This window comes from Gorilla gorilla, chromosome 1 (assembly GCF_029281585.2).
Source record: "Gorilla gorilla gorilla isolate KB3781 chromosome 1, NHGRI_mGorGor1-v2.1_pri, whole genome shotgun sequence".
In the NCBI taxonomy this organism is placed as follows: Eukaryota; Metazoa; Chordata; class Mammalia; order Primates; family Hominidae; genus Gorilla; species Gorilla gorilla.
Window position 1 is genome coordinate 39,418,376 of NC_073224.2, and position 71,830 is coordinate 39,490,205.

The 71,830-nt window shown below is 47.0% G+C and overlaps 1 protein-coding gene across 1 annotated transcript; it reads right to left on the reverse strand.

The window, feature by feature from the left end:
- Positions 1–619: 619 nt before the first annotated feature.
- Positions 620–47,984, reverse strand: PARP1 (poly(ADP-ribose) polymerase 1). The gene is made up of 23 exons (XM_019031257.4): positions 47,376–47,984; positions 41,773–41,938; positions 31,734–31,849; positions 29,948–30,162; positions 28,192–28,291; positions 25,861–25,977; positions 25,055–25,231; positions 22,605–22,752; positions 20,641–20,781; positions 19,494–19,736; positions 19,145–19,213; positions 18,722–18,854; positions 16,677–16,872; positions 13,795–13,923; positions 10,019–10,102; positions 7,794–7,916; positions 7,075–7,203; positions 5,545–5,643; positions 4,612–4,764; positions 3,553–3,680; positions 2,708–2,769; positions 1,582–1,696; positions 620–1,158 (listed from the first exon to the last, which is right to left on the reverse strand). Exons 1-23 carry the CDS (start codon positions 47,493–47,495, stop codon positions 1,077–1,079), a joined length of 3,045 nt encoding a protein of 1,014 aa, XP_018886802.2. The 5' UTR covers positions 47,496–47,984; the 3' UTR covers positions 620–1,076.
- Positions 47,985–71,830: the final 23,846 nt, after the last annotated feature.

The window sequence follows — 71,830 nt, forward strand, 5'->3', positions numbered from 1 at the left end:
ATGATTCTCAAATGTAGAGTAGTTGTACGAGGCAATGTGGTGTATGAAAGGCAGTCCTCCAGAGAGCAGGATGAGTTGATCACCACAATGCATCTGATAAGCCGGAAAAAAAAAGTGTCTCCTATGCCTGGTGCTTGGCCCACCCTTAGGTGGGGCATTCCCATTAAGCAATGCTATTTGCTGCCTGGCACGTTCTGGGGTTTCACAGATAAGGGTAGAAACAATCCCCCCAAAGTCTCTTGGGACCTTGCACTGTGAAGATTAACCATATCTGTAGTCAGAATGAGACCAGACACGCAATACACAAATAGAGAAGGCATCTGCATTTTTAATCGAGTATTACTATTAGCCCTTGGGTAAGTATATTTGTGGTAGAGTTTTAATTTGGAAGACAAAAGTGCCCATAAGAAAGTCAAGAATTTCAAATGCAACTTTTAATACTACATATTTCAAGAGCTCCCATGTTCAGTATTCCTGGAGAAGGAAAGCTCTTTTTGTTTCTAGGTATGAGAAATTGTTCACGTTCCTTCCTTTGGTCTTCCCACACCCCTCACCACAAGAGGCAAACAAAAAAACTAAAAAGGGGACAATAAGTGCAAGATAAAAAAGAAAATCTAAATAGTATGAAATTAGTTTTTATTTTTAACTAAAAATAAATGCTTAACATCTTTCCAAAATCAAAACTAAAGACGAACACTTAGAAAAAAGGGTGGAAGCGTATTTTTCCTTCCCTGGGGAAACCAGTAAGGCAGACATTCTAACGAAGCTTGGTTTTTTCCACGGGACTAGTCTATGCAACAGAATCTCTCTCCAGCCTTTTCTCTATGTCAGTTTTATCTACCTGGCAAGAAAAAACAAAAACAACCCCAAAACCACCCCTCCCCACAGACACAACACAAAACAAGTGACTTGAGAAGTTAGAGAAAACCTTTAACACGTTTCTGTAAAATCCTTTCTGAGGAGGTTTAGTACAGGTACTACCCATCAGCAACTTAGCGGCCAGGTGAGTTGGTGCAGAAGCGCTTCGGGTGAATTCATACCAGAGCCACTGGGTGTGACTCGGCTACCTCTCCCAATTACCACAGGGAGGTCTTAAAATTGAATTTCAGTTTCAGCAGATACTTCAGATTTACCTGAGCAATATCATAGACAATGTACCTGAGGGGAAGCTTGTTAAGGAGCCAACAGCCATACAACAGAGGGTACATGTGCCTCATCTCCCCCAGGCTGGCAGGACGCTCAGTGCCAGCCTGAAAGTCACTCTAAGGCCTCTTCATGGGGCTGGGTTGCCTCATCTCCCCGGGGCTGGCAGGATGCTCAATGCCAGCCTGAAAGTTACTCTAAGTCTTCTTCAGGCAGACTGAGGAGAGGAGATCATCCTCTGGAAACTGGGGGAAGGCTCGTACCCTGTAAGCCAGGCTATGCACAGGGAGGGGCCACAGAAGGGAAACAGTCACCATGGGACACACTACAGGACAGCCTCTAATCCTTGTCTGCCCCGGGTAATCTGACAGCACATAAGTGACTCTGTAGCTCGAGAACATCCCTTTGTGCTCACACAGCACACTCAAGAAAGGATACTCGTTATATAGTAGAGAGGTGTCATTCACACCAGATGAAATCCCGGTCCCAAGAGGAACGTCTACACCATCCAGACTAATGTTAGCTGAAGGATCAGGGGTAGTTTTGCCCAAACCTGAAAAACAGAAGTCACAAGTGACATGAACTGTGAGAACAGATGTGGCAAAGCTTCCAGGGAGATGAGCTCTATTTGATGTTGAGTCCATATGGTCTTTCTTTTTTTTTTTCCTTGTTGAGATGGAGTCTCACTGTTGCCCAGGCTGGAGTACAATGGTGTGACTTCAGCTCAGTGCAACCTCCGCCTCCCGGATTCAAGCAATTCTCGTGCCTCAGCCTCCTGAGTAGCTGGGATTACAGGTGCGCGCCACCACACCCAGCTAATTTTCTGTATTTTAGTAGAGACAGGGTTTCACCATGTTGGCCAGGATGGTCTCGAACTCCTGACCTCAGGTGATCCACCACACCCAGCCTCATGTGCTCATTTTAAAGACATGCTCTATCTTTCTTCAGATATAAAACTAAGGCAATAAACCAAAGTTCCCAGGGCATCAACCTTCACTGAGTTTAATGAGAACAGTGGCAGTACCCTCCCTACAGGATCACATTTCGGCTCAATAGAATTTCAGAGCGGCCACTTCAACCAGGCAGTGGAAGGTTCTAAATCGTATGCTGCAAATTCTAGCAATCCAAGATGCTCCAGGCACTACTATGTCACGAGAGGTCCCTCACTGCTGTAGCTGCAAGTTAGGTTAAAGCCGAAACCCATGCACCTGGTTACTGGTGCCTGCACCAAGATTCTCCTGTGGCATCTGTGATACCAGCTGCAGCCACAGAGAGTGAACTGTTTTTAAAAATGAACCTCCTGCTATAGAGCTTCCCTATTTTTTTTTTTTTTTACCAAAATAAATAAAATGAACCTCCAATCATGGTCAGTTGCAGCATATTAACCACCACTACCACCCCCCAAACAACAACAACAACGCACACACACCCCTCGAAAAGATAAAATCAATCTCCAGCTGTTTGACAGCCAGCCACAAGGCAGCCTTCTCAGGACAGCAAGCCCCCCGCTTCTGTGCTGTCCAGGGTGCCTCGGGCTGTAGCAACAGCTTTGGAAACACTTTACCTTTGACACTGTGCTTGCCCTTGGGTAACTTGCTGATATGTGAAGCGTGCTTCAGTTCATACCTATTCAAAAGAGGACAGTCTCAGAAGAAGCCTTCACACTGGGCTCTCGAAACCAAGTTTGATTAGGAGAATAAGATCAGATACAGAGATGAGATAAAAGTCCACAACACCCAGACCATCTTAACTGCTCAGGCTCCCTCCTGAGTTTCTGGAACTGTTCCAGAACACGAAACTGCAGTTGCGGCTGAACATAGTTTGTGCCCAGCGATCACTGCTATGGGGCCATTTTCAAGGCAAGGCCCTATTTGGAGTGGTGGTCAGCAGCTCTGGGTTTCCGTCCACATTCCACAGTCCCCAGACCCCTGGCCTTTTACATGACCTTGTGCTTTTGGTTACAGTTCACAGGACTAGGGTGGATGTCCAAATCAAGCTGGACTAATCAGATGTTTCTCTATGGAGAATCTGGAAGTGGAATTAAAATTCCAGTTCCATTTGGGTTGGTCTAAGAAAACTGAAACACTGGTGAGTGGAGGAGGCGGCCTGGGGGATCATCCTTTGTGCAACTCAATCTCTCTGCTTCCCAGTCCATGGAGAGAAGACACTGCCAGCTCTGGAGGCCTGGCTGCGTTCCTGCCCTTGCATTTCCTGAAGTATCCTTGTATCTCCCTTGTTCCCTTAAATTGAATTGGATTCTGCTACTTATAAGAAAAGAATCCTAATTGGTGGGTCCAGTAACTGCAGTGGGGGAATTTCTACTCTCCCAGCCAAGGGGAGTTCTGCCTATATAGCCCATTCCACCTGTCCCCATGAAATGCCATCAGTCCCAGAGCCAGGTTTACTCACATGTTTCCAAGGGCAACTTCTCCCAACAGGATTAAGCCTATTGGGTCTCCCTGAGATGTATGGCAGTAGTTGGCACTCTTGGAGACCATGTCAGCGAAATAGATCCCTTTACCAAACATGTAGCCTGTCTGGAAGGTTGGAAAAGGGAGAGCTGAGAATCTTCTGATGGGAAATTAGGAGCAGCTGTTCACTGAGTGACAACTTGAGCAAGCCACCCAGCTAAGTGCTGCAATCCATCACTTCTAATTCTCACAATGCCCATGGTGAGGAAATACCAAAGTTTTAGCTCACAAGCCAGGCTGTCAGATCCTAGCTCTGCCAGGTGCCAAGGAGCTGCAAGAAGCTACGTAACCTCTCTGGACTCCACTTGCCTCTTTTCTCAAATGGGGAACATAATCTCATGGAGCTGCCATGAGGACGGAATGAGCTCATCAATGTTACTTAAACTAGCGCCTGTCAACACCCAAGGAATGCAGGCTGGTATTTTTATTCCCTTTTGTAAATGAAACACGAGGTTCACAAAGGGTAGGCCATTTGCCCGTTATACACTACTGCACAGCCCCAGAGAGAATCATTTAAACCTCTCTCCTCCTCATTCTACAACTGTGAAACAAGAGGCTTAGAAGGCCCTGTCCAGGTGGACACATCTAGAATCCAGCAGGTGGCATCACAATCCCTTGTGTCTAGGTAAAGCCTTACTCATTCATCACTACGTTTTCCTGCTGAAGACACTGACACTCAGAGGTGGCCCGGCTGGGAAGTGGTAGAGGTAAGCCTGGACTCAGCTTGGCCTGTAGCCACGTGTCTGTTCTTTGCTTGTCAACACACCTGATTAGCATCTGCAGCAGGCCCTGGCCTGGATGCTCTACCTCCTTTGTTCCAGAAACTGTGTTTGAAACCCCTGACAGGGTTAGGGTCAGGAGAATAAAAGGGTGAAGGCCCAAAGAAAGGATGTCTGGCAGAATCCCCCTAAACCAACTAGGCCTCTTACTCAAAGTTCTTTATGGAGACACCTGCAGAGACAGGCATCGTCCACCCCTCGCCAGGCCAGGCACATACCACGGGCGCTTCAGGCGGGGCTATCCGAAGACCCTGGGACAGGATCCCAGCGAAGTTGGTGGTCCTGGACCCATGCCACAGCAATCTTCGGTTATGAAGCTGCTTAAAGGGCTTGTAACGCTGGCATTCGCCTTCACGCTCTATCTTAAAGATCTGGTTGTAATAGTAAACAAAGGGAAGGACAAAAGAAGCCATTTGTTACTCTGGTTGACTGAAAGACAGGACTGGATACAGGAGAAATGACCGGCTGTCCCTAAGGCTAGAAGACTTAAGGTCTGCTGCAATGTAAAAAATGTTTTCCACAAGGCTGGGATGGAAGGTCCAGGTCCTGCCCAGCAGCGCCCAGCCATTGCTGGTTAGTATTACTGTGCAGCAGATGTGCACTTGAGGAACTTTATCTTGGACCTCTGATAATCTATGTTCTGAGACCAGGTTTGGGGACAGGAAATGTCCTTTAAAACAGAATAAAAAGCCATCCCCAAACTACTGTATAAGAGTGCTAATTTTATAACCCCAGCACTTTGGGAGGCCAACGCAGGCGGATCATCTGAGGTCAGGAGTTCAAGACCAGCCTGGCCAACATAGTGAATCCCTGTCTCTACTAAAAATACAAAAATTAGCAGAGTGTGGTGGCTCACGCCTGTAATCCCAGCTACTCTGGAGGCTGACACAGGAGAATCACTTGAACCCGGGAGGCAGAGGCTGCAGCGGGCCGGGATTGCACCACTGCACTCCAGCCTGGGTGATAGAGTGAGACTCCATGTCAAAAAAAAAAAAAAAAGACTACTAATTTTTCTGCTGAACAAATGAGTCACTTCTTCGGGTTATTTAAAGTAAATAAACTGCTCTTTTCCACCCAGGCCCAGGTTGGAGGAGTGGGCAGGGAAGAGCTGGCAGGACACAGAAGGAAGTGGGGGAAGAAGGGATTCTTACATCGATGACTTCCAAGTCATACGCATTGTGTGTGGTTGCATGAGTGTTCTTAACATACTTCCTGATGATCTCGGCTTCTTCAGAATCTCTGTCAATCACCTGGATAAACAGAATCTTGGGATTAGCACAAAAGAGACCCAGGAGAGCTACAGAGAAGGAATGCTCAGGCTCAGTCAATGCATAGCTCAACACCACACTCCTCAAAGGAAGCCGGGCATGACCGAGAGCCTGTGTCCCAGGCCTGTGGGCTGGGCAGCTCCTGGGCCAGTGGCTCCACTTCCCTAAGCCTCCACCTCTTCATCTACTTGGGCTGCTAGAGAATCTCAGGGTTCCTTTTTGTCTTAAAATTCTATGTTTTGGGATATCAGGGAAGCTAGAATGTGGGGTTCACTGTCAGTGAACAGGGCATCTCCAGAACAAGCAATTGGCTCCTGGAAGAGAGTCCAGCTCAGCATGAGTTAAAACACAATGGGCCAGAGGAAGTCACAGCTATGATGTGCAATGAAAATTATCACTGGCTTAGAGCACAGGCCTAACAAGCATCTGTCAAATAGCTGATGTAATTAATCTATGCTCAGTAAGCCTGAGTATTACAGAGAAGACTAGTTATGTTTTATTTTCATATTTATATTCAAAGTTGAGAAAACCTAGAATGCTGGTCTACCTCCCTGTCTTTTAATTAAAAGGCTTCAGAATTGTAAAAAGAGAATAAGAATCCCCTCAAGAAGAACCACACCTACAGTTTTCCCATCAGGAAGGTGCTCTAGGGGCAAAACAAATCACATGTGGTGTCTTACCCTGCTTGGACCCATAGGTCTATACTCTGTCCTAGGAAAGAAGCCAAGGCTCTTTCTTTAGCGATGTAAACACCTGGTACCAGACTCAACATACTCTCGCCCACCCAAACCCCTGCAACACTGCAGGGAATGGGCTGAGGACAATGGGGCACATGAGTGTGGAGACAGGCTCAAGGACTGGGCCATCTAGAAGCTGAGGCAAAAATCCCTCCTCTAGTTGGTCTAAGCGGGGTGTTCAGAGACTGTGTGTGCCAACACAGGCCACTTCAGCACCAGAGAAAAATGAACCCAAGCATTGTGTTTTTATTACAGCTGCCATCAAGCATTTCCACTTCCGAAATGGACACCGGTAATAAGCCTTCTAAAAGTTCACGCTGCAAGGGTTTAGAAAAACAGAGCTCCTCTCTAGATTAAGGAGAGGAAAAAAACAAACAAACAAACAAAAAAGAACTTTTGGTAAGACCCTCAAAAATCAATTTGTACGCCAAGCTGAGGTGCTGGCTTGGAAGGCTGCCTTGCAAACAAGGTGCATTATCTACACGTGAAATGCCCAAAGGTTCTCAAAGGACCACCAGCAGCGATGTCCGGGAACTTGTTAGAAAAGTGAATTATTGGGCACCAGCCATCTGTGTTTTAACAAGCTTTCCAGGAGATCCTAACACACATGGAAGTTTGGGACCGCTGCTCTCAGGATGAGAGGTTAAGATGCTTGAGGAAGGCCTGACCCTGTTACCTTAATGTCAGTTTTGAGCTTCTCATAGTTGACATCGATGGGGTCCTTGCTGCTATCATCAGACCCTCCCCTGAGCAGACTGTAGGCCACCTCAATGTCCAGCAGGTTGTCAAGCATTTCCACCTTGGCCTGGAGGAGCAAAAGAAAGCCCCCGACTTAGGTATCATGGTGAATGAGACAGACTCACCCAGGTGGCAGAGAAAACCTACATGCAGAGAAGGTCCAACACAGTGACGGGCAAACCCTCCTGCTGGTCAGGGCCAGCCTGTTACCTGCTGCACATATTGAGAGCTCATAAGGACTTTCTGGAATGTTAACAAGGCCTTGTGGCCTGGGGGAGTTGAGAGGTGGAAGAACTGTCTTTCCTCTCGTACATGCTGACATTTGGGACCTACAGTGAAGGTACTTTAGACAAATGGGTCCTGAGCCAGGAGCTCTCTTAAAAGGCAGGGAGGGAGAATGGGGAGGAAGATGCTGTTATGAGGGAGAGGCTGTCCCTCTCCAACAGCTCTTTCCCCAATGGATTTGGTACAACAGGGGCAGGAAAAACAGCTCTGCCTCCACCAATGTGGGTAGAAACCCAACTTCAAAACAAGGGCAAGAGGGTGGCCCTCCCAGCATTGGTGCTGCCCTCAGGGATCATGATGGGGAGGGACGGTTGCAAGGTAGTCACACCCCAGCCCAGCAGACCTGCAGTCCCTTCTGAACCATTGCGCTACCTGCACACTGTCTGCGTTGTTCAGGAGCGGAGGCTTCTTCATCCCAAAGTCGTGGGGGATCAGGGTGTAAAAGCGATTTGAGAGATCCAGGATCTGAGAGTCGCTGCTGCCCTGAGACACCGCCTGGAGAGGAGGGGACAGAAGGAACGCAAGACTGAGGGAGCAGCTCCAAGCCCCCGGCCAGGCTTTCTCTTCTAGCAGGTGGGTGCTGCAGCAGGTCCAGAAGTAGCGTGGTATGTGCACATGCCAGGACACATGGGAAACGACCAGAAGACCACCTTCCTGTTAAAGAGCAGGGCAGGACCCCCATCCTCTAAAAGCACTGCTCAACACGTGATGGGCTTCTCCCATGAAGTTTCATTTGTACAAAGAACTGTGCAGTTACAGACATTTGAAACCCCGCCACAACTATGCAAAATGTTAACTGTAAAATCTAGGTGGTGGGCTAATGACTATTGCTGTAAAATTCCTTCAACTTTTTGTATGTTTGAAACATTTTCATAATAAAATGTTGGGAGGAGGTTGCCCATCGCTATAAAATTCAGTCAGGCTCCCTGCCTCCACTGACCTTCATTGGAATTAGTTTTTACTGTACCTGGAGGCTGAAGTGGCCAGGCACAGAAAGGCTAAGCAATCCTTACACTCACTGCCAGCGTCACTTGGTGCTCTCTATGCAAAGGGTGCACAAAAAATGCACAGAGATGGGCCACTGGGATTCCAGGAATTTGGCAGACAGCCTAGGTGACCACAGGAAGGTCAAGGGAATATGAAGTGGCACCCAGCAGGTCCGAAGCCCCACGCCTGCTTCTCGCTGTGACATGGACTTCACCAAGTTGTACTTCCATCTGTGCTGCCCAGGTGGCTCTGGCAATGGGTAAGGATGCTATTCCAGCTCTTCTTCCTGAAGACTATTGCATGGGAAGAAGCTGGGGCCGAGGAAAGCCTTGTAAGTTCTCAGTCAGTAAGGAACAAGGAGAGAGGTTCACTGCTCAGAGCCAGCTGTAACTGAAGTTGACAGATCCGGTTCAGGGCCTTTTCTCCAGCACCAGCCAGAAAGCCCGCTGCCTGGGCCCACTTCTGCTTCCTGTGTGCTTTCCTTCTTTCTATAGGACAGGCCTGCACCCACCCACAAATATAAGCGGAACCCTCCAGCCCCTCCAGGATGTAGCTGGAAGGCTCCGGGACTGGGAGACCTTGCAAGATGCTCAAAGAATGTTGAAATAACATGAATGAAAGAGGCTTCCATTTGATGACTTCCTAGTAACTGCAAAATAAACTCTGCCTAACTCTTAAGGACACATAAAATAAAAACCACAACACAGGTGACCCTTGAACAATTGATTTGAAGTATGTGGGTCCACTTATACACAGATGTTTTCAATAAATACAGTTAGCTCTCTATACCTGTGGGCTCTGCAGTTGAGAATTCAACCAAACTCAGATAAAAAATATAGTATTCTCAGGCCAGGTGTGGTGGCTCATGCCTGTAATCCCAGCACTTTGGGAGGCTGAGGCGGGCGGATCACTTGAACCCAGGAGTTCGAGACCAGTCTGGCCAACATAGTGAAACCCCACCTCTACTAAAAATACAAAAAAATTAGCCGGGTGTGGTGGCCCATGCTTGCAACCCCAGCTACTTGGGAGTCTGAGGCACGAGAACCGCTTGAACCTGGGGGTGGAGGTTGCAGTGAGCTGAGATTGTGCCACTGCACTCCAGCCTGGGGGACAGAGCAAGACTCTGCCTCAAAAAAGAAAAAGAAAAGAAAAATCCCACCAAAAAAACAAAAAAAAAATCTCAGGATGTGAGACCCACAGATGTGCAGGGCCAACTTTTCTCCTCCATGGGTTCTGCAGGGCACTCTAGGACTTGAGCATGAGTGCATTTTAGTGACCCCGAGGGAGTCCTGGAACCAATCCCCGAGGATACAGAGGGATGACTTCACTTTTTAAGAGAAAGGGTAACCAACGTCTTCAAGTTTATGGTCAGTTTACTAAGTATCTGACAACTGAAAAATGTTGCTCTTCATTAGTTTTGTGATAAACTTTTGTAAGTAGCAGGCACTTGTCATTTATTGAACTGAAAAAAATCGAAACCCTCGTGAAGTGCAGTTCAGTACTTCCAGTTTCTTAACCTTGAGTAAATGTTACCCCTGCCACCCCCAGGTCTCACCCGCTAAGTCGGCCAGAGGAGGGTTCCAGGAGGCCCCTGGTGGCCCTGTGCTTACCTGCTGGACCTCACTGAGGATGGAGTATGCGGCCTGGATCTGCCTTTTGCTCAGCTTCCCCAAGGGCATCTTCTGAAGGTCGATCTGAGGAGACAGGGGATTTCGCTCTGAAAGCTGGGCACTGTGCAGTGTGATCGCAGGAGAGCTGGACCGGGCAGCCCACCCTCAGGCCCCCAACAGGAGCAGTCAGGAGCCTGCTGGGATTTCCTGAGGACACCAGTGACCCAAATCCAGAGTCTGTAACCCCACCCCACCATGAGGGATGGCAGTGTGTCTGAAGATTCTTGCTCACTTCCTTTACCGCTGGGCTTAGCCAACCATGTCTCCTCTGCCCCTATGCCCAGTTTCAAACAGCCCAGCACGTCTGGATGAAGATACAGCATAATTCCCATCCAATTCTGATGTGCAGATGAGGGCTCATAAATCATGCTGACCACCCCACCCAGTGGCCTTCCCTGGGGTCCCAGAGCCAAGGCAGTTAGTTAAGTGCACCCCTGGGTTCCCAGCTGGAAAAGAACCAAGAGTTTTCAAGTGTTGAACACTTATTTTTAAAAAGGACACACTCCTGAACTTATGGACTTACATTCAAATCAATGCTGTCCCTTTCAGATCAGTCACCTCCAACAAATATTGCTACTGCTCATATCTTGGGAACTGCCTGCCATCAAGAGAAGCTGCAGTGGAAGAAGCATGAGATCTGCAGCCTTCATTTTCCATTTGTTAAGTGGGGCCACCTTCCTTAAAAGGCACTTACTCCCTTTTGCGAGCAGCCCTGCCTATTTGGCTCAGCCCCCGTGTGGAGACACCTGTGTACCAATGGGCCCCACACTCTGTATCCTGAGACATCGTCTCTGGGGCTTTGCCAGTAGACCCTTCTGAGCTCCCTGGGGGCCGCGACTGCGCCTTTCCATTTCTGCATGTCCAGCACTTCCTGCAGTGCTTGGAACAAAGAACTGAACAAGAATCTTAGAAATGGAACTGCTATGGTGATAAAATTAAATAAAAGGATGTGAAAAGTGCTCACAGCTCATCAGACACCTACCAGGAGCCAACAGCTTCTAATAACATCCACAAGCCCTGGCATGGGCTTTCCTGTACCCTCAACACTGCAAACTCCATCCTAAGGGAAGATCTGATTTCTGTCAAGAATTAAGTAGCCAGAGCCACATCTGGGGAAGAAGGTGGATAATCTATTTCAAGCCAAGAACAAGGTACAATAAAAGAACAGAGTGACTTTGGTTTGGACCCTCGATCAGCTCTGAAAGCAATTCTCAAGAAGGAATCCCAAAAGAAGTTCTGACGGCAGAGCATGGCCAGAGTGAAGGCAGAGCTCTGAAGGGCGCGACATTTTCCACGTTGTATAATTCTGGTGTTTATGTAAAAAGAAGAAAATACCTAGTTTCCCTAATTGTACACCCCTCAAAACATATGCACAGACTAAAAATAAGAGGTGGGCTCCATCCACACAGGCCGCCCTCACTACTGGAAAAGAAACTCAGGCACAGCGCTGGACAGCGGGCTGGGAGCAGTGGCTCCACAGCTGCCCAGTTTAGAGAGAAACAGAAAAGTGGGAGAAACACCTTGGCACTGGGTACCCACGAGCCCCAGCTGCAGCCAGGAGGAGGCTCCTAGGGCTGCAGCCTGGAACTCTGCCCCCCGCCATGTGTCCTGACTGCCCGGGACCCATTCCCTTCTGGGCTCAGGATGTGCCCTCCTCACAGGGAGAGTCAGGTTTCCCTGGTGCTGGGGATGAAGCCCCGAGGGCCACTGTGTCTACTTCTCCACATGGTTACCCCAATCCCACGTGGACCCCGCTGAGGTCAGGAGTGGGCACCCCCGCTTTCCACACACTTCCAGCTAGCTGCCTTTTAGCTTGTTTCAGCAAGCAGCGCCCCTGTCCCTTTTCTTCCTGCTAAACTAGTTACCTGTCCAGTGAAAAACATTAAAATGTCATTTCAGGCTGGGTGCCATGGCTCATGCCTGTAATCCCAGCACTTTGGGAGGCTGAGGCAGGTGGATCACCTGAGGTTAGGAGTTCAAGACCAGCCTGGCCAAAATGGTGAAACCCCATCTCTACTAAAAATAAAAGAACAATTAGCCAGGCACAGTGGTGCACGCCTGTAGTCCCAGCTACTCGGGAGGCTGAGGCAGGAGAATCGCTTGAACCCAGGAGGCAGAGGTTACAATGAGCCAAGATCGTGCATTGCACTCCAGCCCAGGCGAAGAGAGTGAAACTCCGTCTCAAACCAAACCAAACACAAAACAACAACAAAAACAACATTTCACAGGAAAGGACGTGGGTTTGAGAATAGCTGAGAACTTCTATGAATCACAGATAGACCAAGGTGTGGGAGACTGGAAATGATGTGCAGGACTTCAAAACGTGAATGCAACGAGCCCCTCTTCTCCCTTACCGTAGCACCTCTCAACCTTTCCCTCCACCTCCGTCCCTCATTCTCAGTGAGCCCACCCATAAGTTGTTCACACTAGTGACCTCATAAACAAAAGTCAGATTACACAGCGATTTCAACAAGCACAGCGAACAAGCCCTGGCCATTTTTTTAAACCCGTTAGAGGATGTAACTCAACACTCCACTCTACAACAGCACAGGCGTGAGCATTCCTGCCAGGCTGAGCTCTTGGCAGGGAGATACTGGGTTGGCCCTGATGTCCATGGGGCTTAGGCTGCCAGTGGTTTATACTGACCAGTTTTGACCCCTTGTCCTCCCAGCTCTAAGGCAGGCCAGGAGGTTCTAGGAGGAAGGACTTGGAAAGACAGTAGAACGTGAGCGTGAAGGGAGCAACCCCATGGAGAAGGGTGGAATGCTTAAGGCTGATCTGAGACTCAACCTCCACTGGTTCCTAGGAGCCTAGAACAAAGGGAATAACCAAATGCATCACAGCTGCTTGTTTTTCAGAGCAGCCTGAAGCTTCTGGGTTCAGCAGCTAGGGAAGAGAGGAGAGGGTATTTGCTGGCTAGGTGGGACCATCTCTGCTCTGAAGGCCCCCAGGGTCAGTACTTAAGAGCTCTGATGCTAGGAGCAGCAAGAACAAGGGGGCCCGCCCTTTTGCACTCATCTCCCTGGGGAAGAGCGGAGATGAGAAGGAGAACAGACAGGAAACACGGAGCCTCTGCCTGCAGTCTCTGCCATTCTGCCCTGGACAGAAGCACGACTAATCCAACAACCACCACCCTCACCCCACTGCCAACCTTTTAAAAACTGGTATGAATTTTATCTTACGAATCAAGTGTCACAGCAATTTTCTTTTACTCTAAGTGGGCTGTCTTGCACTTCCCATGGTAACTCCAGTTGGTTGGTTTGGTTACAAAGGAAGCATGGCTAATACACCTTGCCACAGCATGAAGGGGAAAAATACAAAGGGTGGGCCAGGCATGGTGGCTCACACCTATATTCCTAGCATTTGGGGAGACCGAGGTGGGTGGATCACTTGAGCTCAGCAGTTGGAGACCAGCTTGGGCAACAACATGGTGAGACTCTGTCTCAAAAAAAAGTACAAAGGGGACTAGGGACCAGGGAACAACTCTCTCCAACACAGCACATGCTTCACTGCAAATCAAACAACCCTCTGCAAAAGTGCAACCACTCCAGGCCCCAACACTCACACAATTTAAGATTGAAGGACAGGTACAAGAAGCTGACAGCCAATGTATTGTTTTTGAAACAGAAACAAGAACAGGCAGACAGCTCTTCACTAGTTCAGCAAATAATCATCCACGGTAAATGCTCACAGATAAAATGATAAAGCGCAATAACCTCATACTCCACCATGGCTTTCTTCATACTTTCCACATCAAAGATCATCTTGATGAGGTCCTGAACTGGCTTGGGGAGCTTGGACTTGGTGCCAGGATTTACTGTCAGCTTCTTCACTGCCTCTTCATCCTTCAGGAAAAAAGCACATTGCTAAGAGACCCAAATCAACAACTCAAGCAAGGTATCTGCGTCTGTGGGGCTGGACTGCAGACAAAGGACACAGGCTAGAGTGCCACCAGCAAAAAAAGCTGAGTGTTAATCAAAAAGGTGTAGAAAACAGTGGCCAGGATGAGTGTGCCTGATGCTGCACATGGGTCAGACTCTTCCTGTGCCTGCCCTGAAGTTCTCTTGGCTGCACCAGATTCTTATTCTAGTTGCCACTGCAGCATCTGCATGGGCTGACCCACCCTGGGGTTGCTGGTCCCTGCCTGGGAACCTGCCTAGTGCCCACTCATGCCCAACCTGGAAGTGCTGGGCAGCTGTAGAAGCCATCTTTGGAGCAATGGGACATGAAACTGATGGACAAATTCTTTCTCTTTTCTCTTACACTTCCTTACACAAGGGCCAGTTGCAAGACTAAGTTTATATGGCCTTCTCTAAATTCCCACAGGACCAAGCAACCAGTCCCATGTGCTGCCAGCCAGCCTGACAGTGTTAAAGCACATCGTAACATTAGCTGTCCGTCCTCTTCCTACACTGCCTAATAGACTATTGAGACTCCACCCCCCACTGTCTGAAGAACCCAGGTTATATCAAGATCACACTGTACTGAAACTCCTTTAACTCTTTAGACTTGAACTGTATGAGGGCATAGACTATGCTCTGTCCAGCACAGTGTCCCTAGCAACTAAAACGGAATTTGGTATTTGGAGTGAAAGGAATTGGCACTGGGCTTTGAACCTGGAATCAGACTGGCTTACCCAAGAGCTAACTTGTGTTGTTAGTGTTCATGGCTGCTGCTGTCACCTTCATAGTAGACCTACTCTCAGTGTTGAAACACCATCTTAAATGTACTCTGTTATCCTCTGGGTGTAACTTCATTGGAGGGCAAAGTATCTATGTGTTCAAAACCCTTATTTAAGTGCATCTACCTTACGACCCAGTAACTACTTGTAATGACAACAATCACAGAGGCACACAAATATTTAAATGTATATCAGCATCATTACAGTAAATGCCCAGAATCAATCTAAATGACTAACAGGAGGCAGGAACCTGTTCTGATTAATGATGAATTCCAGCCCACGCACAGGATGGGATTCAATGCAGCCTTAAATAATGCTCTGGATTGGTGCAGCCAGTGGCCAATACAGTAGCCACTGGCCAAACTGAGGTGTGCTGTAGGTGCAAAATATACACCAGATTTCAAAGACTTAGTAGAGAAAAAACTAAAAGGGAAATTTTCTCATTAATAATTTTGTTGGTATTGATCAGGTGTTGAAATTAGAATATTTTGGATATATGGGGTTAAATAATACCAAGATTAATTTCATTGGCTTCTTGCTTTTTAAAATGTGGCTATAAAAAACTTTAAATGTATTGAAATGGCTTGAATTATAATTCTATTGGACAGCACTGCTCTAGAAGACATAAGGAAATGCTCCTGGTACATTAGGGCAAAAAGCAGATGGTTGTAACATGGTACATATGGTGGTGGGAAAAGTACATATGCAGTGAAAGCTGACTGAAAAAGATATCTACCATTACTTTAACTGTGGTTAATTCCGGGCAATCTTAGTTTTTTGTGCCTTAGTATTAATATTTCTCAAAAATTTTTAAAATATTTAACTCAGTAAGGGGCGCTACCGAGTCAGGCCAAATCTGTCCTGAAAGTCTACTGTCTGAGCCTCATCATTGTATAAGCAAGATGTAAATCCTATTTTTAATATGGAGAGTTCATGAGGCCCTCTGTAAACTAAGTAATTCCCCCTTTGAGACATGCTAGGCCTCAAAGATTTAGAATTAAAATCTCTACCCACCTACAGATCTTTTTGTAAAATAAATGTTTTCTTTTATCTGATTAAAAAAGTGATAAATTTTCATTTTTAAAAAGGCAAGCATTTTGCAAACAAAAAAGACAAAACAGAAAAGTTAAAAATGTCAACCAATAGACAAATGAATGCTGTGTGCTAACAGATGTAAGGAGACGCCCAAAACTACAGAGATAGCACTAGGAAATAATTTGGGACTAATAAAGTGTGACCTAGCAGAGCAGGTCCAATTACTATAATTCCGTCATGACAGACCAGTCACATGATCAAGGGTGACCATGGGTTCAGATAAAAAGCCTTATCTGGAATCTCTGAATTACGTCCTATTGTTTCAGGAGTAACTGAAAAGACTGTTCCTCCTCGATATCTCAAAGATGCTACCACAATTCTCATTTAAGCTCTATCTCATACTTCAAGGTGTTGACTGTATTAAATGCTTTTTCTGCCATCTACTGAGACGATCATGTGGTTTTTGTCCTTCATTCTATTCATATATTACACTGATTTTTAAATGTCAAACCAACCTTACATTCCTGGGATAAATCCCACTTGGGAGTGGTGTATAGATCCGTCTATGCTGCTGGATTTGGTTTGTTAGGATTTTATATCTCTATTCATAGGGTTTCTGCATGTCTATTCACAGGAAACTGCTCTGTAGTTCTCCTGTGCTGCTTTGGCTCTGGTATCAGGGTGGTACTGGCCTTCATGCAATGAGCTGGGAAGTATTTTCTTCTATTTTTGGGGAAGAATTTGTGAAGGATTAGTATTCTCCTTTCAACATTTGGTAGTATGTTTACTATGATGCCATCTGATCCATGATGTGGATTTTCTAGAATAAGGTGTCCCTTCCTTTTCCCAGAAGCAGACAGTGTAAGGGCATTATGTGGTTACCTGGCCGTAGTCAATCTCCAGGGGGTAGAACTTTTTGGGATACTTCGTGAAATTTTTGGAGTGCCAAGCGTTCCCGGTTTTTTCTTCATATAATTTCATGAAGTGCTCAATGGCATCCTCCTTGGACGGCATCTGTTCCAGTTTATTGCTACCGATCACCGTACCCACACGGCCCCAGGACCTGAATATCCAATACCTGCAGTGGGAAGGAGGGTGTCAGATACACATGTGTGGGTCAGCTGTCCCATTTCAGGAGTTCCCCTTTCCTGCCATTACATTCAGGTGGGGAAGAATTTTACACACCCCAAAAGGATGGTGATTAACACAGAACAAACAGAACTGCTATAACAATAAAGGGTCTTTATTTTACTTCTCATTAAACTTTCAAATCATATTGACTACAAAAAATGCCAAAGAATAGTTTAAACTTGGTTCTGGCAGCCATGCCTGAGGACTGAATCCTGGAGTCTGTAGACCTTTGCATAAAAATGATTCTAGTCCTCTCCCCAAAGAAATACAAAGTACTATTTGGAAGTCATGTGTTCAAGGAGTCAACCCGTACAGCTGTACCCTAAAAATAATGAAACTTTCAACTCAGATCCAAGGCCAAGACATGATGAAATGAGGGGGGCAGTGGCAATGGCTCCTCAGGTCCAGTGACCTAGAGATGCAGGCTGTCATGTTCAAATTCCATCTCAATTGAGGGTACACATCACACATACCCAGCTGCTGTGCTGCTCAGCTTTGGATGAGCTAATTTTTGATTAACTCAAAGCAGAGGTAATGCAAAACTTAATTATCATTTCATAATAAATATATATATATATATCATAAACCCACATACAAGATTTGTGTACATTTTAAAGACAGAACTACAGATTTCAAAGAAAATTTGGGACTCCCTGGCCATTCTCTGGGCTACTGAACAGGGGTATAAAAATTCATTCTCTGCTTGGTTTTTCCTGTGAAAATTTTTGAGAAGCACTACCTTCATCTACGTTGAAAATTTTTTCTGACCCTAACAGCCTACACCACCCTTTCACTTAACACCAGGAAATCTAAGCCACCAGAAAAATGTCCACATCCACAATCAACGTTAGAATTTAGTAAGAGTTCCTTCCACATGCCTTTACACTGACACATAAATCGTATTTTGTGGTGGCTGTACTGAGGGGCAATGAACTCACTAGATAAGGACCACTCTGCCTAGAAACATAAGGACAAAAGCCAGCCCACCCTCTCACTACCTCCCAGCTGCTGTACCCCACCATCCAGACTCCAACCTTGCCTGTCTCACCATGTTAAAAAAAAAAAAAAAAAAAGGCAAATCCCCTTTAGTTACTAGGGAGTTTGAACATTAAAGAGTAAGTTCAACGCTTGCCAACCTTTATTTGCTTCAAAGTTTTAAAACATATGTAAAATCAAAAAATCTTGATTCAAGTAGCTGAAAGAAAAGCCAGCTGGGGCTGGGTGCAGAGGCTCATGCCTGTAATCCCAGCACTTTGGGAGGCTGAGGCGGGAGGATCACTTGAGTCCAGGAGTTTGAGACCAGTCTGGGCAACACAGTGAGGCCCCTGTCTCCATAAAAAATAAGGCATGGTGATGCGCACCTATAGTCCCAGTTACTCAGGAGGCTGAGGTGGGAGGATTGCTTGAGCCTGGGAGGTCAAGGCTCCACTGAGCTGTGATTACGCCACTGCACTCCAGCCTGGGTAACAGAGCGAGACTATTTCAAAAAACAAAACAAATAGTTGGAAAACAACAGCAGCAAAAAACAAAACACCAAACAAAAAGAAAAGCCAGCAGAAGAATACGTGAAACCATACCTTGGGACAACTGTACAAGGACAGCAACGCTACTGGTTAGTAAGTGGCTACTTTCTCCCCTTTAAGCAAAGGCCTTATAATTTGTTTTTGATCTCTGTGATTAGATTTCATTCCCCAGGCACTGGGCCTAACGGGTTTCACAAGGCTGATGGCACAGAACTAACCAATGCAGGACGGGACCATGTCTCTGCACAACCAGGCTACACCTGCAGAACTCACCTGTTTTCCTTGTCATCCTCCAGAAGCTGCAGCTTGTAATAGGAGTTGGTTCCTTTAACGATGTCCACCAGGCCAAGGGTGGCACTGAAGACCTTCCCACCTTTCTCCAGGACATGCGCAGAGTGTTCCAGTCCTGTCCCGGAGGAAAAGCACCTACAGTTTTCTCTCCCCTTGAGGTGCTAGCGCTCTCACGGAGAAGGGATCTGCAGGCATGAGGTTCACGCCTCTTGGATACACTACCACCACCCTTGGGAGGCTCCCCATAAATGTGTGTTCTCAGGACTGGGGGAGCTGGTGAAGGAGGCCTGAGTGAGGACGACCACACTGCCCCAGGTATGCTGCAGGCATTCGGATGTGTGCTCCTAGTCAGCTGGGGGTTGTGGGGCGGCACAGCCCACTTGGCTGGCAGTCCTGTTTGCTTACCAGAATCAGGATCCACAGCTGCTCCTCCTTTAAGAGTTAATTTCATTCTCTTTTCAGATTTGTTGATACCTTGGAAGGGAACAGAAGAATGTAAACATGAAGTTAAATGTAACTAAAAAGTAAGGGGAAGGTAGAAGGCAAATGAGTTGTTCTCATTCCCATCATCTGTCAACTTGGCATCTATATACACACTCCTCCCGCCACCCCAAAGCGCCTGCCATTCTGTGTCCTGCTCTGCAGCACTCAACAGGCCATGTCAGGGACACAAAGGGAGAGGTTCCGTGCACAACAACCTGGCCACCAATGTCCCCGGCTTTTGGCCCTGGAGGGGGCAGCTTGGGGCCCTCACCTTCCTCCTTGACCTGGCCCTTGCTTTTTTTGGAGAGTGCAGCCCCTGACTTCCCTCTTGGGGCCACAACTTCAACAGGCTCTGCCTTCACCTCTGCCCCCCAAGGGGACAAGATGTGCGCTAAGAACAACTCCTGAAGGCTCTTGGTGGAGGCGGAGACGTCCTGGAGGAAGTCCTCAGACACAACTCGGATGTTGGCTTCCTTTACTTCCTCCATCTTCTTATTCATCTTTTCCACCTCCTCTGTTCAAATTGAAAGGAAAAAAAACCAAAATACAAGTTTAAAACAAAACTGAAACCTCAGATTACTATAGTTATATTTAGTGTGTACTTCCAAACCCTCAGCATTCACAGCTCTCCTTTGCTTCCAAGTCTAATGCTCCCAAGAGTGTTTTTATCAGCAACATTCCCCTTTTCTAAGGTATGATGAGCCAGGGCAGCCTTCTCCAAACCGTTCTACAGCACAATGTTAACAGACACTCCAAAGAAAAAAACACCCTGATGTCAAATATGTATGGGAAATCCTGTATTCTATTTCTCTGGTTCCTGAAGACCTACAGTGGTAATCAGCATAATAAACGCACACAGAAACCTGTTTAGCTTTGTTTCACCCTGCCTTTTCCAAACATACTTGAACCGTGAACTTCTGTTTTGGCAGATATCTATGCACATCTTACAGAGCAGTGCGAAGTGATGAGAATACAGGTTGAGCAGCTTCCCTTATCCGAGATGCTTGAGACCAGAAACCTTTCAGACCTTAAAATACTCGCTTCGTATTTACTGACTGAGCATCTAATCCAAAACTCTGAAATCTGAAATGCTCCAATGAACATTTCCTTTGAGCATCATGTTGTCACTCAAAAAGTGTTGAATTTTGAGGCAATTTGTTTGGACTTCGGGACTAGGGAGACTCAACCTATAGTAGCTTACTGTCTTTAGTTTAGAACATGCAACGCACGTGAATCTACAGTACAAAGCAGCAACACTGAGAGCAAATACTGGTTTCCCTTCATAACGAACCAGAGTGATGATGATGTTAAGATCCAGTTTTTCAGCGCTGTGTTCGACTCTTCCTCACTGACCCGTCATCACAATCGTTAAGATACAGAAGCATTATCCCTGTTGCACAAGTTCAGATTCAACTCACTTTTGGTGCTGATGCACAGGGAAGCCTTGTTGGCCGTCCCCGTCAACTTCCCCCCAAGTTTCTCAATCATGGCCTTCACTTCATCCTTGTTCCGGGACAGCTTCCCAAGAGTCAGGATCTTCATGTTGGATAATGGCTTATCTGGGATGAAAGGAGAGAATCATTCAGCAAGGCCAGCTCTGGTGCTGCTCCCCAGTAAGGGGAGGTGGAGGAGCAGGTGAGCCAAGCAGCGAGCTCCTGGGAAAAGCCTATGAAAATACACTCGTGAGAAAACAGGACAGGACAGCAAGCTGCCACCTGAGTACCTACAGATGTCCCTCAGCACAGAAAGGACTGGGCAGGGAGCAAGCCACAAAATGCCACTCCATGGCCAGGCCAGCCTTGCTGGTGTGAGCCAGGCAGCTGAGGGTTACCCCAGGTCTGCGCCAAGGTCAGGCTAGAAAGGCTGCATCTGCGGACGAGGGACCAGGAGGCTGGAGTCGGATGGGAAGAGGGGTAAGGTCACATGAACCCCTAATTCCTTGTTATTCTCCCAAACAAACTGCAATTCTTATTAATTAACCCCATTTTAAAATGAGACATGTCCATGATAGTCCCTCAAAGCAGTGGCCAGCACAATCACACAGAGCTGAGCTAACTGATTCTAGGAGAAAAGCAGCAGCATGGTGTGCACTGACCCAGGCCAGAAAAGCCTGGACAGGGGTGTGCCTTCTGTTCACAGCAAACAACACAGTGCAGGTGACACCCTTCCAGAACTGGAGTTGCTGCAAGGAAAAGTCCTTCCTGCCTTCCCTGTGAGGGCAAACAACTAGGAAACACTGACAGTTTAACTGAAACTGCTGAGGTCTCCAGAGAACAAAATTATTAACTCATGCTGAACTGCAAGTCAGGGGAAAGCAGAGGAGGGAACCCTCCATGGAGGGGTCAGAATGCCAGCCCCCACCTGGCCCTTCATGTGGGCACCTGGACCCAGGCTGCCAGCAGCACAGTGGACTCGGGATGACCACCCACACACACTGCAGTGACCACTGGTCCCCTCTCAGGATATGAAAAGGTCAATAACAGGTTTATGTTCAAGGGAGGAACCCTCATCCTCCACCCACCAAACTGTGACCTTCACCAATAGACTAAGCCACATGTCTCTGAGTAAATAAGCAGCAGGTCACTTCTCCTGCCAAAAAAATACATTGCTCTCACTGTCTTGGTTGGCTTGGGGCATTTCTCACTAGTGCTGATTAGTAACTCCCTCTGCATACAACAGAGACTTGAGCATCACTCCAGGGCCCGGATGACTGGTGGGCGTAGGGCGGCCTGGAGAGTGAGACCTGGGATGCTCCTCTGCAGTGCAGTCAGGCAGGAGACCCTGCGCCCAACTCCAGGTAAGGCTGTCAACCTAGCCTTTCTTAGGAGCCCCTCTCCTAGCCTCCCAGAGTAAGAGTTGCTTGTTCTTTTACGATGTTTATTTTGTTTTTAGAGATAGAGTATCACTCCGTCGCCCAAGCTGGTGTGCAGTAGCGTGATCATAGCTCAGTGCAGCCTTGACCTCCCAGGCTCAAGGGATCTTCCGCCTCAGCCTCCTGAGTATCTAGGGCTAAAGGCACATACTCGGATTAATTTTAAACATTTTTGTAGAGATGGGGTCTCACTACATTGCCCAGGTTGGTCTCAAACTCCTGGCCTCAGCAATTCTTTTGCCTCAGCTTCCTAAAGTGCTGGGATTACAGGTGTGAGTCATTGCTCCCGGCCGATGCTATGTTCTTAACACTCTCCCACCTTGCTGTGGTCAGGGGTGTAACAAGCCAAGAGAAGAGGCCTATCTGCTGCAGGGCAAGGCTTCCCCATGGTGGGGTCAGCAAAGAGAGACCCTTGACAGATACTTTCTTCACCAGCTCCACACCACCAGCAAGTAGTGGGCAAACAATTCCTGCAAAGCAGCTCTAAGACCGGGGTCCCAAATGCTGTACCTGCTGAAGCAGCGGAGTTCACAGCAGCAGGCGCCGAGGCTGTGGAGGGCGGAGGTGTGGCCGCCACGGAGGCGCTGGTTTCTGGGGGGAATATACGGTCCTGCTTTTTAACCTTCAATTTCTTGAGGTAAGAGATTTCTCGGAATTCCTAAAAAATATTAAGTTTTAGTTAAGAAGCCAGCTCTCCCTTGACCAAAGAGGATTTGGCTTGTCCAAATTAAATAATCTCTTTTTTTCTTCTTACAATAAAGAGTAACAAAAAATAGAAAAATGTGAGGCTTTAAGAATAAAAGACAGTATTATTGCTGCTACAGTACTTATTTCTGGTACTTTTACATTTATAATAGGGCTAATATTGTGGCTGCTTTAAGAGAAAAATCTTTCCCTAAAAAAAACAAAAACAGAAACCAGTGGCCAATTCGGTCAGGGAACCACCACTGGAACTGCTGTATGACTACAACCTCCCTGGCCTCATTCTTGAGTTGCTCCCTTCGAGAGTTAATAGGCCTCTGTGGGATCACATGCCTACTCCAGAACTCCAAGACCCCGAATACTATACACACACTGGGAGATTATTACCCAAAAGGAAATCACAGTATTTGCTTTCCTTTTTAGAAGAAGGAAAAATGAATGCAGAGAGCCCTATGGTATTCACTATAAATTCTTCCATCAGCACAATTCACTCTTCACTCTGACTGATTTACAAGGGGCCTTGCTCTAAATGGTCACTCAATAAGTATCAAATACATGAAGCTCAAGGAAAGACACTGTGCTCCCAGGTCTTCATCCAATCAAGAAACTGCCCTTTCCAGCTATGCCTGTGTTCAGGGTGTCAGTTAGATACAAGAGGTCACAGATTGCTTCCAACACACACAGACCACCTAATATGTGCTACCAACCATAGTCTGGTTAAAAAGACAGTTTCTGCTCTTCAGAAAGTATCTCATTCGTGACTGAGCGTCAGCTATAGGAAGGTGAACTTTAACAAAGGAGCTAAGCTATGCCAGAGGTGTGCTAAGCTGATGTGAGACAGGGAATGCTAGCATGCACTTGGAGGCAGTGATCTGCTAAGCCCACTGGGAGCTGAAAACACAGGGGACTGCCTAAGCACAGCCATCTGAGTAGCACATGGTGGCATGTGGGGTGCCCTGGCTAGGCGCCCTATTGCTAGGTACTCCTAAAAATAATGAGCAAGACTGGTGGTGGGGTGGGGAGAGGGGTATGTGAGAAGGAAGAAAAGGGTGGCAGAAAGAGGCTGCAGAAGGCCAGCAAAGCCGCATCACAGAGGGCTCTGAGGACAAGCTACGGAGCTGGCCTTGATTCTGTGGGACAAGTGCCTGGGGGCAACAGTGTCACTGCATGGGCAGCAAGCACTGCCAGACCGAAAACTTGTCTCGCACATGCACATAACCTTTAAAAATGTATATAGATGCTCTACAATTGATATATAAAATACAAGGAATGGCACATTGCTTATTGCCATCTTACTATTTCCCCATCAAAGATAGTAAAAGAAATACAAATACCACGTAAGGGTCCGTAAGATTTGCATACCCAGAAAAATTGGGGAATCAGTCTAAGATTTTAAGGGTGGGGGAAGTGACAAGGTCAGATTTATTTCAGAGGAAGCACTCAAACGCACAGAGAGAAAATTAGGAGGGATCGTGCAATCATGGCAGTGAACAAGTGAGCCAGGGGCCAGTGGAAATGGAGTTCAGTTGTAGGTGTAGAGCGAGTAATGTCGATTGTTACTCAGGTAACGATTCTTGAGTGTGTACTGTGTGCCGCTGTTCCAAGTGCAACAGCGAGGGAAGCAGCTTGGTGAGTGGCAGAGCTCTGCACCTACCCAGGCTGCTGGGCCTGGATCCTGCTAAGTCTGAGGGAGCACAGGCAAAGGCCTCGGAGCAGCCAGCCCCACAAAGATACTGCCAGAACCCCACCAGCCGGCTCCAAAGGAGGCTCCCCATGGAGGTATTTTGCGTTGAGAATTCCATAAGCAGTTCCATTAAAAAAGAGAGAACGTGCGATACTAGGAGATATGTGAACCCTGGATCCAATTCTCCTGCTAGCACTAAGGCAAGGAAATGTCCTTGAAAAAACCTTGTATCAGAAAGCAAGAATTACTATCCATTTCTTCACCATATGTCCCTCAAGCCTAGAACTGTGCCTGGCACATAGGAGGCATTCAATAAATAAAAACTATTCATGGTCTTTGCAAGCAACATTTTACACCAAATGGACCTCTACTCCATACTTAGAGGAGCTTTGGTTCTACATTTGCGTAGTTTGCAAACATATAATTTTATATTCTGGTAAACAGGATGACACAGCTGTAAAGAAGTCTGAGGAACATGGCCCTGCAATCTCAGGGACCTGAAGTATAAACAAGCGCAGAAAGTGGGGCCAGGTTTTTCTCCCAACAGATCCCAGGATCTTCCCCTACCCCTTACCTTTGGGGTTACCCACTCCTTCCGGTTGGGTGTCTGTGTCTTGACCATACACTTGGTCCAGGCAGTGACGTCCCCAGTGCAGTAATAAGCATCGCTCTTGAAGACCAGCTGACCCGAGCATTCCTCGCAGGGAAGGAGGGCACCGAACACCATGCCATCGGCTACTCGGTCCAAGATCTGCAGCCAGTGGAGAAACACGTCAGAGGGCAAATGCGGGACTACAAAAAAGGACACTTGCTAACGTGGGATGGAGGAACTTGCACGGATTCCACTCACTACAAAGAAGAGAGGCTTCTTGCTGTGGGGCTCTTAACACCCCACCCCCCCTTGGTTTACAATGGAGCTTGGATTCTTGTAGGAGACCTTATTTCCAAGTGTTCCTGCAGCGCCCCCATCCCTCAGTGATTTAGAAATGAAGGGAAAGCATCCACTGGCATTGCAGAAAGTACAGTGCCAAGCCAACTCCCAAGAATGACAGCAGAGAAGGGCCAGCTGGGGACACTGATGAGAAACCATCATGCCACCCCTCAGGAGGGGGCTCTCCTCTTCACAGGCCTGGCAATCTAGAGCAAGCACTAACATGTGGAAGATGTCTGGTGGGGCGTGTGAATGCCGGCCCCATCCACCCCGGAAAAATGGTGACCACGATGGTGGTGACCGTGCAACACAACCACGATTTATCCTCCTTGCAATTAATACCAGCAGCTGTTCACACGGAGGGCCTCCCACACTCCATTGGGACAGTCACTCCACAACGACGGGGTCGGCCTCACATGCGTGTCCCACTTAACACAAAGGCAGCTCACCGCCGACTCCCCAGAAGGCACTTGCTGCTTGTTGAAGATGAGTAGCTCCTTCAGGTCATTAGTTGAACACACTTTCTTTAGCTCGTCCTTGATGTTCCAGATCAGGTCGTTCTGAGCCTATGGACAAGACCCAGTGGCTGAGAGGCTAGCTCTTTTCAAAGGAAGAATCCAACTGGAGGAGGAGCCCTGTTCATGCTGAGCCTCCAGTTATACCCTTGTGCACCAGCGAGCTGCCCCTGCAAATCTGGGTGATTAGCACAGGATTTGACTCCCAGTCATGCTCCTGTGGACACCAAATTAAACCTGCTGTGTGGTGTCTCAGAGAATACTGTGGAAGGTGATGAGGAAGCCCTAAGGGTGTGGGGGAGACTGCACCAAGGCTCCTGGAACCAACCCTCAGAAATCAATCCCCAGAAACACCAGGTAAGAGCCTGGAAGTGCTAGGCTGAGCCCACGGCCCACGTTTATCAGCAACTAGAGGAGGCAGGGTATGGCCATTCTCCACCAATCTTAGAGTAGGAATGATTCGCAAACACCAATTTCCTTGATGGTATATTATATTCAGTATCATGCAGGAATGTATTTAAGCTCTTCTGAAAATGGAAGTTTTAATCTTTATTAAGTGCCTACTCTTGGTTGGATGCTTTTACGTGTCATCTCACTTATTTTTTTTTTTTTTGAGATGGAGTCTCACTCTGTCGCCCAGACTGGAGTGCAATGATGCGATCTCAGCTCACTGCAACCTCCACCTTCTGGGTTCAAGCAATTCTCCTGCCTCAGTCTCCTGAGTAGCTGGGATTACAGGTGTGCACCACCACGCCCAGCTAATTTTTGTATTTTTAATAGAAACAGTGTTTCACCATGTTGGCCAGGCTAGTCTCAAACTCCTGGCCTCAAGTGATCCGCCTCCCTCAGCCTTCCAAAGTGCTGGGATTACAGGCGCTCAAGCCACTGCACCTGGCCTCATCTCATTTATTCTCATAACAATCAAGCTTGCTGAGGAAGCTATCAGCCTCTCCATTTTAAAGGCTGAGGTGAGTCTCCTCCTTGCCCAGGAAAATGGGCAAGTTATTCACCATCTCTGCTCAGATTCCACCTCTGCAAAATGGAGACAAAAATGCCAGCCCTATCATATCCCATAGGGTTGCTATTAGTATCAAAAGAGGATTTTAACTCCACTGGCAAAGGTACAGGCACACACGTCTGCACCTGTTTCCCAGCTTCATTTTTAAGGGGTCTCTCGACATCTCCTCTCCATCACACACAGCATACACTGGGACACCAAGAATGGAGACATGAGAGGATGAGGAAAAGGTCTAGTGATACAGGGTTAAATGGAAGAAGTACAACAATGTCACCTAGGTGACCAAGGGCGGAGAGCCAACAGACACAGATGTGCCACAGTGGGAATGCTGAGGGGCATTTTAATTTTCTGACTCTCTATACATCTCTGATACCACTAGGGAAGAGAGAAGGACACTAATCTCACCAAATGGCCAATGTGAAGTGGCACCACAGTTCTCCTGCAGCCAGTTTTGGTGCATGACTTTTTTACCATAAGACAATTGAACAAAATGTGTGATTCTTATTTAGCAACTAGAACCATATCAGAAACTGCTTTTAATTTTAGTACCACTAGTAAAAACTGAATACTCATAGAAGAGACACAAGCAGATGGCTCATGGAAATCATGTTCTCAAGAGAGACCAACTGTTCTCCCCCAATTTCCCAGACATCCAGCATTTTCTGATTAATAATTTTTGCTTTGCTTCAACACGTACATAATCAACATAGGGATGAATCTTTCCGGTCAAGGACCACTGATTTAACGGATAGTTTTCTTCTGTCATTATCAGTCTATTCCTTTTTTAAAAATGAAGATCTTCATTTAAAAAATGTGGAGACACTTGATCTCTTCAAGCCATTTGTCTATGCTAAGAATCTTTGGCATCCTCTAAGTATTCAGTTTCCAAAGTTTGCAAGTGACCACAAAGGTGCAGGGTGTACAGTAGTGCATAATTTGGCCAAAGCATGAATCTCTGTCATCCCAGTATGATGAGGCTGGTGAGCGGAAACAGAGCACTCAGTCCTTGCTCAAGCCTGGCTGCAGGTCAGACACCTACAGCCTGATGTGGATTCTCTTCCAAATAAAAATAGTTTCTTTTGGAGGAGGGAAAACAATCTGGGGAAAAGCCATGCTATTTAATAACTGCCATCAATTTGCTAAAGGTCTTAATAAGTGGGACACAACTCCTTGAATTGTCTTCCCAGAATGAGAAAGAGAATCCAGACAGCAGAATGTCGAAAGGAGACACAGAGCTGAGAACTCACCTTTAGGGCTTTTTCAAGCTTACTATCCTTGTCTTTTTCTTTTTTAGATTTCTTCTTCGCCACTTCATCCACTCCATCCACCTCATCGCCTTTTCTCTTTCTGAAGGAGACACAGGATATGAGAGACAGCCAGAGCCATTAAAAGTCTGACACCCAATGACTTGCGGTGATGCAGTATCTTAATGTCATTCTATCAACTCCCTGTAGGGCCTACTCACACTTGTCACTCCCTAACCCCTGCCCCACTCAGTGCCCTTAGGTGATCACTGTCTACTCAGGGAGTACTTGCAGCCAAGATGGCAGAAGACACCATCCAATTCAGAACATACTCTCCCAGCCAGGGAGAGGGGCTAGGGTTGTTCCAGGGACTCAGAACAACCCATTACAAGAATCCAGGGCTCAGGCCCCGTCTGAGGTTAAAAAAAAAAAAAAGAAACCCATGTATCTCCTGGCCCGGAAGGTTCTAGCAGGGACTAGGCTAGAGGTAAGCCCATGGCTAGGGGGTAGGGATTGCAGAAAGACAAAGCACAAGTCCAGGGGGCTAGGCCTTTTGAGCTAAAACACAGAGCAAGGGAAAGAGGCTGCTCACAGAGGTGGGGCTGTACTGCCATATAAAGCCCTGACAAGAAGTGACAGTCAAAGCAGTGCTAACCAGCCTGCCCCAGCTGGCTCAGCAAACACGGCTCTGAGGCTATCACCTGCCCCCAAAATACAGGGGCAGGACAGCCGCAGTGGTCTGTCAGTCTCAGCTATCACATAGACCTGAGCACAAACCCTTGCACTTTCCTCATCCATAAAATACGGAAAAGAATATCATCTGCCTCACAGAACTCTGGTGATGGGCAAATGAAACAGTCCAAATACAGGGCTTGATATAGTGTCTGGCATACGAAATGTGCTCAACACATTCTGGCAGTTATCATGGCATAAGTGGGAGCTGATGAACTCCAACACCTATATCATGTGCTGCAATGCCCTGTGGGCTTTTTGACCCATGGCCTGATTTTTCAGTTTTCTTCCACATTCTAGAGCCCCATGTGCTGCTGCAATGAACAGGCGTTATGAACTGAGATAACGTGTGATGGCTGCTCAATGGTTGCCCAGTCACCGTCCAAGGAGCAGTGTGCATACCAGGCTCTGCCACACCACCCCTGGTGTGCTTGTTAACAAGCAGTTCTCCAGATTGAGGCTGAGGGACCAGCAGACGGTAAACTGGAGAGAGCAAGAGGTGTCCATGGATTCAAGACAGTCACTGATGGTCCTTCCCATTCTAAATTTCAACACCATGCAAAACCCTTATCATTCTCAACTCTAAGCCAGGAAAATTATCCACTGCCCATCCCCTAACTAAAAATGGTCACGATTCTCCCAGCATTGTTCCGAATAGTGATCAACCCAGGCACAACAAATACCCAGGGAAGGAGGGTGGTCTTTTAAGTATCTAAAGGGTTGTGGTGGGAAAAGTGTAGTTAGCTTGTCCATGGAGCTCAGATGTTGGAAGGGGAAAAGACCACCAGGAAGCAGGTCTCACAGGGCAGAGGGCTCTCAGCAGAGGCCATGGGAACCCCTGGCTGTCTTTCCCTACCCTGTCCTTTGCCCCAACATCTCTGCTGTCACCATTCCTCAGTTTGCATCTCCCTGGCTTACTGACAGTCAGCGAAGGGAAACAGGGAGTGGTATGGAACCTGTAGAGCCTTTGGGCCTCCCTCGAACCCCTCACTGAACCCCCAGGGCAACCCCGCAGTGCTCCACCCACCCTTCACTCTTGACTCCTGGGAGCTGCTTCTTCAGGGCTTCTTTATCCTCTGTAGCAAGGAGGCTGAAGCCCTTGAGCTGACTCGCACTGTACTCGGGCCGGAAACCCAGCTCCTCCCTGTTCTTGACAAAGCAGCCTGGGTGGTACCAGCGGTCAATCATGCCTAGCTGTGGCTTCTCCGGGTCCAGCATCTTCTTGGACAGGCGCACCTGGCCCTGCAGGAAAAACCATATGTGGTACCAAGGGAGCGACAAGCAAGGATAGTGAACACGATACGGGCAGCCTGTGCTCCAGCCAGTGAGGAGCTGAGGGTCCAAGCCAAGGCCTGCCTGCCAACTTGAAGACTCATGAGCTTTTGAGAGGTTTAGCTCTCTCAGGTCATCAAGGATTGTGTGTTACCCACCCTCAAGACTCAGGGTTCCTTAAATTCCAAATGGCTGGCGACCCACCTATCTGCCTGGACATGTGAAGAATTGCTAACATTCCCCTTAAGATGTTTCTGCTGACCTGGGGCAGGCATAAAAACACATGGTATGGTGTGCTGGGCAGAGCTAGAGCCTTGCACACCTGCGTGGGCTTCCAATGCAGCACTTTTTTTTTTTTTTTTGAGACAGGGTCTTGCTTTGTTGCCTAGGCTGGAGTGCAGTGACTTGATCTGAGCTCACGGCAACTTCTGCCTCCCAGGCTTAAGTGACCCTCCTACCTCGGCCTTGCCTGGCTAATTTTTTTGCAGAGATGAGGTCTCACTATGTTGCCCGGGCTGGTCCAGAACTCCTGGACTCAAGCAATACTCCTGCCTCAGCCTACCACCCCACCGTGCCCAGCCCCCAATGCAGCACTTTTGTACTAGCAGGGACTTTCTGTCCACTCCCACCCTCCTATGGCCTCCTTAGTCTCTTTACAGATGACACCCCCTAACGAGTAATAAACCCACAGGCAAGAATCCAGTCCTGCCGGCCTGCCCAGGTCCCCAGTCCCCAGGCCTGATATTCCCAGGTGAGTTCCAGGCCTGGGAGGCTCAATCCAGAGAATGCAGCAGGAGGGGCTCCTGGCATTACATAAAACCAGTAACCCAGCAGCACATACCATCCGGCATTCCCCTTGAGGTAAAGAGGATCTTAATGTTTGCCTTAAATTTTTGGTGGTTGAAGGTAGCTGGAGAAGATATAGCAATTCCATGTTTTTCTTTTCTAAATACCCATTGGCTCACCTTAGTTTTCTGTACAATACCTCCGGGAGGCAGAGACTTTCAATTAATGCCTTAAATGAATCAATTAATATGTGCATGTCACATTAGAGAAGGGTGAGAAGGCTGCGGGGCACAAGCCTTCCCTTCTACCTGTGTCTCCATCCATTTTCTCTGACTGGCTGTCAGCCTTCAAGGGCTAGAACTGGTGGGAAAGCCTGGTTAATGAAGTTCCTTTGATTAAACAGAAGGCTGGAGGCTCATAACAGGGTAAACACACTCCTTATACCTAATTCTACCATAAAACACAGACAAACAGTCTCTCCCCAGCCACTGCTGGGTCCAAAAGAGACTCCTTTTGTTAATGCTTTCCAAGAGCAGATGCATACATACATGAGAACTGGACCGTGATAAGGAGGACCAGACCTGCCTGGAAGTCACTGACGTATCTGGTCAATACTAATGTCTTCACTTTATTTTTAATCACTTACGTTGAGCTAGCACCCTAAAGCCCCCATTTCTTCTTTTCTCTTGAGATAGCCAATAACATCAATGCAAGCAATCCATAAAGTTCAGGGATCTGGGCCCCCAGGATCTTACCTTTTCTATCTTCTCCATACATCCCTTGCACGTACTTCTGTTGGACTTGGCATACTCTGCTGCAAAGTCACCCAGAGTCTTCTCTGCCTTGCTACCAATTCCATCCTGGCCTTTGCCTGGAGAATCAAACAGACAGCAATGCTCATCTCAACAGCCCCAAAATGCAGCTCAGAGGAGCCCCCTGTCCTCTTCTACCTCCCCAGGATCCTTCCACTAGGACACCTTATGCCTTGGGAGACTACGATTGGTCCATCTCATCTGTCTGTTTGTAACAACCGTGGTCAGCTAATAGAGCTTCTTTTCTGGAGATAAATGACCCTTCTCAGACTGAGCTCCTTGAAAAAGCAGCATATCAGGGGGTGGTCAGCTGTCTGACATTCCATCTCCTCCCCTTTCTCTGGAGGCCCCTCCCACACTTTAGAAAGCACTTACTAGGTGCTTACCTTAAAAGCCTGGAAGCATACTGACGTCTCACTAAGGCTTCTAATTTCCATTATACTTCTATTTACCAAAGTGTTGAATTAAAGGAAATATTTTGATATAAGTCAGACACAAGTATATGTAAGAATTAAATATGTACTAAAGGTATCATTTCAAATTAGTGGGAAAAGGTTGAATTATTCAATAAAGAGTTCTGGGGATCACTGGCTAGCCATTTGGGACAAAAACTGGATTCTTCTCTTATTATAAAAATAAATTCCCAGGTTGAATGTTTCTTGCCTAAGATTAGGAATAAGACGAAGCTATCTTCCCATCACTTCTATTCCACATTGTATTGGAGGTTCTAGTAAGTGCATTAAGGAAAGAAAAAGAAACAAAAGGTGTAAGTTTGGAAAATAGTAAGTAAAGCCATCTCTACTTGTAGATGATTCTATTTGATATTCCTAAGAGATATCTTAAGAAATCTATTTTAAAACCTACTAAATTAAGTGAATTTAGCAAATACGCAGGGCACACTGTCAATATACAAACATACAAAAATGTCTAATACTAGCAATAAACATACTGGAAAAGGCAAGGGCACTGGTATTTAAACAGCGTTAAGATACATAAAACACTTAGATAAATTTAACAAAAGATGTGCAAGATCTCTACACTAAAAGCTATAAGACTTTGCTGAAATCAAAGAAGACCTAAATAAATGAAGAGATGCATCATGTTCATGGACTGTTAAGATGTCAATTATCTGCAATTTGATCCATGGATCCAGTGAGATGCCAATCAAATTCCTAGCAGCTGTATTTGTAATAGCCCCAAACTGGCAACAACCCCAAAGTCACCTACAGAAAAATGGATAAACAAATGGATATATCCAAACAAAGTACTACTCCCCAGAAATAAAAAGAACTAATGACACACAAGATGACCTGGATGAATCTCACAGGCATTGCTCTGAGTGAAGAAAGCGTGTAAGAGGGTATACAATTCCTTTTCTTCCTGAAATTCTAAATCAGGCAAAATTAATCTATGGGGATAGAAATCAGAACAGTGGTTACCTGAGTCAGGGAAAAAAGACTAGAAAAACTACAAGGGAACTTCACAGGGTGACAGAAATGTCTATAACTCAACGGGGTATATGCTAGATATGTATAAGCATTTGTCAAAACTCACTGAACTGTATACGTAAGATCTGTGCATGTAACTATGTAAATCATTTTTAATATTCCAGATATAATACCAAAGACACACCACAAATGAGAAGACAGACATGACTACACAAACGTTAGTGAAAGATGAAACTTTAATGAGGCAAAAAAATACAATAGACAAAACTAAAAGAAAATGTCAAACTTGGAAAAATATTTGTAAAATGTTATGACAAAGAATCAGTATCTTTTACATTTCCTTAAGAAAAAGACAAGGCCAGGCATGGTGCCTCACACCTGTAATCCCAGCACTTTGCGAGGATGAGGCAGGAGGATCACTTGAGCCCAGTTCAAGACCAGCCTGGGCAACATAGAGACCTCCTCCATTTAAGGAAGAAACAAACAAAACAACCAAACCCCAGCATGGTGGCGCACGCCTGTACTCCTAGCTACTTAGGAAGCTAAGGTAAGAAGATTGCTTAAGTCTAGGAGTTCAAGGCTACAGTGAGCTAGGATCGTGCAACTCCACTCTAGCCTTGGGTGACAGAGTGAGACCCTGGCTCCAAAAAAAGGAAACACTTAGGAATGGTATGTTAGTAGAGAAATGGGTATATTATATACTGCTGGTATAGTATGTGCAATTGAAGCAACCTTTTCTGGAAGGCAATTTGGCACATACATAGAAAGCCTTAAAATTGTTCATCTCTTTGAACAGTAACTGCACATCTTAGAACTAAAGAAATAACTGTACAGGTGCATGGGATGTACAAGAAGTTTGCAGCAGCTCTATGTGTAATATAACTAAAAGGTTAAAATTCTAGTCTCAAAGCAAGACAGGGCTGGGTGCGGTAGCTCACGCTTATAGTCCCAGCTGCTCAGCAGACTGGAGGATTGCTTAAGCCCAGGAGGCCAAGGCTGGAGTGTAGGCTGTGATCGTTCCACTGCACTCCAGCCTGGGTGACAGAGCAAGATGTTGTCTTGAAAAAAAAGAAAAAAAGCAAGACAGACTGGATTTGAATCCTGGCTCAGGAATTTACTACCAGTATAACCTTGGGTCAGTTACCTAACTTCTCTGTGCCTGAACTTTCTCACCTGTAAAAACTGACAAACAACACGATTAAATTAATATGTCAAGTACTTGGAATACTGGATGAAATTTAGCAAAACCTCACTAAATGACTACTGTGCACTTGAATCTGTAACTTTTAACATGAGAAGAGTAAATATCAAGTTGTAAAAGTACTAACAGGTCAACATCACTAGTCGTTAGGGAAATGAAAATCAAAAACCACAGTGAGATACTACTTCACACACATTAGGATGGCTATTATTAAAAAAAAAAAAAAAAGTGTTCATAAGAATGAGGACAAATTGGAACCCCCTTGTCTTGCTGGTGGAAATGGAAGAGCTGTTGTAGAAAACAGGACGGAGGCTACTCAAAAAATTAAACATGGAATTACCATGATTCAGTGATTTCACTTCTGGGTATATATAGCAGAGAAATGAAAGCAAGGTCTCTAACATATATCTGTATACCGATGTTCATTATAGCATTATTAATAATATTATCATTATTATGAATATTATGAATACCATTCATAATAGCCAAAATGCAGAAACCTGGCCGTGTGCAGTGGCTCACGCCTGTAATCCCAGCCTGGCCCATGTGGTGAAACCTTGTCTCCACTAAAAATACAAAAAATTTAGGTCGATGTGGTGGTGCATGCCTGTAATCCCAGGTACTCGGGAGGCTGAGGCAGGAGAATTACCTGAACCCAGGAGGTGGAGGTTGCAGTGAGCTGAGATCAGGCCACTGCACTCCAGCCTGGGCAACAGAGTGAGACTCTGTCTCAAAAAAACAAAAAACAAAGTGCAGAAACCACCTAAATTTCCACAGACATACAAATGGGCAAATGAAACATGGTATATTCGTGCAATTAATGTTTATTATGTCTTTAAAAAGAAGGAAATTCAGACACATGCTGCAACACGGATGAACCTAGAAGAACTATGCTGAGTGAAGTAAGCCAGACACAAAAGGACAAATACTGTTTAACTCCACTTACATGAGGTGCTAGAGTTGTCAACTTCACGGAGACAGAAGCAACAGTGGTCATGTGGGGCAGGGAGAACAGGCAGTTATTGCTTAATGGATTGGGAGTTTCAGTTTGGGAAGATGAAAAAGTTCTGGAGCTGGATGATGGTAATGTTTGCCTAACAATGTGAATCTACTTCACGCCACTGAACTCTACACTTAAAAATGGTTAAGACAGGCCAGGCGCAGTGGCTCACGCCTATAATCCCAGCACTTTGGGAGGCCAAGGCGGGTAGATCACCTGAGGTCAGGAGTTCAAGACCAGCCTGGCCAACATAGTGAAACCCCATCTCTACTAAAAATACAAAAATTAGCCAGATGTGGTGGTGCACACCTGTAATCCCAGCTACCTGGGAGGCCGAGGCAGAAGAATTGCCTGAACCTGGGAGACAGAGGATGCAGTGAGCCATGATTGCGCCACTGTACTCCAACCTGGGCGACAGAGCAAGACCCTGTCTCAAAAAATATTTTTTTTTTTAAAAAGAAAAGAGTTAAGGTAAATTTTATGTTATGCCTATTTTGCCACCAAAAAAAAAAAAAAAATCAAGTAAGAAAAGTGATACTTAGAGTAGGATCTCAATTCTGCAGGAAAGAAAGAAAATCAAGCACACTCACAAGCAAATTAGTATTTTCTGAGGAGATATCCCACATGTTAATAAGTCATTTCTGAATTAGAGGATTTGGGATGAATTAAACTTTTCATATATCTAAAAATAGTAAGTTAGGCTCTCTGGATGAAAAATCCCTGGACAATTAGTAGGTAGTATCCTAACTGTATGGTTATGATGGTTTCACAAAAAGACACATTTTCAGTAAAATTATTATGCCTTTTCATATTAATTATATTTAGGTCAGCCTGGCCAATATGGCAAAACTCCATCTCTACTAAAAATACCCAGTCAGGTGTGGTGGCACACACCTGTAATGCCAGCAACCTGGGAGGCAGAGGTTGCAGTGAGCTGAGATGGCACCACTGCACTCCAGCCTGGGTGACAGAGATTATCTATCTATGTACTTAGGTATATTTAAATTATAACTAGATATAACATATCTATGCCCCTAAACCTACAACTTCCCCTCTCCTGAATACAAAAGAGAAAACAGCCACAGAACAAGAAAAATGTCAGCCAGGTGTATTTGCTCATGCCTATAAACCCTGTGCTTTGGGAGGCAGAGGTGAGATTGTTTGAAGCCAAGAGTTTGAGACCAGCCTGGGGTCTTGCCAAGCAAGATCCCTTGGGCAACACAGTGAGACTCTGTCTCTATCTTAAAAAAAAAAAAAAAAAAAAAAGTTAAAAAATTAGTTGGACAACTGTAGTCCTAGCTTCTCCAGAGGCTGAGGTGGGAGGATTGCTTGAGCCCAGGAGTTAGAAACTGCAGTGAGCTAAGATCATGCCGGTATATTCCAGCCTAGGCAACAGAATGAGAGCTGTCCTCTGTCAAAACTGACATACTCACCCTCTGAACCCTTTCTTCGCAAATTCATTTACTTTTTAAAAGTCCCAATTCTGAGCCGTTACTAATCTGTTTGCAGCAAGCAGCTAGTCAGACATACCAACAGCTGCAAGGACCAGCTGCTGCAAGAAGGGCAGACAGTGATATGGTTTGGATCTGTGTCCCCACCAAATCTCCTATCAAATTATAATCCCGAATGTTGGAGGTGGGGCCTGGTGGGAGGTGACTGGATCACGGGGACAGATTTCTCCCTTGGTGCTGTGTCACAATACTTGTGAGTTCTCCTGAGATCTGGTTGTTGAAAAATGTGTAGCACCTCCCCTCTCACTCTCTTCCTCCTGCTCCAGCCATGTCAACTGCCGGCTTCTCCTCTGCCTTCTGCCATGACAGTAACAAGGTTGGAGGACTGACACTACCCAACCTAAAGACTTACTATGAAGCCACAGCAGTCAACACAGTGTGGTACTGGCAAAAGGATAAGTAGATCAGTGGGACAGAACAGGGAGCCCAGAAACAGAGCCACACAAGCACAGTCCACTGATCTTTGACAAAAAAGTAAAGGCAAAAACGGAGAAAAGATAGTCTTTTCAACAAGCAGAGCTGTAACAACTGGACATCCACATGCGAAAAAAAAAAAGAAAAAAAGAAAGGAATCTAGACACAGACCTTACACCCTTCACAAAAAGTAACTCAAAATGGGTAACAGACCTAAATGTAAGACACAAAACTGTTAAACTTCTAGAAGAAAATCTAGATGACCTTGGGTCTGGTGATGACTTTTTACAAACAACACCAAAAGCCCAATCCACTAAAGAAGTAACTGATTAACTAGACTTCACAAAATTAAAAACTTCTGCTCTGCGGAAGACCAGCCACACACTGAGAAAAAATGTTTTCAAAAGACATATGACAAAGGGCTGTTATCCAAAATATACCAAGAACTCTTAGGACTCAACAGTAAGAAAACAAACAATGTGATTTTAAAAAGAGCAAAACCAGGAGTTTGAGACCAGTCTGGACAACAAGGTGGGGCCCTGTCTCTACAAAAAATTTAAAAAAATTAGCCAGGCATGGTGGTGTGCACCTGTAGTCCCAGCTACTCAAGAGGCTGAGGTGGGAGACAGAGGTCAAGGCTGCAGCGAACTGTGATCACACCACTGCACTCTAGCCTGGGCGACAGAGCAAGACAGTCTTAAAAAAAAAAAAAGTGGGGGTAGGGGCAGGCAAAAGACATTTCACCAAAGATATAGAGATGGTAAATAAACATATGAGAAGATGTTCAAGATAATTACAGTATTAGGGAAATGCAAATTAAAACAATAATAAAATACTATATATCTATTAGAATGGCCAAAATCCAAAACAATGACAACACCAAATGGCAAAGATGTACGATGATACGAACTCTCATCCATTGCTGGTGGGAATGGAAAATGATTCAGCTTTTTGGAAGACAGCTTGGCAGTTTCTTACAAAACTAAATATACTCTTACCACATGATCCAGCAATTGTACTCCTTGATTACCCAAAGGAGTTGAAAACTTATGTCCCCATAAAAACCTGCACATGGTGGATGTTTCTAGCAGCTTTGTTCATAATCACCAATACTCGGAAGCAATCAAGATGTCCTTCAGCAGGTCAATGAATAAACGAACTGTGGTAATCCAGACAATGGATTATTATTTAGTAATAAAAAGAAATGAGCTGTCAATACGACAAGACATGGAGGAATCTTTTTTTTTTTTTTTTTTTTTGAGACAGAGTTTCGCTCTTTTGCCAGGCTGGAGTGCAGTGGCATGATCTCGGCTCACTGCAACCTCCGCCTCCCACTACAACCAATTCTCCTGTCTCGGCCTCCCGAGTAGCTGGGACTACAGGCGCACACCACCACACCCGGCTAATTTTTGTATTTTTAATAGAGACAGGGTTTCACCATATTGGCCAGGCTGGTCTCGAACTCCTGACCTCGTAATCCGCTGGCCTCGGCCTCCCAAAGTGCTGGGATTACAGATGTGAGCCACCGTGCCCGGCCCGATTACAGATGTGAGCCACCGTGCCCGGTCCGACATGGAGGTATCTTAAAAGCACATTGCTAGTGAGAGAAGCCAATCTGAAAAGGCTACCTTCTGTATGATTCCAACTATATTATATTCTGGAAAAGGAAAAACTACGGAGAAAGCAAAAAGATCAGTGGTTACTGGAGGTTAGAGGGGAGGGAGGAATGACTAGGCAAAGCACAGAGATTTCCCAGGCAGTGAAAGGACTCTGGAGGCTACCATAAAGGTACATGCATGTCAATGTACATTTGTTAAAACTGACAGAATGTACAATGCAAAGAGTGAGCCCTCATGTAAACCACAGACCTCGAGGGATAACGATGTGTCAACGTGGCTCATCCGTTATAACCATGGACCACTCCGATAACGATGTGTCAATGTAGCTCATCAGCTATAACCATGGACCACTCTGGTGGCGATGTTGATTGTGGACAAGTCTGTGTATGTGTGGGGTGGGTAGGGCTAGCGGGTATATGGAAACTCTGTACTTTACTCAATTTTGCTGTGAACCTAAAACTGCTATAAGAAAAAAAGTCTGCATACAGAAGAATGTCATGAACCTGGGAGGCGGAGCTTACAGTGAGCCGAGATCGCACCACTGCACCCCAGCTTGGGTGACAGAGCGAGACTCCGTCTCCAACAACAACAAAAAAAGTTTGCATATAAAAAAAGGTCAAATAGACAATGGAACAGAAATTTTTAAAAGGACCCCAAAATACAGAGATTTTGTGCGTGATACAAGACACCTCTCAATGGGGGAGATGAATAAGCCAATAAACAAAGTACAAAAAATTAGCTGGGCATGGTGGCAGGCACCACGCTACTCGGGAGGCTGAGGCAGGAGAATCGCCTGAACCCGGGAGGCGGAGGTGGCAGTGAGCCAAGACCATGCCACAGCAGTCCAGCCTGGGCAACAGAGTGAGACTCCATCTCGAAAACAAAACAAAAACAAAAACCAACAAAAAAACAAAGTAGGGAAACTAGATCATCATCTGGAAAAAAATAAAACTGGAGTCACGCCTCACACCACACATTAGCACACACCGGGATAACTTTCAAACAGAGTAAACATTTAGATGTTAAAAGAAATAAGGAACCATAAAATTACACGTACTGGATGTAGTTCATCTGTATCCCCAGGGTGGGCTACCTGACAGTGGCTGCTGGTGCCACAGCCTTGTTCCCTAGCACTGTCACTGCCTCAGGGTAAGGGCCACACGCTGGCATACCCACCCTGTAGTGACCACCACAGTAACAAACACAGCACTGTCACCAACAGGCCAACTCTTTCAAAACCAGGGACTGAGAGTCCTCCCGCCACTTCCAGATCTAGAGGCAGCTCTGGCTGCCGGCTGTGACTGTGCAGAGGCCAGGAACACAGTCTGGAAGTGCAGAGAACCACAGCACCTCCGGCGAGCTAAAACCAATGAGAAACAAGAGGCAGAAAGAACCAACGGATAATGCTGCTCCCTTCCTCCTGCTCCGAGGGGCTTTTCTGAAGCTTGGTGGCAAAGGACTTGGGTGAGGGCATCCTGCATGACCAAGCCATTGGCTGTTTCTCATGAAGCCATGGCCAGCTTGACAACGTATGGCACTGTGCTTGCCCTCCTGCCTCCCCTTCCTCCCTCTCTCTTGCTGCCCTAGGATTACATCTCCTAATAAAGCTTTTAATAGCTTTGCTTTCTGCTCTGCTATGTCACCTGACATGACCTGTACTAAGACATGGGAGAAGACATAAAAGGAGAAAACTGTGGAGACAGTAAAAAGAGCAGTGGTTGTCAGGAATTAGGAGGGATAAACAGGGGATTTTTAGAGCAGTGAAACTGATGCAGGGCAGGCCAGCCCTAAATTGGGGATTGGCCTGGGCGGGTCCTTGGCTTCGCTCCGGAAAGCATTTAAGAGCGAGCTGGTGGTAGAAGAAAGCAGCTTTGTTGAGGCAGCAGTGTTATGGCTCTGTGACTGCTCCTGCAGAGCAGGGCTACCCCACAGGCAGTGTGCTGAGAGCAGCAGCTCAAAGGCAGTTCTGAAGTCATATTTACACCCACTTTTAATTATATGCAAATTAAGGGGCAGACTATGCAGACATGTTAAGAAACGGGGTGGTAACTTTTAGGTCATCAGATTGTTGTCACAGAAAGGGGTGGTAACTTCCGGGTATTGCCATGGCAATGGTAAACTGATATGGCACACTGGTGGGTGTTTTATGGAAAGCTGCTTCGTCCCTGTCCCTGCTTTAGTTAGTCCTCGGTTTGGTTTGGTGTCTGAGCCCCACCTCCTACCTCATTCCCCTCTCAGAGATGAGCTATTCTTCCTTAATCTTAAGGGGGCTGCAGAAGGGTGCAGGTCTGAAACTACTCTGTATGATACTATAATGGCAGATGCATTTCATCATACATTTGTCCAAACCCATAGAATGTAGAGCATCAGGAGTTTCTGGACTCTGGGCAATAATGATGTGTCAGTGTAGGTTCCTCAATTATAACAAATGTACTACTCTGGTGGGAGGTGTTGACAAGGAAGAGCCTGTGTGGTGGGAGGGGGAGGGGGTACTGGAAACTCTTTGTTCTTTGCTTACTTTTGCCATGAACAAAAATAAAGTCTATTAAAAACAAAACAACTTTAAAGGCTACATTCCAAGCATCTGGAAAAACAAAATACCAAATATCATGCAACAGATGATGCTGAGTCCAGGAGGTGTTGCTGAAATAACATGGGCACCATACGCTTGATCTGCACATGTGGGAGAGGGCAAGCTGGGGGAGGTTTGCTTTGCTCTCTGAGACGAGGCCCTCCTGGGAGCTTCAGGATGGGGGCGGAATGCCCATGCTGCCCCAGTATGTACACACCTGTCACTCCTCCAGCTTCCGCTGTCTTCTTGACTTTCTGCTGGTCATCCCACCGAAGCTCAGAGAACCCATCCACCTCAACGTCAGGGTGCCGGATGGAGTGGCCCACCTTCCAGAAGCAGGAGAAGTGGTACCAGTGTGGGACTTTTCCATCAAACATGGGCGACTAGAAGGAAGAGAAACAGAGGGAAGTAAGTAAGCAGTTAACTTTTGGCTTAGACCCGCTAGACCTTGACCTCGACCTCGACCCCAGTCCCAGCCCCAGCAGTGGGATAGCACGTGAAACCTTTGTTCTCCTATCTGTGAAAGGAGGACAGGCTCCGCTCTCACATGAAGAGCTGCAGCATCCTTCTCACGATCTTCCCCAAGGGTCAGAAGACTGTAGCCCACTGTTCTTGAGCTCATTCTCTTAGGACACCAAACACAGCCACGAGAAAGGTGGCCTTTTACCACTGAGCTCTGCCCCATGTCCCTTTTGACCACACACTGCTACATTTAGTGGTGAGCTGCCTCATGGCCTAGTGAAACGCACAGAAGACACTTGTGCAGAGTCACAATCCTGCAGCATCTGCTGCGAACGGCCAGACAACTGCTCCAGGCTTGCCTGGACTCAAAGGGCCTGTGTGCCCCAGAAAAGGGCTCTTTAAGTGCCTCTGCAGTTAAGAATAACAAGGAACAAGACCCAGATAATGAGCAAAGCAGAGAAAGTGTGTCAGAAAAAAGTGTCAAGCTTGCAGCAGCCACACAGATGGGAGTGGAATGAATGGAGGTCTGTGAGGCAACTGTGACAGCGGATGGTTCGGGGCAGCATGCCTGGAGCTGGAGTCAGCTGCTCACTGGCCTTCTGGGGTGCAGTTTCCCAGGTGTAGGACCTGGGAAGTCTGGCCACAGGGAACACAGTTCCCCTCTCCAGGTGGTTTGCTTCCCACTAGGCCTTTCATTGTGACAGGGTCAGGTTCTGCTCCCAGGCCTCAAGCACTGTCTGGCTTTGTTTTTGAGACCGAGTCTTGCACTGAGTGCAGTGGTGTGATCTCAGCTCACTGCAACCTCTGTCTCCCGGGTTCAAGCAATTCTCCTGCCTCGGCCTCCTGAGTAGCTGGGACTACAGGCACGTGCCACCCACGCCTGGCTAATTTTTGTATTGTTAGTAGCAATGGGGCTTCACCATGTTGGCCAGGCTGGTCTCAAACTTCTGACCTCGTGACCCGCCCGCCTCGGCTTCCCGAAGTGCTGGGATTACAGGCATGAACCACTGCACCCAGTCCTGGCTTTACAGAGTGGACGGTGACAGCGATTGGGAAGAAGGGGAAGACACAGCATGTAGTGTGGGTCCCTGCTCCTTTCATAAGCCATCCTGTGTAATCCCACAATCTGCCTCTGGGTGGGAACCAGCCCTTTCATTCACAGATGGAGACAGCGGGGCTGGAAATCCTTGCCTGGGGGGTTGGGAGTCACAGAGGCAGCAAATGAATGATTTGACACCATGATTCCTCCCACCACACTCCACTGCCCGGCAGGAAGAGCTACTTAAAAATACACCAACTGTGATCTGACTAAAGTAAGGGAAGTCCCAAACATCTGCTTTTATAGAACATAAGGCTAAATGTCACACAGATGCAATAAGACTATTAAAACAGCATTAAAAGTAAATGTGCTGAATTTTTAGAATGGAGTTGTGGGGACAGGGAAAATGCTCTGGAAAAGCAATGATAAGGTGCCCCACTATCTCTCTCCACTGTGAGTGGCCTCTTTCTGGATGTGATGTATTAAAATGAACAGCTAAGACTATGGCAGCACAAGGCCTCCTCAACATCAGCTTTCCCCTGGGTCTGGAATGCTCTCCAGCTCTGTTCAGAGCACTCCCTCACATCTCCCAATGCTCCTTCCACAGCTCCCCTCACTAAGAACTATGCATTTGGTGATTATTTCATAAGGGCCTATCTTGCTATTCTCCAGCAACATCTGTCACAGAGGGCATGCAGTGTTTGCTTAGGGCTCCAAGTCAGATGGAACAAAAAAGGAAGGATGGGGAAATTCCTGCTGTAGAAGAGACAACAAATGGCATTTCTGAGAGCATACTCATGTTCCAACTCTCAAACGTTCTACTAGATCTCAATTAGGCTGCTGATACAGATCCCTAAGCATCTGGCTATCATGGAACATTTGCAATGGCCTCGACCTTGCTCTGCCTGCTTGTCTACCCCTTGCCTACCCTTCCCGTGCAATGTTCCAGTTATCCTTGTATAAAGGGCACAGGTAATGGCTATGGCACTTCTTCCTGGCTCTGCCAGGGGCCCCAGACCTGCTGCCCTTTGGTCTGGGTGCTGTCTCCCCCAACCACCGGCACAGTGCTGGACACCCTGGAGCTGCTGCCCAATGGTGCAATCACAGCACAAGCTTAGAGGACAAGAGCCTCAGCAGAAGCACCCCTGACCAAAGCAATGCTTTGCCCTAAACTCAGGACTGAGAATGATGTGGCAGAAAGGCACCAAACCAAGGTCACAAGACTATCGACTCCATTTGTTAGCTGCACAGCTGAGGCAAGGCGCAGAATCTTTGGCTGTGCACCCAAGCAAAAACTGAGCACCTAACATACCAGGGTCCTCACCCAACCAGCAGCTGGTGAACTGGGTTCCCTTCTGTGCAGAACAGGCCATGCTACCTGTCCACCTAGGCCACAGAGAGAATGAACTGACCTCACTGCATGCCTCCGGGTACTCAAACCCTCCCAGGACAGAGCAACTCAAAGGTCTACCGCCATCCTCCTCCCACCAAAATGCTGGAGGGCCCAGCTCATCCCTCCCAAGATGCCCCAGGCATGAGGGCTAAAGTATCAGGTATCAGATACTCAGAGAACAATACTCCCAAGTAAATGTAAAAGAAGGTATTTAAATTCAAGCAAGTGAAAAGGCTTCTTTCTTTTTGGCCTTCACCAGCTCAGCCTAGCAGACCAACTTTAAATTCTGAATTAAAACTCTGAATCCACCCTTAATCACCATTACATAAAAATCACAGTTACTTTTAATAATAAAGAGTTTCTTTCACTATCAAGTATACCAAAGTAAAGCCCAGAATGTTGTTATTACTATTTTTTTTTTTCAGACAGGGTCTGGGTCTGGGTCTGTCGCCCAGGCTGGAGTGCAGTGGCACTATCTCAGCTCACTGCAACCTCCACCTCCCAGGCTCAAGCAATCTTCCAGCTTCAGCCTCCGGAGTAGCTGGGACTTAACAGGCACACACCATCACGACCCGCTAATCACTGCATTTTTTTGTAGAGACAGGTTTCACCATGTTGGCCAGGCTGGTCTCAAACTGCTGAGCTTAAGTGATCTGCCCACCCCAGCCTCCCAAAGAGCTGAGATTACAAGCATGCGCCACCAAGCCCGGCCCCAGAATGTTAAACTTGATCAGGTTCAGTTTCCTCCATCCGGCCTCCCCCACAGCTAAGCCTCCTCTAACTTCCTCCACAGCGGTGTTGTTCTAAGCCTCAACACAGTCTGGACTTGGGTTTTGTTTGTCTTTCCACTAGAACACGGTACTCTGCCCACCTGTTAAGGCGCCTGGATGTCCCTTTCTCAGAATAACATTTAAAAATGCGTAATAAAAAGGCTCGCAAATGGCCAGTCACGGTGGCTCACGCCTGTAACCCTAGCACTTTGTGGGGCCGAAGTGCATGGATCGCTTGAGCTCAGGAGTTTGAGACCAGCCTGGGCAACATAGTGAGACCCCATCTCAAAAAACAAAACAAACAAAAAGGCTCGAAAAGGAAACACTGAGATAATTATCAAAACATTTGAAAGGTAATTTGGGTACAGTAACCCGTGAGCTTTTAAGCATTAAATAACAAGATCTAGCACCGCCTCTAATAACTGTGATTTCTGTAGCAATGAGAGTAAATTATATTTTGAAAAACTTCCAACTGTAAAGTCATATGAAAATATCTGTAATTATCACTGGTGAAAAAAATAATAGGGACTGCTAATATGCCTTTGCTTTGCTGCTTACATTTATGATTAGAGGAAATAATTTTATCTAGAGGTTAGTGGAGATGGAGATACCAATTTTTTCTTATCTAAACTCATGGACCTCTTGCCTTCTACCTACCATCCCACAGACCCTGGGTTAAGAGCTCCTGCACCAGGAGTGAGAACTTCATAACAGGCTGCCTTGTATATTCAAAGTAAGTTCTAGGTTCCTTAGTGGGAAACAAGGCTCTTCAAATTGTAGGCCCTGTCTACTTCCCTATCCTCATCTTTCTGCTCCACTTCTGTGAATTAACGACTCCTAATCAAGCTTCCACCCTTAGCTGGGTCATCTCGGACTCCTAGGCACACAATGCCTAGAGCACAGCTCCATCAGGTGGCATCCATCCCCTCTTACGGTAATGTTTGTTTACCAGTCAATTCCCGTTTAACCAAACTGGAAATTCCCAAAGGTGGATTCTGTGTCCTTAAAACCTAACAGAGTGCTTAGAACTTAAAAAATGCCTACCAAATAAGCACTGTGTGCCACGTACTGACTTAGGTATGCCCCGAGGACACCAAGATGACAGGCATATTGTGAAATAAGATAACGGAAGTACACCTGGCACTTGGGTATCCAGTCGGTAAATGTCGCCCTCCCTTGTACTCTCTAAGTACTGAAAATCCACTGAGGGAAAGCTGGTCATTCCTAAAACACATTACAGCTCATGGAAGGGAGGAAAATCAAGCTACCTTGACCATGAGCACTAAGCTTGGGTAATATGTTGGAAGCGAGGAGGAACAGGGCAGGTGAGAACCAGAATTATTAATACAAAGGTAGACATCGGCAAACTGGAAGCTGGAGGCAGGAGCCCCTGGGAAATGACAGGGGCCTTCAAGCCCACCACCTCACAGAAGGCTCAGGAAACCTCAGAAGGGGATTCAATCTATCAAAAAGCCCACATGAGAAACCCCCCTGGAGCCACTCTTACTCAAACCAGACAGCTGCAAATGCACCAAGAGAACGCGTCTGCGAATCTGGAAAATTTGGGGAAAATGTTACTTTAAAGCACAAATTAGGCTCAAAGTGAATGTACTGTACAGAAATGACACCTTTCTGCATAGTTCTGCCTAATTAAAATAAAAAATGAGGGTGAGAGTTTAAATGACGTGTTGAAATGACTGCCAAAAATAGGTTTAACAACAACAACAAAAAAAACCCACATGTCAGTCGCCACCATCCATGTAGAACAAAAACCCTCCAGAACAAGATAGGTCAAAATCAGACTAGCTTAAAGAGACCATGTACAATTCCCCCCCAACCCCTGAGGCGAACGGCAGTAATAAAACACCACCACCCAAAAAGGAGGAGAGAAGAGGCTCCTCGTTTTCACAAAGCGAAAGGCAACACCAGCTGCAGACTTTATTTCCCGGGCTTTTCCTGCAACATCAGCAAAACCTTCCGGAAGGGTCGGCCGGGCCGCTCGGGAGGAGGGGCGGCCGCGGCCCCATAGGCCCCAAGTGCCGAGGGCCCGGGCCCGGGCCCGCTCGCTCCCTGGGCCCGCCCTCCCCCAGCCTTCCCGGACACAGTTAACCCGGGGCGCCGCGTCCCCGCCCCGCCGCCCGCACAGAGGCCCGCACCTGCACCATGATGGCCATCCGGAGCGAGTCCTTGGGGATGCTCTCGCTGCATTTCTTGCAAGAGGCGCGCCCGCTCTTGGCGTACTCGACTCGATAGAGCTTATCCGAAGACTCCGCCATCCTCCCCTAGCTGCCGCCAAAGCTCCGGGAGCCCGACGCCACGACCTAGAAACACGCTGCCGCCTCGCCGCCCCGCGTGAGCTCACCCAGCCGCAGGCGCCTGAGCGGCCAGAGCCGCCACTGAACACGCCGCACCGGCCACCGCCGTTCCCCGATAGATTGCTGATGCCTGGCCGCGGGAACGCCCACGGAGCCCACGTCCACGGGGCGGGGCCGGCGGCGCGCGCGCCCCCTGCTGGCCGGGGGGCGGAGTTTCCCGGGCGCCTGCGGGTGGAGCTCTGCGGGCTGCTGCCCTGGGGGCCGAGGGGGGGCTTGGGCTGAGCTAGTAGCTGTTTGGAGGACCCGGCGCCACCCCTTTGATTGTTCTGTCCCAGGAAGCCTTACTTGTTTTCACAACTAATTTTACCCCCAACCCCTCCCCCTTTTATTTTTGAGACTGAGTCTCACTGCGCTGGAGTGCAGTGGCGCCGTCATGGCTCACTGCAGTCTGGAACTCCTGAGCCCAGCGATCCTCCCACCTCAGCCTCCTGAGTAGCTGGGACTACAGGCGCTCACCACAACTGGCTAATTAAAAAAAAAATTTTTTTTAGGGACAGGGTCTCGCCAAGTTGGCTAGACTGGTCTCAAACTCCTGCTACAAGTGATCTTCACGCCTCAGCCTCCCGAAGTGCTGGGATCAGGGGCATGAGCTACCACGCCGGCCCCAAACTCTTAAGTGTGTCCTCTCTCCCCTGAGGGCAGCTGGGTCCGGGAAGCGCAGCCCCCCCCCTCCCGGGAATATAGTTGGTTGGCCCGAGGTGGACCCTGCAGTGCTAGGTCCACCCCCCTGGCTTGGACGGGCGTTCTAACCTGCCGTCCACAGACCGTCGGGACAAAATACCAACTGAAACCTAGCATTTCCTTTATTATGAATTTGACTACAAATCCCAGGAGTATTAGCAGTACCTGTGACTTTGTGGGCAATAGTCATCACAGATGTTTTCATGTTACTTTACAGTTGTTGGTGATAACTCGAAATATTATTAAGCTCATCACTAAACGAAATTGTGGTAATGACTGGACCTGTTGCTATCAGATATTTTGTGTGTGTGTGTGTGTGTGTGTAAAGAAAAAGATGGGGAATCTCTCCATGTTGCCCAGGCTGGTCTTGAACCCCTGGCCTCAAGCAATCCTCCCACCTCGACGTCCCAAAGTGCTGGGATTACAGGCATGAGCCACTGCACCTGGCCTAGATCTTGTTGTTTAATATAGAACTATACTTTAAAATATAGTTTATTAAAATTGGTTTCTTTTCTAATCCTATGCATTTTTTTTTTTTCATTTCAAAGATTGTAACATGAGTGTGCTGTATTTGAAAATATTCAATTCTGGTATAGAGGATAAGAAAAATAAGCAGATGAATAAAACTCATAAAAAGTGTTAACCATAGAGAAGAAGCTAGTGGCTTAAGAGACAAGGATGTTGAGTAAGCAAGAAGGTTGTGAGACATAGGCCAAATCCTAAAAGTTAGTAACCAGTTAGATACGTTGAAGGTAGGCTGGGCACAGTGGCTCATGCCTATAATCCTAGCACTTTGGGAGGCTGAGGTGGGCGGATCCCTTGAGCCCAGGAGTTCAAGACCAGCCTGGACAACATGGCAAAACCTTGTCTCTACAAAAATTAGCTGGGGGTGGTGGCAGGTGCCTGTAGTCCCATCTACTCTGGAGGCTGAGGTGGGAGGATCACCTGAGCCCTGAAGGTTGAGGCTGTGGTGAGCCATGATAGTGCCACTGGACTCCAGCCTGGGTGACAGTGTGACCCTGTCTCAAAAAAAAAAAAAAAAGATATTTTGAAGGTAAACAGAATAAGTGGAAAATATGATGGAACAAAAAAAGTTTTACTTAGAGAATGACCAAGTCAAAAGGCATGATCATGCCATCTCTGGGTTGACAACTGTATCATCCCTAAATGGCCACTCATTGGTGATAAGATTATGGTCCCATCCTGGCACCCATATGCTCTGCCCCAAAAATGCAGCTGAAGTTCAGGTCTGTTCAGCAGGCTGATTGGTGAGCTGCAGCTGTGGCTGAGTGTGCTTGCACTTGTGTCTCTCTGATAGTGCAGTGTGAGTTGCTCCAGGTACCCTCTGTTGAGCCGCCTTGAGCATCCTCAACTCTGTCAGTGGGACAGGCTGATGCGGCAGAGAGAGGGAAAACATATCAATATTAGCCAGGTGCAGTGGCTCATGCCTGTAATCCCAGCGCTTTGGGAGGCTGAGGCGGGTGGATCACCTAAGGTCAGGAGTTCAAAACCAGCCTGGTCAACATGGTGAAACCCCGTCTCTACTAAGAATACAAAAATTAGCTGGGCATTGTGGTGCGTGCCTGTAATCCCAGCTACTTGGGAGGCTGAGGCATGAGAATCGCTTGAACCCAGGAGGCGGAGGTTGCAGTGAGCCGAGATCACACCATTGCACTCCAGCCTGGGCAACATAGTGAGACTGTCTCAAAAAAAGAAAAGAAGAGAAAAGGGGAGGGGAGGGGAGGATGGGAGGGGAGGGGAGGATGGGAGGGGAGGGGGAAAGGGGGGAGGGGGTGGGAGGGGGGAGGGGGTGGGAGGGGAGGGGGGGGAGGGGGTGGGAGGGGAGGGGGGGGAGGGGGAGGGGGTGGGAGGGGGTGGGAGGGGACGGGGAGGGGGGAGGGGGTGGGAAGGGAGGGGAGGAGAGGGGAGGGGAGGGGAGGGGAGGATTCCCTAGTTCTAGGTTCTGGTGGTGTGGTCCATCTGCCTCGCCTGTACCCTATCCTGTGTATGTTATGCACCCCATCGAGTTCTTGCTGTAAGTGGTTTTAAACTGATTCAATAAACCCTGCAATTCAAGCACCATAATTTGGTCTGTGAGGCTTTCTGTTTTGTAACTTGTGGGATAGTTTGCCTGATAATGTACCTAGAAGCTACTATTGCATTAAGGTAGGTTCCTCCACAATATTTATTCTGGAAAGGGCTTCATGGACCACCAAAGGGGTCCTAGGCACACACACAAAAGGTTAAGAATTCCTGCCCTAGAACCTAAGGAAAGCCAACTATCACCTACTGCCTTCTCAATATTTCAGTTTGGATGGCTTATATGCATCTCCATTTATGTCCAAAACTGCCCTAGTGCTTCCCATCTCAGGAAATGGCCCACCATTCTTTGCATTACTTAGGCCAAATGCTTTGTAGTCAACTTGACTCTTCTCTTTTGTCCCATGTTCAATCCATCCCCGAATTCTAACTTCCTGACTTTGATCCTTTCTCATGGCCCAGCTGCCATCCTTTTTGGTGGCTCTGTATCCCTCACCAGAATGTAAGCTCCATGAGGGCAGGAGCTTGTGTCTGTTTTGTTGCAATAGCCTCAGTGCCTGGAACAGTGCCAGGCACTCACCAATATTTGTTGAATGAATGACTGAATCCCACAGTTGGCCCTCCCTTCGCACAGCCCAACAGTTTAATTAATAATGTTACTTCACATTTGTATATAACTAACTTACACTGTGCCTTAAATTTGAAATTCCCATGCTGATTTATAACCCCTATAGTATACCAGGCAAAGTTGGTGGCTATACAAAATACCACCACGGCAGGGTTGTCTAAAGAATTACTTGATAATTCTTGTTAATAATACAAAAACGGAAAAAGAACGCCATCATGCAGTTTACAAATAAATCTTATGTGGCTTTACATTTCAATTTTTTTTCTTTAAAAGGAATGAGCCGTGTCCAGGTAGGTTAAATGCTTTATAGACAAGAGAAAAAAAAAAAGCTGCCATAGAACCACCTTATTTGTCATTATCATCGACTTCATTTTTTATTTTCCTTACCTTCTCTGTCTTTCTCCGCTTTGTTTTTTTTTTCTTGCCTTTTTCGGCCTTGACAGCATCATTTTTGCCACATCAGCTTTCCTTTGGCTGGATATGCAGCATTCTGCTCTTGGTACTTTTCCTTCAGTCGAGAAGCCTTATTTTTGGGCTGCTTGCCATCTGCAGCATGGTCACTCATGTCCCTCCCAGGTTCTTGGCATCACTGCCAGTGGACAGACCGGGATCTCCTTTGATTTGAGGGCAGTACTCAGAACACAAAGTGAAAGCCCAAAGGAGGCCTTTCGGGTGCATTAGAATCTCTGAATTTCTGTTTTACTTCTCTTTTAGGAGGGATATCAGTTTTCATTTCTTTTTCATAAAGGGCCTTGAATACTCTTGGCCATGCCTCCAATTTCCTTCTCTTTAGCAAGTAAGGTTTTCCACCTTTCTGAACATGTTAATGAACATTCTGAGAAGATGAATGAAGCGTCTGGTTGCTTCTCCTGTATCCTGGCAAGTGTGCGCAGAATGCCCGTGATGACATTTTGTCCCTGGGATCATTGGGCTCTCCTTCGCCCATGTTTAGTTATTTTTGCTCAGTGAGGCACAGAATCACTCAGTGTCCACTTGGCCCTCACTTACCTTGGCAGTGTCTCTAGGTAAGGAGTTCTAGATCAGCCTGGACAACATAGCATGACCCTGTCTCCACACACACAAAAAAGTAAATAAACTCACAACAAACATTTGGTGTAAGGTATGGGTCCAGCTACATTCTTCTGCATGTGGAGATCCACCATCTGTGGAAGAGACTGTCCTTTTCCCACTGAGTGATCTTGGCACCCTTGTTGAAATCATTTAACCATATATGTTGAGGGTTTATTTTTGGGCTCTCTATTCTGTTCCATTGGTCTATATGTTTGTCTTTATTCCAACACCACATCATAGTAAGTTTTGAAATCAGAAAGTGTGAGACCTCCAACTTTATCTTTATTTTACAAAGTTGATTTGTCTTGGTTTGGTTTTATATTTTGTCAAGATTGATCAGGAGTGGAAAGAAGAGATGGTGGCTCGTGCCTGTAATCCCAGCACTTTGGGAGGCCAAGGCGGGCGGATCACAAGGTCAGGAGTTCGAGACCAGCCTGACTAACACGGTGAAACCCTGTCTCTACTAAAAATACAAAACAATTAGCTGGGCATGGTGGTGCATGCCTATAATCCCAGCTACTCAGGAGGCTGAGGCAGGAGAATCCCTTGATCCTGGGAGGCGGAGGTTGCAGTGAGCCGAGATTGCGCCGCTGCACTCCAGCCTGGTCAACAGACCAAGACTCTGTCTCAAAAAGAAAAAAAAGAAAGAAGAGAGACACACAATTCTGACTGCTGGTGTATGTGTGTGTGGTGGTGGTGGTGGGGGGGATGTCTAAAGCCCCACACCAGGGATTTTCTGTTAAGCAGGTGAGGCAGAAGTTGCACAGAGGAGCTGGGCTCCCATTTCACACCTAGAGACAAGGGAGATGGGAGTGCAGGCTAGCCTATGTCTGGGAAGAAGGCAGGGACAGATTTCCATGGACAACTAGCAGTGTCTGCCACAGTTGTATCTTACATTATTCTTCTTCCTCAGGACTAAATGGCCCTGCAATCCAAAAAATCAGATCTTCAGATGTGGGGACACTTTTTTTTTTTCTATCATTGATTTGACTATTTGCTTTGCTTCATTTTAGAAATACCCCCCCAATTTCATAATGTTCTGTTTATCTCTTTAACTTTTTGCGAGTTAATGAGAAGCTGTCTCAGCTTAATTTCTCAGGTCACTGACAAAAGCTTCTGCTGTGTCCATCTTTCATTAGATTAACAAATTTTAGCCATTACATGTTTTACTTTCCAGTATCTTGAGCTGATGTTTAATGAATGTAACATAGTCTAGAAGTTATTGCTCTCTTAATGATATGTCTTTAATTTTTAGGTTTTGTCAGTTCTGCTGAGTTTGGTATAGTAAGACACTTCCATAATGTCGTGTTCCAAAACACAAATGGTAAGATGTGGGGTTGTGTAATTGTGAGGTTAGTGAGAGGATTGCTCTGAGCCTCCAACTATAGCTGGTTCTCAGGATGTGGCTGTGGGTCCAAATTCATCCTGGTCATGGCTGTGGTTTGATACTCCCGGGTAGCAATTTTCCACCCCAGCTTACATATTGATGGGTTCAATTTGGGGTCTTGTGGCTTCCTGGGACTTATGGAGAGCAGCAGCGTTTTCAGGAATCTCCCCTGTTTGTGGCCTGATCCAGGGAGAGTAGATCTGGAGAATCTTTGGGACAAGAAGGACCGTACCACTTCCTCCCACTTCTGAAGAGGGTCACGTGTTATTTCCCTACCTGGATGTGCTCTCTTCCATGCTCTCCTCCCTTATACCCTTATCGCATGACACGATTTATCTTGCTCCTATTTGAAAATGAGGTGTGGGGGAAGAAGGACGCCATCACCAGTCACCGTAACACTGAATCCGAGCTCACTGCGTTTATTGTAGGTGTCTTTCACAGTGTTGACGGCCTTCACCCATTCAGTGGTTCTTGCTTATCTGCTCATTTGTGTATTTGAGACGATCTTGATACCTATCTCCTGCTTTCTTTCCACAGCTACGTCTGGTGACTTTGTGTGTGGGGAGGTGAGGGTGGGTGTGTGCCCCTGCGATGGGGGTGCCAGTGGGTTGTCTCTGGCTGTGGGAGTTCCATCTTCCCCAGGGGTTGGTAGCAGCCTGGAGCCACAGAGCCTCCCTCATCCCCACACTGGCTGTGCCCACACCACCTTGACAGATGTCAGGAACCCCTCCTCCTTGCCTGGGTTTGCAGTTTCCTTACTCGCTCCTGGCTCTGCAGCAGGCCCCTCCTCGGCTGCTATCTGGGAGTCTCCCACATACACCTAATCCTGTGTGCTGTCCATCCTGCAGGGCTTCCTGATATATAGGTCCACTGCAGATTGTGAGGCCTGTGATTCCATCCTTGGGCCTCACAGGGCCTAACATGAATTCCCAGGCACTAACTAGATATTTCCCCACCCAGCAGGAAAGGCTCCCCGCCAGCCGGTTCCCCAGTCAACTGGATCAGCTGTACCCTACCTACCTAGACCCCAACTTAATGGATTTCACCTTCTTGCCAGCTGGGCAAAAGATTCAAACAAGCCAATCGCATCCTCATGTGGGATCCAAGGGTCACCCCACCATCTTGTCACTACGAAGCCTGCCTCCCACAGTCCCTGCTGGCTCACTCTGCTCCCCACGGCAGCCCCTATGTGGCCCTGCAGGGTGGGCGGTGTCCTTCTCCCCCAGACTCTGAGCAATAAGCTGCTGCCAGCCTCTTCTGTCCAGTGTCAGGTACCATGTCCTTGACCATCACATGCTATTGAGGGCGGGAGATCCCTCCTCCACCAATGGGGTGAATAGGAAGTGATCCAAAAGCACTGATGGCACACTGCTGTATGCTTTTCCTGTACTATTATGGATACATTAGTTTACTTTAAGATATTTCTTCTCTGACTTCATGGGATTTGGGACATGAGGGGTGTTAAATGACATGTGCTCAGTCTATCTTCCCATAAGTTACTTGGTTTTAAAAAAAAATTAGATTGTTTCGGTTGTTTCCTTTTTTTTCTTTTTTTTCTGTTAAAAAACGTGAAAAATAGGCTAGGCACAGTGACTCACGCCTGTAATCCCAGCACTTTGGGAGGCCGAGGTGGGAGGATCACCTGAGATCAGGAGTTCGAGACCAGCCTGGCCAACATGGTGAAACCCCGTCTCTACTAAACATACAAAAATTAGCCAGACGTAGTGGCCCACCCCTGTATTCCCAACTACTCTAGAGGCTGAGGCAGGAGAATTGCTTGAACCTGGGAGGTGGAGGTTGCAGTGAGCTGAGATCACACCACTGCACTCCAGCCTGGGTGACAGAGCGAGACTCTGTCTCACAAAAAAAAAAAAAAGTGAAAAATAATGCTGTCATTTTCACCCTTCTACATTTGTCTTTGTATACCTTTACTATGATTTCTTTGAGATGGATTTCTAGAAGCTGGGTTGCTGATGAGGTGTGTACATTTAAAATCTTTAGAGATTCTGGCAAATTGCCCTTTGGAAACGCTGTACCCGTTTATACATCCAGCAGCAACACACCTGGGATTATAGGTGTGAGACTAACAATATCCACAGCTGTGAACATATGTGGAAATGCACAATCCTTTGAATTTTGAGAAGTAAATGGTTTTCTGCTTTTATTTTATTTTATTTCATTTTATTTAGACAGAGTCTCACTCTGTCGCCCAGGCTGAAGTGCAGCGGTGTGATCTCGGCTCACTGCAACCTCCACCTCCCACATACAAGCAATTCTGCCTCAGCCTCCTGAGTAGCTGGAATTACAGGTGCGCGCCACTACGCCTGGCCTGTTTTATTTTTTTTGAGACAGGTTCTCACTTTGTCGCTCAGCCTGGAGTGCAGTGGTGCCATGGTGGCTCACTGCAGCCTTGACCTTGAGGACTCAAGCGATCCTCCCGCCTCAGCCCCCCAAATAGCTGGGACTAATTTTTGTATTTTTTGTAGAGATGAGACTTCGCCATGTTGCCCAGCTGGTCTGGAACTCCTTGACTCAAGTGATCCGCCCACCTTGGCCTCTAAAAGTGCTGATATTACAGGCATGAGCCACTGTGTCTGGCCGATTTTCTAATTTTATTTGTAATGATGTTTTTGAAGAATAACATACATACAGTGACATGTGTGTACCTGGAGTGTACAGTTTGATGAATTTTTTACTGAGGGATTCACCTCTATGACCACAAGCCAGGTCAGAGTGTAGAACACTCCCAGCTCTTCCCCAGCCACAGTTCTGACTTCTATTGTTATAGTTTTGCTTTTGAGCTTTTTATAAGTGGAATTATATACTATGTGATCTTTTGTACTTGACTGCTTTTACTCAACATTATGAATGTGAGGGTCACCCACATGGTTTCGTGTGGGTGCACTTTGTTCATTCTCATTGCTATGTACTATTTCATTGGGTGACCAGTCATCAGTTTACTTTCCATTCTTTTGCTGATGGAGGTTTGGGCTGTTTTTATTTTTTTGGGGCCATTTCAAGTTTTTTTGCTATCCACTTGAAGGTACATACCTTTTGGTTCACCTTCATATCAGTTTCGGTTAGATGTTTATTTGGGAGTGGGATTACCAAGTCATAGGGTTTGCATATGTTTAGCTTTGGTAGATTCTGCCAAAGAGTTTTCCAAGATGGTTGTATCAAGTCACACCTTCAAGAGCAATATATGAGAGTTCTAGTTGTTCCACAATTGATACTTAATATTGTTGTATTATCATTTATTTATTTAGAGACAAGGTCTCAGTCTGTCACCTAGGCTGAATGCAGTAGTGCAGTCATAGCTCACTGCAGCCTCAAATTCCTGGGTTCAAGTGATTCTCCTGCCCCAGGCTCCTGAGGAGCTGGGACTACAGGTGCACACTATCATACCCAGCTAGTTTTTTTTTTTTTACTCTAGAGATGAGGTCTTACTCTGTTGCCTGGGTTGGTCTCAATCTTCTGGCCTCAGGCAATCCTCCCGTCTTGGCCTCCCAAAGCAGTGGGATTACAGGTGTGAGCCACCATGCCTGGGCTGTATTATCAGTTTTTAATGTGTGTTTTCTTTTTTGAGATGTTTTTTAGACAAACATCCTCAGGGTGTGGTTTTTGGATGGAGGGAATTTGCAGCGTCTCCTTCCCTCAATTATTTTTTTTTTGGGAAGGACAGTGTCTTACTCTGCCCCCCAGGCTAGAGTGCAGTGGCGTGATCTCAGCTCACTGCAACCTCAGCCTCCTGGGCTCAAGTGATCCTCCCACCTTAGCCTCCAGAGTAGATGGGACTACAGGCTCGTGCCACCATGCTTGGCTAATTTTTTCGCCATGTTGGCCAGGTAGACCTTCTGGACTCAAGCAATCCCCCCTCCTTGGCCTCCCGAAGTTCTGGAATTACAGGCATAAGCCACCATGATATTTTTATTTATGTAGATTTTGGTTGGCAATAAGGTTGAATATCTTTTTATGTTTCATTGGCTGTTGCAATTTCTTCTGCTGTGAATTTCCTGTATCACCTTGTGCCCATTAAAAATAATTCCCAATGTTGTTTACTTTAAGCTTCACAGTCTTTTTAAAAAAGTGATATAAACATGTCTTACTTTATTTCCCTTGTTTGCTCTTAACTTCCAAATGCTCTTTAATATGCATTATGTTGCCTGGTTTATTAAAAGAGCGAGACTAGAGAAAAAAGATGTTCTCGCACGATGAAGGAAGAAAGAAATGCTTAAGGGAGCCTGTGGTGGGTGGATTGAAGCCAGAGGCCTGTGAGGTGTGAGAGGCAGAGGGGGCTTGGTTTCCATGGCTGCCTCTACCACATACCGCCTCCTCTTCTTTTCTTTTTTTCCTTTTTAAAAAAAACCACAATGTAAACAGCCTTGGCTATTTTTCTGATTATATAAATAATGCACAAAGTCTGTGAAAACAAGACAAAACCACACTCTTTTGAAGTATAAAGAAGAACATCTAACACCTGCAATCCGACCCCCTTAACGCTTTGGTGACTACCCCAGAAGGCAGGCATCCTGCAGGCAGGAGCCCTGGGTCTCATTCTCATTCTTTACTGTAACCCTCAAGCCAGGAGCAGAGCTTGGCATAAACATGACCGCATGGATGACCCCAGGGCTCTCCCCTTGCTTTGATGACTGCTTCCCAAGCCTCTGCAAGGGAGAGATGTATGGTTTGCACTAAAGGAGCATCTTGGGCACAAAGCCCTCCTGGGGCTCAGGGTGCAGGAAAGGGTATAGCCATGAGATTCTTTTTTTTTTTTTTTTTTTTGAGACGGAGTTTTACTCTTGTCACCCAAGCTGGAGTGCAATGGCGTGATCTTGGCTCTCTGCAACCTCTGCCTACTGGTTCAAGCGATTCTCTTGCCTCAGCCTCCAGAACAGCTGGGACTATAGGCGCCCGCCACCACGCCCAGCGAATTTTTGTATTTTTAGTGGAGAGATGAGGTTTCACCACGTTGGCCAGGCTGTCTCAAACTCCTGACCTCAGTTGATCAGCCCGCCTTGGCCTCCCAAAGTGCTGGGATTACAGGTGTGAGCCACCATGCCTGGCTCTTTTTAAGTGATTGACAATACTTGAACATAGATCTATTCCAAAGGGACAGCTGGGACAGGCTTCTTAGAAAAAACAGCCTCTCCAGAGAAGAAATAAACAATACATTAATTAAAGGCAACCCTCTGTAACAGTCCTTACCATGACAATTACATTTCCTTATTCCATTAGAAATTCTTTGAGGACTGACACTTTCTGCTTGAGAGTCTTACTCATTTTATATCCCCACTGCCTGGTGAATGAATGTATAAATGAGAAAATGAATGAACAGCACAGCCCTCCTACTTGGCAATATAGGTTAAGTTTTAACATGTGAAGTCTTTTGTATTCTTAACACTTAGCCTAGTACCTGGCACAGGTACTAGGTTGGTACTTAGTAAACATTTGTTGAGTGAATGAATGAATGATTGAATATGTATACAAATATGTCAAACCAATTTTTTGGACTTGCCTTTAAAAAAGTCAGGGCAAGTCCATTAGGGCATGATGAAAGGCAGAGCCCACTGGGTGGCATTGAGTTAATTCAGTTCAGCTGATGCTGGTTGACTTTGCCACGTGCAGAGCGCTCTGCCTGGCACCACCGCCGCAACTCTGCCCACGTAGACCAGTTCTACTGAGTACATTTCTCACTGAGCAAATAAGCCCAGTTATTTTAAAACATGAGGCCAGCATACAGAAACTCGCAATTGCCTCCAAAAATTATGTTCCCTCCAAGCCCACGCAATTGTCCTGGATGCTGATTTTCTGTCAAGAATGGGGCTTTGTTGTGATGGAATGAGACACCCTGGAAATAAATGCCAGGAGACCACAGCTTGATCTGTAGGGCTGGGGCTGATGCGGGAGCCTCAGCGGCCACAGCCAGCTGACTTCTCAAATGACAGCAAAGCCATGAGAAATGTAGATTTTTTAATTTCCTTGATTATAGTTTGAGAACCTTTGTCCTTGTTTTCTTAATGACTGAGTGGATCTTATTTTACTCCTTTCTTCTTTGAAACACACCATAAAGGAGGAAAGGAAAGAAAATAAAGCTACAGATAGTTTACCAATCCAAGAGGGAAATAGCTTCAAGAAACCACATTTGCATTACGACCCAGCTGGGCATCTTTGCTTTTATGAAACAGAGCTGCTTTGGAAATTGTTACATAATTCTAACCAGAGTGCAGATTTCCTAACCATATTTACACAGAAACTTTTTTCAATAGTTATGATTTATTTTTCAATAACTCTTCTTTAAAAAAAATAGTATCAAAATTCCGTGATTCTTCTCTCTCTACAATTTCAGGGGGCAGAAAATTCAGCTAGAACTAAACACAAATAATTTAATGTTTTAAGATTTGATTTTTTTGAATTACAGTAGAACCCTATTGTGGTAGGATTTGTTATCTGACATATTGAAAAATAATTGAGTTGAATTTAGTTCTCTAGTATACAATTACATGTGCCAAAATCCTCAGACTTTTTTTTTTTTTTTTTTGAGGCAGGGTATTGCTCTGTTGCCCATGCTGAAGTGCAGTTGTGTGGTCAATAGCTCACTGCAGCCTCTAACTCCTGGGCTCAAGTGATACTCCTACCTTGGCCTCCCAAGGCGCTGAGATTACAGGCATGAGCCACTGCTCCTGGCCCAAAACCCCCAGACTTTTAAAACGGGGAAGGTTTGTGGAGACACGCCTGGTCTGCTAGATTTACAGCTGAGGCCAGAGGTAATTGCTTTTCCAAAGGTCACCCAAGGCCTATGCCTTCCTCACACTGGCCCAGCAGAGACAATTAATTTATGAGTTGAGGGCTAGTGTTCTGGAAAGAGGCATTCCATAATCATGAGACGGTAAATGGGTAGGGATCTAAGGAGGTAGCCATGAGCAAGCCTGTGATGATTCCGGCTCAGGAAGCAGGGTTGACCCAAGACAGGGTTGGTCACCTTGATGATACCACAGACAGGCGTAAAGCACAAGGCCCCTATTCAGAATCAGCAATGGGACTGTGTCCAGTGGACATGACCCAAGAGGCCCTTCTCTCAAAGCTGACCAGCCAGCTATAGTTAAGAACCCAAGACAGTGCATTGGCATTTGCGCAGAGCCGCCTAATCTAAACTCACAGATTTTCCCCTGCCATGCACTGAATCCTTTTTTTTTTTTACAATAATCTGCTCACATATCTGGCTTTCCCATCTGTCTTGGTCTGTTTGGGCTGTAATAACACAATACCATAGAACAGGTGGCTTACAAACAACAGAAATTTATTCCTCACAATCTGGAGTCTGGGAAGTCCAAGATCAATGTGCTGGCACATTCAGTGTCTGGTGAGGGCCACTTCCTCATAGATGGCGCCTTCTCACTGTAACCTCACATGATGAAAGGGAAAAAAACTTGTATTTTTCTTGTAGAGATGGGGTTCTGCCATGTTGCCCAGGCTGGTCTGGAGCTCCCAGGCTGAAGCAATCTGCCCATCTCGGCCTCCCAAAGTCCTCAGGTCTCTTTTATACATGGGCATTAATCCTATTCACAAGGGCTATGTCCTCACGGCCTAATCACCTCCCAAAAGCCCCATCTCCAAACTGTCACTTGGGGGTTAGGATTTCAACTTATGAATTTGGGGGTAACATAAACATTCAGTCCATTGTACCATCTAACCTGTGAATTCCTTTATGACAAAGGCAGTATCTTGCTCATCTTTCAAACCCTAACACCTAACACAGTGATTGGCACAAAAATAACTCAATAAATGCTTGCAAAATAAATGAGCAGTGGCAACTACCCCATGTAGAGCCCAGGGGAGCATAAAATCATAGCCAGCCATTGCTTAATAAATGTGAACTTGATCATCCTTTCTGAACTGTAATTCCAGCTCTAGGTTTATCCTAGGAAAGCTTTTCCAGGGGCACCAGGAAGACAGGAAGATTGCCAAAATGTTTATAGTAGGATTGTTTATAATAGCCCCAAATGGAAACAACCCAAATATCTACAAACAGTAGAACAGATAAGTGTATTGTAGTATAGTCATTCAATAGAATACCATATGTCAATGTAAATGAATGAATTACAGCCCACATGTCAATACATGTGAATCTCAAAACACAAGCCTAAGTGAAATGAGTAATTCAGAAAATAATTCATTTAGTGTGGATCCACTTATACAAAATTCAAAGTCAGGAAAAATGAAACAATACTCTGTTTAAAGTTGCAGACATATATTGTAATACATTAAAGAAAAGCAAGGAAATGATTAACATACATTTTCAAATAGTGGTTATTTCTGGGGTGATGGAGGGAAATACAACTGGAGAAGAAAATTCAGGGAGCTCCAAATTTATTGGTACTATTCCATTTCTTAAACTTGATGATGAGTACATGACTATATTATTACTAATCTTTAAAAGGGTTATATATAATATTCACATTCATATATTTCATAATAAAAGGGTTTTTTGTTTGTTTTTTTGAGAGAGGGCCTCACTCTGTTGCCCAGGCTAGACAGCAGTGGTGGGATCTCAGCTCACTGCAGCCTCAACTTCCTGGGCTCAACTGATTCTTCCACCGCAGCCTCCTGAGTAGCTGGGACTACACGCACCCACCAACACACTGGGCTAATTTTTGTATTTTTTTTTTTTTGTAGAGACGGGGTTACACCATGTTGCCCAGGCTGGTCTCAAACCCCTGGGCTAAAGCAATCCACGCATCTCGGCCTCCCAAAGTGCTTGTATTACAGGCATGAGCCACTGTGCTTGGCCCAATTTCACAATAAAAAGTTTCAAACAACAAACCAAGAGCAGACAAACCCAACGGAAGCTCTCCGCAGCACTTCTGCCCTGGGTCTGTCTTTGGAGGTGGGAAGCAACATGTTGCGAAGCGCAGGGCTCTCGGGCAGTCTGATTGTCCTTGCAGTGAGTGAGTCTGCTGGAGTATGAAGCAGGATCCATTGCACTGTGCCCATCTGCTTGAGGGGTCTGCCTATAGTGTAAGCAAGGGCCATGGAAGGGCAGGTGTCCTTGGTCCAGGGAACAGTGTCTCTCCATAGGATCACTTCTTTCTGGGCATCCTTAAAGGGGAAATAAATTAACAGCCCTACCCTGTAACTGCAAACTATGGTTTCCCAAGGGTCTGTGCCCAGTGGGTGCTGGTGCCCATTAACAGACAGCTTTTTTGGGGCCACTCATCAACAGGACCTTGTTAAAAGTAAGGATTGAGCCTCTGGGAGATTACAGAGCTAGCCATTCAACAAGTCCAGCTTACAGTTTTCTCAGAAAGTAAGGGAGGAAGAAAGCTTTTGACTAGGTCCCTGACAGATAATCTAGGTCCTCATTCCACAGTCACACAAGGCATGCTAGTTAAATTGCCCAGGTTGTGAAATCCCAGGAGGACCTGCCTCTTGCTAGCTCTGTGTCTATAAGCAAAGTTCTTCATCTCTCTAGGCCCATCTGCTCACCTGTAAAATGGAGATAATAGTAGTATGTACCTAGGAGGCCAATGTGAAGATTAAGAAAGATAAGGCATGTTAAGCCTCTAGTGAGGCCCACAGAGGAAGCTCCATAAATATTTGATATTAAATGAATGCCCTCTGGTCAAGACTTGCCAGCCTGAGAAGAGGCCATGCTCTGAGCACTCACATTCTCGAGATGTAATTGTGGTAGTGACAAGATGGCCATTCCACAGGGAGGCCAGTTGACTGGTGCTCAAGGAATGACCAGGTGGCCTGACCTTGATGGGCTCACCATGTTCCAGGGTCTGACACTGAGCTTTCTTAGTCTCATAACTCAATTTTGTCCACGTATCCAGAAGGAATCCGTTGGGAACCCATTGGGAGATTGATATGAAAATCAGGACACCAATTTATTAATTTACCATGGGAAACAGCAGTGCTTGGGGGCCGAGTGTGGTGGCTCACACATGTCATCCCAACACTTTGGGAGGCCGAGGCAGGGGGATTGCTTGAGGCCAGGCATTTGAGACGAGCATGGGAAACACAGAGAGACCCTGTCTCGACAAAAACAATTTTTTTTTCTGAGGCAGGGTCTCGCTCTGTTGCTCAGGCTGGAGTGCAGTGGCATGATCTTGGCTGACTGCAGCCTCCTCCTGTCAGGCTCAACTGAGCCTCCCACCTCAGCCTCCCAAGTAGTTGAGGCTACAAGCATGCGCAACCATGCCAGGATAATTTTTGAATTTTTTGTAGAGATGGGGTTTCGCCATGTTGTCCAGGCTGGTCTTGAACTCCTGGGGTCAAGCAATCCCCTTGGCTTGCCCTCCCAAAGTGCTGAGATTACAGATGTGGGCTACCACACCCAACCATTCTACAAAAATTTTTAAAAAGTTAAGTAGTCATGGTGGCATGGGCCTGTAGTCCCAGAGGTTGAGGTGGGAGGATGGCTTAAGCCCAAGAGCTCAGGGCTGCAATGAGTTGTGATTGTGCCACTGCACTCCAGCCTGGGTGACAGAGTGAGACTCCGTCTCCAAAAAAAAGACAAAAGAGAGAGAGAGAGAAATAGCAGCGCTTGGTAGACTGAAATTTGAAATCTGCTAGGCAGGGCTGTTGTCCTTTTAGGAAAAGGGATGGGAAACCAGCTGAGAATCTGAAGCTACAGGGAGAGCAAGGAACCAGCATCTGGGGTGTGGACAAAAGGATCTTAACGGCCAGAGTTACCTCTATTTGGCACCACCCTACTCCTCCTTTCCCTCTGGCCTATTGGCAGAGTGGAGCTTCTGAAGCAGGCTGCAAGTTGCCTTTGCCTCTGATCTTGTTATGGGGTCAAGAACAATCTTTGCTTTTAAAATCTGGCTACTTATTAAATCTTTGAAGTTCAAAAGATTGACTAGGGCTTGGGGAGTTCATTCCACAGCCTGGAAATAAATTGCCCTATTGTCCACTAGATGGTGTTCAAAATACACACACACACCCAGCACAGGCATCTCTGGAAACACACAAATCAACCTAATGAGGTGTGATGTTGATGAAAGAAACCCGCAAGATCTACTCCAGCCTGGGTTGGTTGTCTTAATTTGCCGGCAGCACACTTGGAGAAGGGATTTGGAAACTGGCAGGAGAGGAGGAAGATGTGCCTTTTAGACAATCCCTCTGGTTGCATCGTGAGGAAAGCTGCAAGGCTGCAGGCAGAGAAAATTGGGAGCTGTTGGAGCCATCCTGGTGAGAGGTGATGGCGGCCTGGACCAGGACAGTGGCAGTGGGAAGAGATAAGAGGATAGTCCTAGGAGGCAGAAAAGGCAGGGCTTTGCGGGCAGACTGGATATAGCACTCTTTGAATTTGCTAGTTCCAATTTTTTTTTTTTTTATTTTTTGTTTTTTCCTCTGCAAGTTGTAAGCTCTGAAAGAGCAGAGATGTGGGCTTATCAGTGTATTTCCGGTGCTACACAGAGTAGATACTAATAGACTTTTTGGATAACAATGAATAACAGCTAACATTTTTTGCGTGATAATGTGAGCCCTTCTAGCACTGTACATGTATTAATTTCATTTATTACCCAACTACACACTTGGGCCCTGGCCCAGATCCAAATCTCTGGGACAGATAAACCTAGGCCAGTGTATTTTCGAAATCCTCCACAGGAAATCCTTTTCTTTTTAAATTTTTAATTATTATTTTTAGACATGGGGGTCTCACTCTGTTGCCCATTCTGGAGTGCGGTGATTATTCACAGGTGCGGTTCCACTGCTGCTCAGAACGGGAGTTTTGAACTGCTCCGTTTTTGACCTGAGTCAGTTCACCCCTCCTTAAGCAACCTGGTGGCCCCTTGCTCCCAGTGTGTCCGGAATTGGTGGGTTCTTGGTCTCACTGACTTCAAGAATGAAGAAGCAGACCCTCGCGGTAAGTGTTACAGCTCTTAACGTGGCGCGTCTGGAGTTTGTTCCTTCTGATGTTCGGATGTGTTAGGAGTTTCTTCCTTCTGGTGGGTTCGTGGTCTCGCTGGCTCAGGAGTAAAGCTGCAGACCTTGGCGCTGAGTGTTACGGCTCATAAAAGCAGTGTGGACCCAAAGAGCGAAAGAACAAAGCTTCCACACTGCAGAAGAAAACCTCAGAAGGATTGCCACTGCTGGCTCCGGCAGCCTGCTTTTATTCTCTTATCTGGCCCCACCCACGTCCTGCTGATTGGTAGAGCCCAGTGGTCTGTTTTGACAGGGCGCTGATTGGTGCCTTTACAATCCCTGAGCTAGACACAAAGGTTGTCCAAGGCCCCACCAGAGTAGCTAGATAACAGAGTGTTGATTGGTGCACTCACAAACCCTGAGCTAGACACAGTGTGCTGATTGGTGTGTTTACAAACCTTGAGCTAGAGACAGAGAGTGCCGATTGGTGTATTTACAATCCCTGAGCTAGACATAAAGGTTCTCCACGTCCCCACCAGACTCAGGAGCCCAGCTGGCTTCACCCAGTGGATCCCGCACCTGGGCTGCAGGTGGAGCTGCCTGCCAGTCCCGTGCCGTGCGCCCGCGCTCCTCAGCCCTTGGGTGGTCGATAAGATTGGGTGCCCTGGGGCAAGGGTTGGCACTCGTCGGGGAGGCTCGGGCCGCACAGGAGCCCATGGAGGGGGTGGGAGGCTCAGACATGGCGGGCTGCAGGTCCCGAGCCCTGCCCCACGGGAAGGCAGCTAAGGCCCGGTGAGAAATCCAGCACAGCGCCAGTGGGCTGGCACTGTTGGGGGACCCAGCACACCCTCCGCAGCCGCTGGCCCGGGTGCTAAGTCCCTCATTGCCCGGGGCTGGCAGGGCCAGCCGGCTGCTACGAGTGCGGGGCCGCCAAGCCCACGCCCACCGGAACTCCAGCTGGCCCGCAAGCGCTGTGTGCAGCCCCGGTTCCCGCTCGCGCCTCTCCCTCTACACCTCCCTGCAAGCTGAGGGAGCCGGCTCTGGCCTTGGCCAGCCCAGAAAGGGGCTCCCACAGTGCAGCAGTGGGCTGAAGGGCTCCTCAAGTGCCGCCAAAGTGGGAGCCCAGGCAGAGCAGGTGCCGAGAGCGAGCGAGGGCTGTGAGGACTGCCAGCACGCTGTCACCTCTCACCAGAAGGTCACCATATTGATGCCAGACTTAGTGTGGACACCCCACTGGCATAGCGCACTACAGCCCAGAACTCCTGGGCTCAAGCAGTCCTCTTGCCACAGCCTCCCAAGTAGCTGGGACTACAGGTACACGCTTCTGTGCCTGGCTCCACAGGCAGCCCCGAAATCCTTCAGACTGCTGCCCGTGTTCTCTTGTCTCCTCTCTCCCTTTCTTCACGGAACACTGCAAGCACCACACAAGTCTCTCTCCTCATTCCTATCCCTCCTGGGAACTGTGCGCATCATGGAGTCAGCCCTGGTCCCTCATGCACAGAAGCCCTGCCCACTAGGTGGCCTCCAGGGAGGCTGTCCTTGGCACCCTGGCTCCTGCCTCTCCTTGCAGGGTAGGTGCCTGGCCTCTGACCTTACCCCTACACTTAGTCCTCAGGCCCACTGTTGCGCATCCTGGCCTTCCTTGTGCCTTCTTGCAGTTCACTTTCTTCAGCGTCCACAGTGGCCCCAACTTCAGTCCCTTTGGGCCTCATTTCAGCTACCATGTGCTCTCCTACCAGTGCCCGGAGCACACAAAGTCCAGACAGCAGAGCGGTGCGGGGACCTGAGCCCACAGGGGCACACATATAGAGCCATTGGCAAGGCCTTAGCTCTTGCTGTTCCCTCTCCAACAAAAGTGCAAACCGTAATTGCATTTAGTTCAGTTCAACAGTCATTCATCAAGTACCTATAGTGCACCAGGCATAGTAGTAGGCCCATCACCTATTACTAAAGTGAATAAGATACCTGGTTTGCACCCAAGCACCTCACCTCTGCAGGTGCAGCCACATAGGCATCTAACTGTTACAAGGCACCTGCTAGAGAAAAGGTGCAGCATGTACAGGGAGAAGGAAGATATTGATTAATCTGGGGAGCTCCATGGTCCTTTAAAACTCAGCTCAGGCTGGACGCAGTGGCTCACGCCTGTAATCCCAGCATGTTGGGAGGCTGAGGCGGGTGGATCACCTGAAGTCAGGTGTTTGAGACCAGCCTGGCCAACATAGTGAAACCCCGTCTCTACTAAAAATACAAAAATTAGCCAGGCGTGATGGAACACACCTGTAATCCCAGTTACTCAGGAGGCTGAGCAGGAGAATTGCTCGAGCCCGGGAGACGGAGGTTGCAGTGAGCCGGGATCGTGCCACTGCTCTCTAGCCTGGCCGGCAGAGCGACTCTGTCTTAAAAAAAAAAAAGAAAACTCAGCTCAAATGTCATCTCCTCCCAGAAAACCTTAAAGCCTCATAAGCAGAGCCCAGGGTTGATGAAGAGCCCCAACATTGGGCTCCCAGGCCCTGATAGCATTTACTGCACTGTAAGGAGTGCATGGTTCCCGGGGGTCACCTGTCTGTGAGCAGCTTCAGGTAGGCCCCAGATGTCTCCATCTTTCCCTTCCCAGAAACCAGGGCATGGCGCATAGTTGGTACTCTGTCTTTGCTTGTGGAGTGAAAAGGAGGTGCCATTTAAGAGGAGTCTTTGTGAACAGGGAGGATTTAGAAGGTGAAGACAGTAGTAGCAGTGCAGGGAGCAGGGTGAGATTAAGGACAGAGGCAAAGGCATGAGGCCCGGGGTGTTTTGGTGTCCCCTCCCTGCCTTACTCTCTGGGGCATCTGAGCAGGAGGGACCCCCACTCTGCCTCCAGAATGCTGAGTTTTCAGGGACACCCTTCTCACTTAGAGCCAGGTGCACATGCCCACGGTTTACGCCACTGTGCCCTGGCTCTCTGCTGCTGGACGTTTGCATGGCCTCGAAGGGCAGGTGTGTGGTCAACCTAATATTGCTTTGCCTAAGTGTGTTCCCATCCTTTCTCTCCCTCCCCAGCAGCTGTAGCTGAGCCTGTTGGTCTCATCCCTGTGTGAACTTTAGAATCACCAGGGGAGCTTTTTGAAAATACAGATGCTTTATTTAATTGGTCTGGGGTGGGGCTCAGGCATCATTAATTTTTAAAGCTCCCCAGGTGACTCCAATGTGCAGCCAGTGTGGAGAAGCACTAGGCTAGCGCCCGACTGGGGCAGGACTCTTCCTACCCGCACTTCTCCTCCAGCACTCTTTGATCTCTCCAAGCCTCCTTTCCAGTAGTTTCATCTCAAGCAGTGTCTCCCTGGGCTCCTTCGTGTCCGCACATCCCAGAGCCCTCTCAGCACTGAATTATACACATCCCAGCAGACAACTGCTGTGTGAATTACTGAGGGCAGAGCTGTAAAGACATCTCCTGGCAAATAAATTAAAGCGTTCAATCATTCAGCCAAGAGCCAAGGCAGAGAGACGCTGAGCCCCTAGAGAGAAGGGAGCTGGGGAGAGAGCGTGGGGGAAGGGGAGAGGGAGTGAGAGGCTGTCTCACTGAGAGAAGCCACAGGGGTCGGGGGAGGGAGGATTGCAGGAAGTGTGCTGGGGGCACATGTCACAGCAAGCCAAAAGGGTTCTCCCTCCCTTGAGTCACCTCTTTGGAAGGCTGGGATGAATGACACATGTCTGGGACAGGGAGGGAGGCCCAGGCAGGCAGCCGCCGGTGTGCCCACTGCTTGGGGGATGGACTAACTGGGCACAGTCACTTCTCCAGGTGGGCAATGTGCTGTTAGCCAATTAACAGTGGGGTATCTGGACTGAGTATGGTGGCTCTCAGCACTTTGGGAGGCTGAGGCAGGGGGATTGCTTGAGACCTGGAGTTCGAGACCAGCCCGGGCAACATATGAGACCCCGTCTCCACAAATAATACAAAAGTTGGCCAGGTGTGGTGGTGCTCACCTGTAGTCCCAGCTACATGGGAGGCTGAGGCAGGAGGATCACTTGAGTCCAGGAGTTCTAGACCAGCCTGGGCCATAGAGCGAGACCCCATCTCAAAAAAAAAGTGGATGTCTGGAATGCTGCCCTCCTTGCCAGGCAGCCTGTCTATTCTCTGCAGCCATTCGGGGTCTGAGCCAGAAGTTTCTTTCCTGAGGAACAAGGATCCTGCCTCTCCAGGCCTAGGACACAGGCCAATAGGACTTCTAGGGGCAGGGGCTCCTGGGAGCTCACAACCCACTCTTGTTTAATGCACTGCTAAGTGACACCCCTAACGGCAGCACTGGCTTTGAGCAGAGGACTGGGACATGATCAGACGGGATTGGCTCCTCAGCCTGACACCCATGCACCAGGCACTGGGGGCTCAGTGCTGATGTCTTGACCTTGAGGAATCATGGCCTCATGATAGAGGCCTGGGGATCCCCGCAGGGCACAGGGAGAGCAGAAGTGGTGGTGGCACATTTGCACTCACTGCAACACATCATTACAGCATGCCTGTCTTTCTCTGTCAGCAAGTATCTGGGGCCTTTGTCCAGGAACTGTCATCAGGGAATCAGCTACTGGCCATAGATCTGTTCCACAAGGCTGTCCTGTCTGCAGACTCTGCCGGGCAGTATGGTGAGAGAGCTGGCGAGGCATGGTGACCTTGGGATGGGTGCCCCGGAGCAGTGCTGGCTCTGTTCCTTGACCATAGATGGTGCCTTGGCTGGCAGTTCATCATCTATGCCCTTGGTGGTCGTGGCGGGGTGCTGAGCCAAGCCTTTTCCACTCACCAGACAATCAGATGCCCAAACACACTGTTGCAGGCCAGGAGCTTCATTGTAACACCGTAAGGGCAGCTTGGTTCTGGTTCTGGAAGGCCCTCAGCAGGCAGTGGTAACCCCAGCACGAACAGGAATTGCATCCTAGTGGGGGAGAGTTCTGTGAAGTCACTGATAGACCAGCTGCTCGGTTAGGTGGCCGGTGTGTGGCACTCTTAAAGTTTCATGGTTACAAAAATTAGACGATTATGGTGGTGGACGCCTGTAATCCTAGCTACATGGGAGACTGGGGCAGGGAGAATTGCTTGAACCCGGGAGGCGGAGGTTGCAGTGAGCTGAGATTGTGCCACTGTACTCCAGCCTGGGCAACAGAGTGACACTCCGTCTCAAGAAAGAAAAAAAATGTTTCATGGAGTATTTGCGAGCTAAACAATGGGTACATGTGGACACAGAGAATGGAATAATAGACACTGGAGACTCCAAAAGATGGGAGTATAAGAAGTGGGTAAGGGCTGAAAAATTACCTATTGGGTACAATGTTCACCATAGTGATGGGTTCACTAAAAGCCTAGACTTTACCACTATGCCATATATGCAAGTAAGAAACCTGCACTTTTACCCCCCAAAATGTATATATTAACATTCTACAATTCACTTTAAACATGTGTAACTTTTATTTGCCAATTCTACCTCAACAAAACTTTTTATTTTTTATTTTTTGAGACAGTGTCTGGCTCTGGCTCTGTCACCGTCACCCAGGCTGGAGTGCAGTGGCACAATCACAGCTCACAGCAGCCTCGATCTCCCAGGCTTCAGCAATCCTCCCACCTCAGCCTCCCAAGTCGCTGGGACTACAGCCATGTGCCACTAGGCCTGGCTGATTTTTTTTTTTTTTTTAAGTAGAAATGAGGTATTGCTGGCTGGTCTTGAACTCCTCAGCTCAAGTGATCCTCCCACCTCGGCCTTGAAAAGTGCTGGGATTATAGGAATGAGTCACTGCGCCCGGCCAAAAAAATTTTTTTTTTTAAAAAACAAGCAAACAAAGAATTTCATGGCATATATGCCTAAGTTTGGATTGGCTAATTGTTAAATTAAGTCAATACTTTGCTTGGACCATGTTTAAGAGTTTAAATATACATATATATCTACAAAGAACACAAACAAATTTACAAGAAAAAAACAATCCCATCAAAAAGTGGGCGAAGGATATGAACAGACACTTCTCAAAAGAAGACATTTATGCAGCCAACAGACACATGAAAAAATGCTCATCATCACTGGCCATCAGATAAATGCAAATCAAAACCACAATGAGATACCATCTCATACCAGTTAGAATGGCGATCATTAAAAAGTCAGGAAACAACAGGTGCTGGAGAGGATGTGGGGAAATAGGAACACTTTTACACTGTTGGTGGGACTGTAAACTAGTTCAACCATTGTGGAAGACAGTGTGGCAATTCCTCAAGGATCTAGAACTAGAAATACCATTTGACCCAGTGATCCCATTACTGGGTATATACCCAAAAGATTATAAATCATGCTGCTATAAACACACATCACACGTATGTTTATTGCGGCGCTATTCACAATAGCAAAGACTTGGAACCAACCCAAATGTCCATCAATGATAGACTGGATTAAGAAAATGTGGCACATACACACCGTGGAATACTATGCAGCCATAAAAAAGGATGAGTTCATGTCCTTTGTAGGGACATGGATGAATCTGGAAACCATCATTCTCAGCAAACTATCACAAGGACAAAAAACCAAACACCGAATGTTCTGACTCATA

Coding starts and splice junctions, on each gene's coding strand:
- PARP1 (XM_019031257.4), bottom strand. CDS start 47,495: ATGGCGGAGTCTTCGGATAAGCTCTATCGAGTCGAGTACGCCAAGAGC. Junction 31,850..41,772: donor GGAAGCTGGAGGAGTGACAG/GTGTGTACATAC, acceptor TTGATTCTCCAG/GCAAAGGCCAGGATGGAATT. Junction 19,214..19,493: donor GGGCCAGGTCAAGGAGGAAG/GTGAGGGCCCCA, acceptor TTCCCTTCCAAG/GTATCAACAAATCTGAAAAG.